The 58,329-nt window shown below is 48.4% G+C and overlaps 4 protein-coding genes across 4 annotated transcripts in view; all 4 read left to right on the top strand.

The window, feature by feature from the left end:
• Positions 1 to 8,034: 8,034 nt before the first annotated feature.
• LOC128496890 (acrosin-like) lies at positions 8,035 to 12,059 on the top strand. Its single transcript, XM_053466713.1, has 6 exons — positions 8,035 to 8,113; positions 8,351 to 8,549; positions 8,839 to 9,107; positions 9,725 to 9,870; positions 10,384 to 10,591; positions 11,935 to 12,059. Exons 1-6 carry the CDS (start codon positions 8,035 to 8,037, stop codon positions 12,057 to 12,059), a joined length of 1,026 nt encoding a protein of 341 aa, XP_053322688.1.
• Positions 12,060 to 25,731: 13,672 nt separating this feature from the next.
• On the top strand, positions 25,732 to 29,869 carry LOC128496885 (acrosin-like). The gene is made up of 6 exons (XM_053466706.1): positions 25,732 to 25,810; positions 26,062 to 26,260; positions 26,551 to 26,819; positions 27,432 to 27,577; positions 28,091 to 28,298; positions 29,745 to 29,869. The coding sequence occupies exons 1-6, from the start codon at positions 25,732 to 25,734 to the stop codon at positions 29,867 to 29,869; spliced, it is 1,026 nt and encodes a 341-aa protein (XP_053322681.1).
• Positions 29,870 to 38,874: 9,005 nt separating this feature from the next.
• On the top strand, positions 38,875 to 42,847 carry LOC128496882 (acrosin-like). Its single transcript, XM_053466700.1, has 6 exons — positions 38,875 to 38,953; positions 39,210 to 39,408; positions 39,700 to 39,968; positions 40,581 to 40,726; positions 41,240 to 41,447; positions 42,723 to 42,847. Exons 1-6 carry the CDS (start codon positions 38,875 to 38,877, stop codon positions 42,845 to 42,847), a joined length of 1,026 nt encoding a protein of 341 aa, XP_053322675.1.
• A 14,235-nt stretch (positions 42,848 to 57,082) lies between these two features.
• LOC128496871 (acrosin-like) overlaps positions 57,083 to 58,329 on the top strand; it is a 4,142-nt gene continuing 2,895 nt past the window's right edge. The window contains exons 1-3 of the mRNA XM_053466690.1: positions 57,083 to 57,161; positions 57,413 to 57,611; positions 57,901 to 58,169. Coding sequence (XP_053322665.1) covers positions 57,083 to 57,161; positions 57,413 to 57,611; positions 57,901 to 58,169 — 547 coding nt within the window. The remainder of the gene's footprint in view (positions 57,162 to 57,412; positions 57,612 to 57,900; positions 58,170 to 58,329) is intronic.

Raw genomic sequence — 58,329 nt, 5'->3', positions numbered from 1 at the left:
TCTCTTCCCCCGTGCTGTGTGCGGAGTGATTCCGCGGGATCAGTCAGACAGAGTGTGCAGGGAGTGTGTGAGATCATCCCGCGCAGGTATCTGCACTCCGCGCAGGTATCTGCAGGTATTACCTGAAATGGTACAGGTGTTCGGAGAGTGCATGGAGACTACGGGACGCCTGCAAAACTTTACGAGAGTTTCCTGCACTTCTGCTTCGACTTCGAGTAACAAAAACCTTCTGAGAGCAAATCGCTGGGACCCGACTGACCTACGGGGGAAAAAAGGTAGCAGTCCTCCTTTAACGGGGTCTCCAGAGTAAGAATTATTATTATCTGGACAACCTTTTGCGTCACCCTGAAGACTGGCGTTAGGTAGATACATAGTGGGGTCACTACCCTTTCTTACTGTCTCCTTGTACCGGTTCAAAACGGTTTAGAAAGGGTTATTCTGACCTGGAGCGCTCCGGTACAGGTTGAAAGGGCCCTTTCTAAACCATATTGAACCGGCACGGGGAGACAGAGATGTATAGGGGTCCCGTTACTTCACGTGACCCCGCAGTGAAACAGAGGCTGCCCCGCAGCGTGTGTGAGCAGCCAGAGAGAAAGCTGCAGCAAAGGGAGAGGCTGGGGTATGTTTATTTGTTTGTATGTATGTATGTATGTATGTATGTGTATGTGTGTGAGTATGGATTGTAAGTGGAGTGAGATAGTGAGTATGAGTCAGTGTGTGTAATTTATGTAAGCGTGTTTACATATGTGTGCCAGTGTGTATGTTGGAAGGGGGCGCAAGGGGAAAAGAAGACACAGACAAGTTGTTTGGGGGTAGTGATGGCAAAGACAGGCTGTTGAAATTTGGGGGAACCCGGAGAAATATTTGCACCAGGGCCCTGTGGTTTCTAGTTAAGCCCCTGCCTCCGGTTTAATTCCGGGAATCGCAGGACTCAGAGCTTCTGCCTGGAAATATCAGAGGCAAATATTTATTTATACCCCTTTCTGAGAGTCATATGAGCCTTTACAGCACTAAACCGTTCCTAATCTTCTGTGAGGAACCCTAAACATGCATTCTTCAGAAACAAACAGAAAAAAAATAAAGCACTTTCCTGAGTTAGAGGCTGCAGCCCTGCAGCTACAGCTTTCCTCTTCCATTGTCGTCTGATGGTTCTAGCCAGTGATAAAGCAGCCAATCGGTGGCAGGAAAACATTCTTATTGAAATCAGTGACAGCATTTGGCCAAACACATCTCCTTGTGCTGCAAATAGCTGGGGGGGGGCAAACGAAAACAGGGGGGATTCTGGAGAATTGTGGAGAACGAGGGACATCCTGAAAATGTAAAGGGACCTCTCGTCTATCGTATGCGTTACAATCATATGATTGATGGAAAAGTCCTTTAGAAGCAGGAATACAGGCTGCTGGGGTGTCTGGGGCTTTTATTCTACCCCAAAGGGGGCAAATTTTCAGCCTTGATAAACACCCAGCAAGGTGTCAGACTGGTCCCGGCTGCTGGGTTTCCGCTGTGCTCCTGGTTTTAATAGAGGTCCAATCGGTACCTGTGCGAGGACTTGGACTCGTTAAACGTATGCAGTCTGACCGGCTGGAGTCTTCCGGAGGGATCGTCTTCTGTTTTGCTGAAATAAATACCCTGATACTTTCTGTTCTGGAGGAACGTACGTCGGGGATCCTCTCTCCAGAAGAGTCTGTGGGGTTAAAACATATAGCAGAGCTGTAACCTGTGTGGGGCAAGAGGGGCAAAGCCTCAAAAGTAAGGGGGAAGCCTGAGCAGCCCCCGGCCCCTGCGCCTCCTTGTGATATCAGCCCAGGGGGAGCGCTCTCTGCCCCAGATGCCAAGATCTGGTAGGGGTGGGTTATTTGTCATGAGGGTCACAGCGAGAGAAGACATTGGGTTTCAGCGGAAAGATAAAGCTTCTTCCTAGGAAGCGGGAAGGAACTTTCTGGGGTTCTGTCCTGCCATCTCCTGGTGGGATCGAATAGTTCCTTGGAGGAGATTCAGCCGTAAATCCATGCTGCGGGATCCATAGACCGACCGGAAACACAGAGCCGGAGTTGTTACAATTACATCTTTCTTTCCTTTTGCAACCTTTAATTATTCTTCAGGGGAGCAAAAAAGTTTATTTTCATGAAAAAAAACCCATGAGAAACTGGAAAAAAGAGTTGGCCTCATGGAGACTGAGATTGGAGACAGCCTCTGATGGAGGACATTGCAGTGGCAGCAACATCGGCCTCCACTGAGGTTATGTCTCCCCGGGCTGGTCAGGAGAGGTCTGAGGGTCTTCTCAACTGGCCCATTATCCTCACTCCCCAAAAGTGGGACATTGGGTATCTACCAGCTGAGAACTCTCCGCAGACTCCGGGTGAAGCGTCGTTTCTCTGGGTCTCCGGTTCCTCGTGGGTGTGGCGTTGTCCCTGCCCACTTCCTCTTCAACCATGCCCTCCAACGTCAAAAGGACAGCAAGAGTCAGAGAGGGCTCCAAGTAGGTGGAGCCTAAAAGTTTTCAGGTAAGGGCATCTATCCTGGGACAGTGCCTGAAAATCAGGACTGACCGGTGAAACACGGGACACTTTGGAAGTATGCACTGTACAAACCATAATGAAACAGCTTAGCAAAAACAGCTCAGTGTTCATATCATCTCCGTTATTAAAGACTCTTTAATGAGGAGCTTTTATGGTTTGCCAAATGGCAGCGAATTTACTAAACAGAGAGGTTTATCTGGGCTGCCCGGGGGTAACGAGGATTAAACAGCTTACAGGGTCCGGTGATTTCGAGTAGAACTCGACTCATAACACAAACAACGCTAAGGACAAAAGTACTTCTCTCTTTGATTTCCGCCGTCTGTGTTTAAACAGCGCAGCGGGATTAATGGGGTAATTATCACATTACTGCCCCGGACCGGCCCCCACATCTGTTTATTTTACTTTATAACACTTTAATACGTCAAATCTTAGACGGCTCCAAATAAGGACAAATGACACGACGTATACGATGGTTCTCTGTTAACCCTTTGTTCTTCTGGGCCCAGTATCTAAAATCAGACACTGCCAGAAATGAAACATAGAATCTGCCGGCAGATCGGCCCCATTCGGCCCCCATTTAGTCGCCCGTTTCTCCTGCTGTAAAGAGTCAAACCTTAATCAGTCGTTGGTCTCGTCTTAGATCCAGGAGCCGTATGCCTATCCCATGCATGTTTAATCCCCTCACCGTATAACCCTCTACCACTTCTGCTGGGAGGCTGTTCCACTTATCTACCACCCACTCAGTAAAGTAAAACATCCTTACATTGAATTTAAGCATGTGCCCCTCTAGTTCTAGATTAAGGCGTCTTGTTCTAGTTTCTGTTTTCTTCTTCTTTTTGAATAGCAGGACCCTGGGACTGAAATGTACGTCTTATGTCACATGCGCGCCGACCATCTACCGCTTCCCTCACTCAGGAGCAGTATGACATCATCCAGGTTTATTTATTTTTTAAGCATACTCCTTTTTTATCCTAGTATAGGAGTAAAGGAGGAATATTTGGTTACTTTATACCCGCAGTTTTTATCTTCGAAGCGACATCATCTCATGCCGATGAACAAGCGAAACGCGCTGGGTCTCGCGGTTCTGCGTATGGAGATAAAATGTATTTAGACTCGGTGCGAGGTCCGAACCTTCGCTACCCTCTACCCTGCCGAAGGTCACGATACTCTTTAAAGCCTCTCCAACGAACATCCGCTTCTTCAACAAAAGAGGAAAAAAATGGATTCTATTTCCAACGTGCGAAGCCAGGACGAGTGACCCGGGTCTGTCGCCAGCGAGAAGGAAGTGACCGTGGAAATAAAAATGCAGATTCCACGTAAGAATAACAACCTCATAAAATCATAGCAGGAAACAATCTCCATCGTATTTCCCAGAATCTGATACATTAAAGCGTTCTGTAGTAATTAACGGCCAATCAGGTACTAACGAGCGGCATCGCGGCGAAACCCCATTCGTGGCTCCGTAGGAATGCGGCGTTTCAGGACATCGGGGAAGAAAGCTGAATTGCGGGGTACACCTAAAAATGAAGTCATTAATTAGCACCCGGCGGAGCCAAATAAAATAGCGCGCGATCAGCGATAATAAGGACTGGAAACAGGGCAAGGACAATGCGTTCCGTGCGGCACCCCCGCACGTCTGTGAAGTTTTTGTTGAGGTCAAAAAATATATAAAATGTTTTTGATGTCAATAAAGGATTAAATAAAACATGAAAACTGAGACTTACTTTTTATAAGTTGGGGGGGTCGGAGTGCCAAATTAGGGTCCCTGACTGGATATGCGCACGTACGTCATTTGCCGCCACTGCCCTTAAAGTGCCGGGGCAAAATTAGTTAACCCCTGTCCGGTTCTGCTCCCCAACACCAACATCATGGGGGGTATACCCCCTAAATGAAGCTCAATAACTGGGGTGGGGGGAGGGGATTATGGTTACGTAATCTTTCAGTGGATCCATCACCAAAAAATATCTTCACTTTTAGGAGAGAAAAAAAAAAAAGTCCTGGAGGTCAACTCGTCCACCCGCGACTTACAGCTTTATAAAAAAATAATAATAAAAAATATACAACCTTTAAATAAACATGATGTAAAATAATGAACGTTTTTGACATCATCCATAACTGCATTTAGAAAGGATTCGTATCAAGCACTAAATTTGATAAATATACACAAGGTAAACGTTAAAGTAACATTTAGCGAGAGATCTGGGAACGTAAAAAAAGTATATTTTTAGATATAAAAACGTCGGTTCAGGTGCTTGTGGGAGAGAAGACCTTCGCTCACCTCTACTCGCTATTGTGTGTCGTGAAAACAATAGGGTTCAAGGTCACGAAGGTGTTGGGGAAGCGGTCCCGGGGAATCGACGCCGTGGTGTTTTTTCAGCCTCGCGGTTTCCTTGTACCTCTGTCATATCGGAGAGAATCCCCCCGTCAGCGCCAGGGGCCCGATGACAATCCTGCCGGCTCCGCCATTGTCTTCCGAGCTGGGTGATAATGGCTGGAATGACGCCAGATGGAGAGCCCGCTCGGTTACCATTGGAGGTCACCCCGACTCACATCCCAGGTCTCTGTGAACCGCTGACCCCCTCTTTTAAAACACCCATCAATATATCACTGAAATGATAAAGTAAAGATAGCGAGGCGTCCGCGCTTCCATCATAAAGTAACGTACTGTGTAGAATTCCAGCGGAATCCAGCGCCGGGGGAATCGTTACACTTCTGGCCTTTCAGTAGAAGTGATTGATCTTAACAATAGCACTCAAAATGTAATCCTCCACGTCCCAAAAAGAGGAGGAATCACATTGTTTTGGAAAAGAAGGAAAGTAAGAGAAAGAGAGAGAGAAAGAGAGAGAGAGAGAGAGAGAAAGAGAGAGAGAGAGAAAGAGAGTGAAAAGAGAGAAAAAGGAAAAAAAAAATGAAAAATGGCATTCTCTCTCCCTCCACGAAAATATCTAAATCAGGAATTTTTTGGCAATTTTTTTTTTAATGGAGAACCTTTTAAAATGGGGGCTTTTTGAGTGTGTGGGGGTCTGCCATGTTCATTGTGATCACCCACCCCCCACAGCATGTATGAGACCGGCATAAAGCTATCCTGGATTAAAGACGAGACCAACGACTGATTAAAGTTTGAGTCTTTACAGCAGGCCACGAGACGGGGGCCAACGGGGGCCGACCTGCCAGCTGGGTCTAGAATCCTAGAAATGTCCAATAATGTCAATGATTCCACTTGCTAAGCCAGGCGTCTAACTGTAGAAAACGAAATCAAACACTCGCCCCGGCGTTTCTCCTTTTAGCCGCAGCGTCCAGAAAATGTTACTCCGGCGCCACTTAGTGGGCAAACGTATTTTATCCGAGTCTTTCCAAATACTTTTTATCCTGGAAAGCATGCAAAGTATTAGTTGCTCTTCTTTGGACTCCATGTGTAAAATACCCAGGGCTGTCTTAACAGCATTTTATGCCCTGGGCAAAGCGTCACACTGGGGCCCCTACACCCCCCCCCAAAAAAAAATACATTATGTACTCACACACACACTGGCCGTACACACACATATACATACACTGCCCATACACACATATATACATACACTGCCCATACACACACACATATACACGCACTGCCCGTACACACACATATACATACACTGCCCGTACACACACATATACATACACTGCCCGTACACACACATATACATACACTGGCGTATCTGTTTCATTTTTTAGTGATTTAATTTATTTTGTTCCAGTGGAATGAAGTCTTCTGCCTGGTGGATGTGAATCCTGGGGAGGAATAACACTAGATCTGCTAGGATGTGGCCAGCGATGTGCAGCGAATTGCCCTGTAGATAAGAGGCGTCTTTTGCAGTCAGGCAGACCTGCAGTGCTGGGGTCTTCCAGAGATTGTTAGCATCACCTGTGGAGCTGGAGCCGGGGGGCTTCTTCCTCTACCTTACTGAGAGGTGGTAGATCAATACAGCAAGGGAATGTAAGCATGCGTGGGATATGACTAGACTATGATCGGAAGCTAATTACATAGGAAAAATGGGCAGAAAAGAGGGGCTGAGTGTTTCTTATCTTCCATCTCGGCATCGTGGGAACCATCGTAACAAAACCACCGGGGCCGTCGCCTCTTGGCTTCTCCTGCCGCAGCTTCACCTTGTGAGCCGCGATCGATAGACTGTCACGGCATTAGATGTCCAGATGCTGAAGTCCCTCCAGATACACAAGAATCACCCGAAAATGTAAGGGGGCCATTCAGCCGGATTGGTTCCAATTCACACAACTTGGAGGGCAAGAGACATACTGGACTCCAACTGCCCCTCCCCCCAAAAGCTACAACATACAGTAACACTTATCACGCAATATAACAATGTAACAAAAATTACTTCCAACATCTGCATAATGCAGGGCAATCTTGGTCCTTCTGTCTGGAAAAAGTCCATGGAGGCGGCATTGATAAGACCTGGTGCACATGACTACATGGATGGTTCCAAAAGCCCCGCATGACTTAAAAAAACGCAAGACATAATTTCTGCGGGATAAATAAATGAGACAAAGGCAATAGGCGCATGAAAGTCGGAAACTGTATATTACTGGAATACCTACAGAAATTATCTATAAATAATTGAGTTTTGTAGGTATTCCAGTAGTGTACAGCCTCCTGCTCCTTGCACCTGCTGCCTTTGTGATGTCACAATACACAGGTGACATCACAATAGGTGATGATGTCACGGAGGCTGTAAAGGGCCCTGACATTCCGGCAGTAGTTCAGTGTAGAAGTGAAGGAGCAACGATGGCTTCAAAGCAGATAAATCGTATCCAACTTCTGATGATTCTGATCCTCACCGCCCTGCATCCATCTGACTCAAACAGTAAGTACACCCATCACTCCCATCCATCACCGCCCTGCAACATCGCTGCCACTAAACCATCCTTTTATTGTGTGTAGTGCAGACAGGTGCCTGACGGGAGAATCACCCTGTAACCCCCCGCGCCCCATACTGGTTTTAACCGTTTTTAATTTGAATGACAGGATCCGGTCTTGAATTTAAAGGGAAATTTGAGTTTATTTCACGCAAATAGATAACATTATCATTAACATCCGAGTTGCTGGATGACCTCACTAATCCCTCCATGTATGATGTAAGAGTGTTTATTTTAGGATTCTCATTTTATTGGTTGTTACTAAATGATTGTTAAATGGATGGTTTCAGAAGCCCTGCGTATCCTTAAAAACCTAATATAACATTTGTGGGGAAAATAAATGGGAGACGGGGAAGATCCGGCTGAAAAACACATTGTTATTATTACTATAATTATTAGTATTAGTATTACTATTATTATTGGTATTATTATTATTAGTAGTATTAGTATTCCAGTAGTGTACAGCCTCCTGCTCCTTGCACCTGCTGCCTTTGTGATGTCACAATACACAGGTGACATCACAGTAGGTGATGATGTCACGGAGGCTATACAGGGCCCTGACATTCCAGCAGTAGTTCAGTGTAGAAGTGAAGGAGCAGCGATGGCTTCAAAACAGATAAATCGCATCCAACTTCTAATGATTCTGATCCTCACCGCCCTGCATCCATCTGACTCAAACAGTAAGTACACCCATCACTCCCATCCACCACCGCCCTGCTGCATCACTGCCACTAAACCATCCTTTTATTGTGTGTAGTGCAGACAGGTGCCTGACGGGATTATCGCCCTGTAACTCCCCCGCGCCCCATACTGGTTTTAACCCTTTGTCTTCTGTCGTTTTCTGTCGTTGTCTTACATAACAGTCTCCCATCCGACGCGGTTTGTTGATTTTTGCCCCTCTTGCCCCTCTCTTTCAGGCTGCGGCAGACGCCCGCTTATGTCAGAATATGGCAGCTCGCGGATTGTTGGAGGAGTAGATGCGCAGCCTGGTGCTTGGCCATGGCTGGTCAGCATCCAAGTGCCTTCCGGGGCCGGACATCGCCACTCCTGCGGAGGGACTTTAATCGATGAGCAGTGGGTCCTAACAGCGGCTCACTGCTTCAAGACCATGAAGAGGTAAGGATGGGGGGGGGGTGAGAATGCTGGCTGTGCATTATGGGATTGGGAGGGGCAGAAATGTTACCAATCGCTTTACCCTCACTATTATAACCTGACAAAGCCATCACGCGTTACATTGTAATCCTCTGCCTGGTTAACGTTACATCTCCTGTTTGTGAATCGATTTCACATCTTTGCCCCGGGATTCCTCTTTATAAATAGAGCTCAACGTGTTTCTGATAAGATTGATAATGGATGGATTCCCGCTAAGCCGCATGTCCGCTAACGTCTGTCTCTCATTATCCAGGGTCGTTTCCAAATGGCAAATTATACTCGGAGGATTCCAACTGTCGGATCCATCGCGAAGTGACGTCCAGATCAGATCCATCGACTCGTACGTTCAGCACGAGCATTACAATCCCTGGACTGAGCGGAACGACGTGGCGCTGATCAAACTCAACCAGGCCGTGAGATTCACCGACTTCGTGCAGCCGGCCTGCCTGCCGAGCGCCACCACGGACATCCACGCCATGGATCACTGCTTCATCAGCGGCTGGGGCGTCACCAAAGATAAAAGTGAGTAACTTAGACCCCCGGACACCCCGGGAATGGTAGTTTAACCCCTTACAGACTGATATGCATCACAGACATTTTCCTGGTGTGTTCCGGGATGTCCGCAATGGGACTTTGGAACCTTCTCTGCCGACTACTTCAATCTGACGGCAAGGACCGGCATTACTCAGCTTTATTTGGGCCAAAACCAAGTCTGCCCCTGATAAATCTATGACTGGGTTTGACATTAGGGGCAATAACTTTTACATACCCCTAGATGGTCTGATATTTCAGTATCCGCAAAGGACTCAGAGACCAAACTGTGTCACTGCTTCTCTCCCACGTCCCGAAATTCTGTGTCTTTCACAGGGGAGAATCCTCCTCTCGGGTTATAAACGGGGAATAGTTTTTTCGGAAGGGGGTCATTGCGCGTCTAACCAAACGGATGTAAACCCAAACACACCGACCTCACCAAAACTCACCCCACTAACTGCTCCCAGTCACACTCACCACACTCAGCCGCACACACACCACTCTTACATGGACTCCATGATTAGTTTATTTAAGTCTCTTCTCCTATCCATCGCTGGTGTCTGTGCGTCCGGTGATATTAATTCATTTCATCTTTGATGTCTCGACAGCCGTCCAAACGGCCGACATCCTCCAAGAGGCCAAAGTAAACCAGATTCCTCTGGAGAGGTGCAACGGCTCCGCGTGGTATAACGGAGAAGTCCACGACTACAATCTCTGTGCCGGCTACGAGGAGGGAGGCATCGATAGCTGCCAGGTAAGAAAACAAATCTCTATTTAAGTGCGGTTTCTAAAACCAATTCTGTCTGTTGGAGATGGTATTTTGCGCACATCTTCTCCCTGCGAACATGCGCCGCTAAGACAATAGTAGAAACTGTTTGTGGCACCAAGACGAGGAAGGCTATATGTCTTGGTACAGAGACGGGTTAAACCAGTCACATGACTCCGACAAAGAGATCCCAGGAGGTTTATGACCATACCCTGGGATGTCGGAGCGCGCTTACACCGACTGGATACAAATATTTGGGGATTTTTCGGATATAATAGAAAAAAATGGATAAAAAGAGACAATCTGGGCCACCATGTCATCTTCTGGGGATTTTTCTGGGATTCAGGCCACAGTGTCACAGAACGGTCATTATATCCAGACATCGGGCAACTCGCTCTTTAGTGAATAAACCGCAGAGCTTTTACTGGGGATGCGCAGCTGAGGCTGCAGTTTGTTACAAACCAAGGAGAATTAACCTTCCTCTATACTTTACTCCTGTAGGGAGACAGCGGAGGGCCATTTATGTGCAGGGACCCGGACAGCTCCACGTATAACGTCATCGGAGTGACAAGCTGGGGTGAGGGATGCGGGAAATCCAAAAAGCCAGGAGTGTATTCCAACACTCAATACTACCGCGAGTGGATCCTCAAAACAATGGGAACCCCATCTCCTGCGCTGAATGAAGCCGCTGTCACCCCAAGCTTGAGTGGTACAAGCAAACCTACAAGACCACCGTTCCGGCTGTCATCTCTATATCCTCCACTGCGGCCAAAACCAACACGGCCAGCGACCACGCGACCTCCACCTCAGACAACAACCGTGCGACCGGCACGGCAGACACAGCCTGCGCAACAGGCGGCATGGACACCTGGCACCTGGACACCTGGCACGCAGCCTGCGCAACGGAAACCGCGGACGCGGCCGGCGCAACGGGCGACATGGACAATGCCTGCGCAGAGGACACCTGGCACGCAGCCTGCGCAACGGAAACCGCGGACGCGGCCGGCGCAACGGGCGACATGGACAATGCCTGCGCAGAGGACACCTGGCACGCAGCCTGCGCAACGGAAACCGCGGACGCGGCCGGCGCAACGGGCGACATGGACAATGCCTGCGCAGAGGACACCTGGCACGCAGCCTGCGCAACGGAGACCGCGGACGCGGCCGGCGCAACGGGCGACATGGACAATGCCTGCGCAGAGGACACCTGGCACGCAGCCTGCGCAACGGAGACCGCGGACGCGGCCGGCGCAACGGGCGACATGGACAATGCCTGCGCAGAGGACACCTGGCACGCAGCCTGCGCAACGGAAACCGCGGACGCGGCCGGCGCAACGGGCGACATGGACAATGCCTGCGCAGAGGACACCTGGCACGCAGCCTGCGCAACGGAGACCGCGGACGCGGCCGGCGCAACGGGCGACATGGACAATGCCTGCGCAGAGGACACCTGGCACGCAGCCTGCGCAACGGAAACCGCGGACGCGGCCGGCGCAACGGGCGACATGGACAATGCCTGCGCAGAGGACACCTGGCACGCAGCCTGCGCAACGGAGACCGCGGACGCTGCCGGCGCAGCGTGCGATTCCAATGCAGCGTGAGAAACGTGCGCGTGAGACGGAGCCCGCACGTCCTGCAAAGACGGCCGCGCCACCAAACACCATCGACAAACTGAAACAGATGTTCATAACCATGACATCTAACGGGCGGCCGACCAAAAACGCTTTGCAGAAGATTCTCATGGCTGCTAAAGAACAATCAGCTCGATAAGAGACTGCAATCAGACTGTTACAGACAGAGACTGTTCTTAGAAAGCTATTGGAATAGCTATTAAGATAGACGTTAAGTTAGTTGTTAAGTTAGTTGTTAAGTTAGTTGTTAAGTTGGTTGTTACAAAAGCTGTTATAACAGCTCTTAAATAAATGATAAGTTAGGGGTTAGGGCAATTCCTCTGTGGTCAGTTTGGTCATTCATGGGGGGGGGCAAATGGTATCAAAAAACAAACCAGAAATGGTAAATCCAGGGAATAAGTGACTTTTTCCGGTGTTGCAGATTCTATGGGCAGTCACACGTTTCTGAGGGTAGAAGGTGTTGAGTACACGCAGAGTAAAGAGGCTGAACGCGGGCATTTAAAGTCCGCTAATTACACAAATGGCTTCGGGGGCCGTAACTCGTAGACTTGTGCATTCGTTTTTGGGCGAACATGAAAACGAACACGTAGACGAAGACACGCAACACGTGTTCGTCTTCGTCTAATAATCCAGGGCTCGACAAATGCCATGGCGCCAGGTCGCGACTGAGAATTTTGTCCTGGCGTCTAAGTATTTGTCAGCTGCCCGCAGAAATGTTTCTGCTACTTGGAGCGAGCGCATATCAGGGGTGTGTGAGTACAATGTGCAGGGTAAAAAAAATCCTGGCTACTAACTTTTTTAGCTGGCTCCTAGATTTAAAACAAATTTGTTAAGCCCTGTCCTAATCTCCCCGGTCCCTTCCCCATGTAGCCTACCTTCTCTACGCAGCATCGCAGGGGTTGACGGAAGAGGAAGTCCGTAGCTTCGCCATCAGGGGTTAAAGGGCACGGCACCAGCTTGGCCGACAGGTGTACTTCATTGGCTGATGGCAGAGGTGAGATGGGGAGGTTTACATCAGAAGACAAATCGATTGTCTCAGCGCCTTCTCGGTTCCGTTCTAGAATTCCGAACATAAATTGGGTTTTATAAATTTGAGAGAAGCAAACGGGCCGGCAGAGCTTAGAAAGAAAGAGAAAGATCCGGTTTCTCTGCGGGGGTTCAGAGGTCGGTTAAATTTAAACAAAGATTTTTGTACATTGGAGCGAAGAGGTGACATTTTGTATTTAGAGGGATAAACAACTTTGCACGGATTGCCACCCGGTGACGGTGAGCAGCGACGCGCCATTTATATATAGATGCCCCTACTGTAAAGGCATTGAAGTCTCTATATGGGTTTAGCAATCAATGCCCACCGGCTCGTTGGCTTTAAACATTGGCGCTGTTGCCGATCGATCGCCGCCGGCACGCGCTTAGAATAATGAGTTCAGGTCTTTCACTAAAATAAATCCGGGCGACTCCGCCGCTGAGCCCCTGAGATCCTTACGCATCGCTAAGGCTTTTGCCAAAAACATTCAAGGGTTTCCCAAGCTGCAAAAAGTTTGGAAATTCTGGGTTCAGCTCCTGGTCCCAGCTTCCAAAACATCCGATCTATCACAGAAGAGTTGATGCAAGAGAGAGCGTGGAATATAGGTGGGGCTGCCTCCCAGCAGAAGTGGTAGAGAGTAATGCAGTGAGTGTATTAAACATGCATGGGATAGGAAATATATAAATATAAATATATAAATATATAGAAAATAAATAACATTAACTGAAAAGATATGGTACAGCATAACTCCCATTACAATAGACTGAGCCAGACATTGACAGTAACGCAGTGGTACGCCTCTGCCCCTAAAACAGCCTCCCCGTGCCACAGCTGCCCATAAAACAACCCCACTGTGCCACCGCTGCCCCTTTAAACAGCCTGTCTGTGCCACCGTTGCCCCTAAAACAGCCTGGCTGTGCCATAGCTGCCAATAGAACAGCCTCCCCGTGCCACCGCTGCCTGTGAAGCAACCTGCCTGTCCCATTTCTGCCCCTAAACACTTACTCACTTCATTCATTCATTCATTCATTCACTTTCCTGCACCCCCTTTACCTCCCTTGCAGATTTCACTGTTGATCACTGGAGCCACGCAGACGTCTATGCAGCCTGACGGCAGCCTAATTCACTGTTTGGGGAAACTCTTTCCCCGCACAAGTTCCTGCTGCCCCTGCGTGGGGGACACAGCAGTGAGTTGCAGGCCCACGTTAGGCAGTCGTTGTGGCCCCCCCTGATAAGTGACGCCCGGGGCGGACCTCCCTCCTTTAGGTACGCTACTAGCCTGGCGGCCAGGCTCCCATTGCTTCTACACGGCTTAGTGCTCGTTATCCTGCTACATATGGCAGGCGAGGTGAGGCATGTACCGTGTACACAAATGGTTAATACACTTTACACTCAGTGCTATAATAATAGGGGTCGCAGGGTTCCACATCAACAACAGAAAAGGACCCGGTGGATTTGGACCCCAGCACCAGAAGTAACGCTTATCACGCAATATAACAACGTAACAAAAATGACTTCCTAGATCTGGATACTTCTGTAAGTAACGTTCCGGTTACCGTCTCCTGCAGACTGCGAATTTCTTTTGGCCGCGCCGTCTCTATGATGTCTCCTCAGCCTGGAGACGGATCATGTTATGCACTTCCCTGCGCTCCGGCCACGGAGAATCGGCCATCTCTGCGGAATTCTCTTTGCTTTCAAAACTGGAGGCAAAATTGAGAAAAATAGAACTTTTTCCAGCCCTGATTTAAAATGATTATTGAGATTTTCTAGCGTTCAAAGTTTCGATACTTTTATTAAAAGAAAATGAAGTTGTTTCTCGATGTCTCTCTCTACTTGGCAGCATCTAAACCATAATGTTGGTTTTTCTTTCTGTTTTGCGACCGGATATCTGCCGAGATATTCACCGATTTTCCGAATTCCTCCATTAATAGGAGCAGAGAACCCGTATCTGCCGTCCCCCGATGAGCCCCGGGTTTGGAGAACGCAGGGCTGATGCAGTTTATTTGACATTTTGGGCCAGTTGGGGGGTTGGAATAATTTAGGTTCTGGATGTCCCTTTAATGGCCAGGAGCCCACGGAGTCTTAACCCTTGTGTTTCCTCATTTTATCCGAATTGGTAATAAAACTTACAGATTCGCATGTAGTTGTAAGGGATAATGTATAAACAATGTAACCTTTCAAATTTAATTGAAATAAAGACACACACTATCAATGTGGAATAAACAGGCCGTGTACTTTTATTTAGCTTAACAACTTAACATACTTTAAAAGACTCTTGGCCCAAACCCAGAGTCTCACCTCCAAATAAATAAACCAAATAAATATAAATACCAAGCCATCCGCCCCTAAAAGCCAGAAGGCTGACACATTTCACCAGTCCATCCCTATAAGGGACGACTTTAACCCAACAAAAGCACACGACAAAATAAAAGAATTTTTTTTTTTTTTTTTTTTGGGAGGGTGGGCGGGATCTTCTCAAGCAGCAGTTCCATCTTCGCCCGCGGCTCTCCTGCACAGCCGAGAATACCAGCCTCGAAAGGTAAGTACCAACAGCTTAGCAGTTCGCCTTGTGGCATGAACGCTAGCACCTCAGACACTTCTATTTATAGGGCAGATTCGCGCCTTTAGCGCGGCGCGAGGCACCTCGAGGCGCTGCAAAAGCGTCCTCGAGGCAAAGGCGGCAAACCACTAAGCGGCGCGCGCAACTCCAGAACTTTCTTAGTTATATAACCTCACCTATTTTTTTTTTTTTTTTACAAAGCAGCCGCCTGAACTTTTGACCCCACCATACACCTAATGGTTAGGCACAGAGGTTAACTGCTGACCTCTGTGTGAACCCTAACCCTATCCCCACAACTACATGTCGCCCAGCGCTATTTAGGCGGCAGGGCTCTTCATGTAGTTGTAAGGGATAATGTATAAACAATGTAACCTTTCAAATTTAATTGAAATAAAGACACACACTATCAATGTGGAATAAACAGGCCGTGTACTTTTATTTAGCTTAACAACTTAACATACTTTAAAAGACTCTTGGCCCAAACCCAGAGTCTCACCTCCAAATAAATAAACCAAATAAATATAAATACCAAGCCATCCGCCCCTAAAAGCCAGAAGGCTGACACATTTCACCAGTCCATCCACCAGCCGCAAATGTATAACCACATTTGCGGCCCTAACCCATAAAAGACACGGCCTGTTCCACCATGTTTTGCAAATTCACATTAAAAATATCGCAACCTATATCTGATAGGTGCACACCATCCTTACGAAATAAACCAGCACAACTGCCTTCTAACTCAATATGCCGAAAGCTAATTAAGCCTTCCATTAACATAAACTTCTCCATCGATCTATTCAATTTTCTTCTCACTCTTTCGAGCGCCTTCAGTTCAGGTCTGGAGGTCCAAATTAACCTAGGAATCATTTCGGACCACACCAACATAGCATCCTTAAAATAACGTCTGAGATTCAGAATTAACCCTTTAAACAATAATAACAACTCAATTGATTTTGTCTTCCCCAAATCATTTCCCCCACAGTGAATAATAATAACATTTGGCATTGGTAACATATTTACATAATCTAAAACAATAGATTCTAACTGGCAAATATTTAAACCTCTAATACCTAACCAATACACTTTAACAAACTTGCTATCAAAACCCAGATTTTCACCGTAGCTCCTTTGAGACGCTCTGTTCTGGGCCCAATAAATGAAGGAGTGCCCCACAATCCATACTATAAATGGGCGCTCACCTGAAAGAAAAAACCATCAACACCTTACAATAAATTAGGTCTAATATAACTTAAAAACCTTTTTGACTCCCATCTACCTATTCTCTTTATAACCGATTTGTCCAAACCCAACATAGCGGCTTCTGTCGCTGCCCCAATCCTAAAAGAGTGCGACGAATAGTCATCATTACCCAACCCAAGCTGCACCAGCGACTTTCTAAGCACGCTTCTAAATTGGAAAATTGTCAGCGGTGTACCTGAACTGTGAACCAACCAATTACCTTCCCCTGCTGGCCTAATGGCATTAAACAATTCCGCATTTAACACTGGACACAGTTGCGATTCCATCCTGTATAATACTATCCAACAACCTTTACCTGACCTATCCGTTTTAGAGGATCGCAAAAATATTTTCAAATGCTCCCCACATATAATGTCTACCTTTTTCAAACCCGAACCACCCGTCTTATTCGCCGCCACCAACTCACTTATACGAAATGCTCCAAAAAACGCTAAAATAAAAGCCGTCCTGAACAGACGCCTTTCAAAATCATCCCAACAAACTTCACTTAAGACATTCACCAACTTACCCAAGATCTCAAAAGAAATCGGTTTCCTGTTATCCACCCCCTTAACAACCTTCTTATACCCTTTTAAAACTTGCTTTATCAAGAATTCCTTAAAACCCGCACGCTTCCCCGCCAACTTAAAGAAAAAAGAAATGCCCAGTAAATACCTATCAATAACAGCTCTAGAATAACCGTTATTAATCATCATTAATACAAAATCCAAAGCTAAATCCTGCCCTTCATCAAATTCATCCATATCTTTAATTTTTACAAAATCACACCAAAACTTCCAAGCCTTTGTGTAAGCACTCCATGTCCCTCTAGACAAAGATTGAGAAAGTAAAGCACTTATCTGGGAGAAGTTATTTCCCAAACACTTTTCGGAACAATCACTCCCTCCTCCTCTGCATGCGGCGCCAACCTCCTGAAGCTCTTAAAATCAAAACGTGAAAGTGCATCAGCCAACACATTCTTCTTACCAGCTATATGCTTAGCTTTCAACCATATATTATGTATTAAACATAAATAAACCAAACGCCTTAAAATGCTTATAACCGGCAACGATTTCGCTCTCAACGTGTTAATAACCCATACCACTCCCATATTATCACAATTCAACAACAACCTCTTATTCACCCATAAACTACCCCAACATTCCAGTGCAACCAATACAGGGAATAACTCAAGCAAAACCATATTTCTTGTCCAGCCAGCCTTTATCCACTGCACCGGCCATCTGTCAACCGCCCACCGTCCTTGCCAATAAATCCCAAAACCTGTGGCCCCTGCCGCATCCGTAAAAAACTCCAATTGATCATTAGAAACAAAATCCTCCTGCCAAACTGCCGCACCATTGAACTTATCCAAAAACAGACTCCAAACCAGCAAATCCTCTTTAATTTGCTTAGACACTCTAACCCTGTGATAAAGCTCCTTCTTACCCGAAATACCCTTACCTATAAGCCTTGAAAAAACCCTCCCCATCGGTATCACCCTTGACGCAAAATTCAATAAACCTAACAACGATTGAAAACAATTAACCGTAACCTTCCGTAAACACAATACCAAACGAATCTTATCTTTTAACTTCCTAACTTTCTCCTCCGGCAGCCTAAAAATCATTTCCTCGGTATCAATCTCTATACCCAGAAATTGCAATCTAGTTGTTGGATAAACTGTTTTATCCGCTGCCAAGGGAACGCCAAAATATTCCGACACCCCCATGAACGAATTAAGCAACCTTAAACAATCTAAACTATCCGCTTTTCCTAAGAATAAAAAATCGTCAAGATAATGAATAACCTGAACCGAACCCGAAACCTGAACCACTACCCATTCTAAAAAAGTTGAAAAAGCCTCAAAATAATAACACGAAATTGCACAACCCATGGGCAAACATTTATCAAAATAAAACTTTCCTTCAAAATGAAAACCTAATGAACAGAAACAATCTGGGTGAATAGGTAAGAGCCTAAAAGCTGCCTCTATATCCACTTTTGCCAAAAGTGCACCCTTACCCAGCAACTTAACCCACTTCAACGCATCCTCAAATGAAGTGTAATGCACTGGAAACTCAAACTGCTTAACTTCATCATTAAGTGAACTGCCTTTAGGGTAAGACAAATGGTGTATTAATCTGAATGCACCTGCCTCTTTCTTAGGTACCAAACCTAACGGTGATAACCTAAAATTAACGAACGGTGGCTTTGAAAATGGACCCTCAAATCTACCCAGACTTAATTCCTTCTGAATCTTCACTCTAGCCACCTCCAAATTTTCCTCCACAGTTTTCAGGTTTCTGACAAAAATACACTCTTCTCCTGAAAAAACTGGAACTCTAAAACCCTCTGAAAAGCCCGAAAACAACAACTCAGCCTTCCGTCTGCTTGGGTATTGCTCTAAAAAGGGGAGCATTCTTTGCCACCTCACCGGCGTCTCCGCTTTTTTGAACCTCCTTTGACTGGTTCCTACGAAAACAACGCACCGTCGGGTGGCTACCCGCACAAATTGAACATTCATGTCTAAATTTACACGAATTGGGCCACTTGCATTGTGTATCATTAAATGCCCAACATACCCCTTTAGCACGCGGCTGACCTGCAGAATTCTGAGACCGCACCACTGATGTACTTCTCTGAGGCAGCATCGTACTTATCCATGTACCCACGTCCTTCATCCCCCATTCTAGATTTTTGTGCACAGACAATTTCTGACGAAACACCTCATCATAATTAAACCATGCTAACCCACCAAAATTCTTATACGCCTCCAACACCGACTCTAAATGTTGAAACAAACCAGCACTTTTTTCACTATGCCTCTCACAATATACGCTTGCATAGATGCAGAAAGCCTGCAACCAATTATTAAAAGACCTAGCTACAGGCCTACGTCTATCCTCTTCTTTATCATGCTTTATCAAAAATTCCTTAGAGGCAGGCAACAAAGATAAAATGTCAATATAATCATTACCCCATATCTTCTCTTTCATAGCATTACTTAAATGAAAACCTAATGCTGAAGTTTCACAAGGTAAAGCCTCTTTCATGCAGGCTTCATTAACCACATTCTTTCTTTGTACATTAGCAGACTTATCCCAAGCCTGAGCTGGGCTGGCCCCTTGTAACTCCTTTAAACACCCCACTAAAGAACCCACCAAATTATTCAATTTACACAAATTTTCATTTGCGTACTCACCCCTGCTAGACCCAGCTCTGCCTCTGTCCTGCTCAACCTCTGCCAAGTCCTCCTGCTGCAGACCAGAACCGGTTGCTGCCCTCTCCTGATGCCCATACCGGTCCTGAAGTCTCTCCTGCTCCTCTTCACTGCTCCGCAGCAGCAACTGTTTCTTCACCCCTACCCCTCTAACGGCTGGAGAGCGAGGTAGGGGCCTTTTCTTGCAGGCCACCGGTTTCTTACCCCGGCTTCCCCGCTCCTCGCCGACCGGAGATTTAACATTTCTTCGTCTGCTAGACCTCCTGGCAGACTCAGGCAGCTCACTTGAGGACCCGTCCAAATCTCGCGATGCTCCGGCAAAATCCCGCGATGCTCCGGCAAAATCCCGCGATGCTCCGGCAAAATCCCGCGATACTGAATGTAGCTCCCGCGATGACTCGTCCCTTGCAGCCGAAATTGTTACTTCTTCCAACTCCGCCTCCGCGACGACCTCCTGCTCACTCCCCAACCAGCCATGATTCATTTCTTCGTCAGCATGGACACCGAGGCAACTCTTCAACCAGGCTTCACCCCCTTCGGACAGGGCTTTCTCCCGGATCTTCTCAAGCAGCAGTTCCATCTTCGCCCGCGGCTCTCCTGCACAGCCGAGAATACCAGCCTCGAAAGGTAAGTACCAACAGCTTAGCAGTTCGCCTTGTGGCATGAACGCTAGCACCTCAGACACTTCTATTTATAGGGCAGATTCGCGCCTTTAGCGCGGCGCGAGGCACCTCGAGGCGCTGCAAAAGCGTCCTCGAGGCAAAGGCGGCAAACCACTAAGCGGCGCGCGCAACTCCAGAACTTTCTTAGTTATATAACCTCACCTATTTTTTTTTTTTTTTTACAAAGCAGCCGCCTGAACTTTTGACCCCACCATACACCTAATGGTTAGGCACAGAGGTTAACTGCTGACCTCTGTGTGAACCCTAACCCTATCCCCACAACTACATGTCGCCCAGCGCTATTTAGGCGGCAGGGCTCTTCACTCCGTCCGTCGACTTTAATAAGAGGCTCCCTCTGTCAGCTTAGGTCTGCGGTGCCCGGGGGAGAGGAGGAGCGGGAGAGAGAATGTGTTGGTTCTTGGGCGTCTTTTTGTCTTCCTTGCCCTGAGACACAGACTGCTCTCCTCCCTCTCATTAGAAGTACGCTTGGTCCTCTTCCTCACTCTCCCTCTTTCTTCCTCAGTACTGCTACTCTCTTTCTTCCATTCAGTGCTGGGTGAAGGGGCGTTTGGAAAAGTCATATTGGCTTCTGTACCTAGAAGAGACTCTATGGTAGCGGTCAAAATCATCCGCAAGCAGTGGCGTCTCCATCTTTCATATTTAGGGGGGCACATGGGGGGCCAGGAACCAAAGTAGGGGGGCCAATTATAAAACGGTACATATACACTATATATATATATATATATATATATATATATACACGTTAGACGTGCATTTTTAACTACATAATATGCACTTATTACACCCTGCTTCTGATATATATTAATATTAACCCCTGCTGCCGATATATATTAATATTTGACCCTGCTACCAGTATATATTAATATTAGCCCCTACTGCCAATATATATAAAATTAGCCCCTGCAGCCAATATATATTAATATTAGCCCCTGCTGCCGATATATATATAAATACTAGCCCCTGCTGCCAATATGAATATAAATACTAGACCCTGCTGCCAATAAATATTAATATTAGCTCCTGCTGCCAATATATATTAGCCCCTGCTTCCTATATATATTAATATTAGCCCCTGCAGCCAATATATATTAATATTAGACGCTGCTGCCAATATACATAAATATTAAACACTGCTGTCAATATATAAATAAATATTAGACCCTGTTGCCAATATATAAATAAATATTAGCCCCTGCTGCCAAAACATATATAAATATTTGCCCCTGCTGCCAATATATATATAAATATTAGACCCTGCTGCCAATATATTTTATAGTGAAAAAATTGGACCCTACCAAAGCATTTCCTTGGGCCCCACTCAACGCTTCCTTGCATGCAATCACTCCATCCGCTGCCACACTGACTGCAGATGAGGGGAAGACCATGAGAGTCAGTCCTGCACCATGACATTGAGTGGTCCTCTCCCCTGAAATCATCCCCAGAGTCCCTTTATCCCCTCATTCACTAAACCATACCAGGAATTTTACTTACACCCTGTAGTTCAGGTATAGATCAAATAAACAACACATGGAAACAGCACATGCAACTGAATGAGATAAAACGGAAGTGAGAGACCGGCCGACAGTAGCGGGGGATCTGGATTCCGGTGTTATAATCCGATCTCTGTTTGAGGTCAGATTATATAAGGAGAGGAGTTTTTCAGAGCATTTGCTCTGAAAAAAACCTCTTTTTATAATCGATAAAAATCGATCCGATTAATCGATGATGAAATTCGTTGCCAACGATTTTCATTATCGATTATTATCGATTTTATCGATTAGTTGTTTCAGCCCTAATGGAAATATAGCCGATACAGATGAACAGAATGACACAAAACCCAGCTTTGCAGGTATATATCAATTGGAAATTACATATAAACTCTGCATTAAAGGTATAGATAAAAACCCCTAAATTACAGGCATAGATCACTGGTCACACACCCCAAAGCCAACCCTGGCGTCCTCACTGCCCACATAGAACCTGACCAGCACCCAAATTACACATTGTGTCAACTTTGTCCCCAAACAGCTGAACGTACGCCATGTTTGTCCCATAAACACCTCTCCCTCCTAATCTATCCTATCTACCCCCTCTCCCTCCCAATCAATCCCATCTACGCCCTCTCCCTCCCAATCTATCCCATCTACCCCCTCTCCCTCCCAATCTATCCCATCTACCCCCTCTCCCTCCTAATCTATCCTATCTACCCCATCTCCCTCCTAATCTATCCTATCTACCCCCCTCTCCCTCCCAATCTATCCTATCTACCCCCTCCCCCTCCTAATCTATCCTATCTACCCCATCTCCCTCCTAATCTATCCTATCTACCCCCCTCTCCCTCCCAATCTATCCTATCTACCCCCCTCTCCCTCCCAATCTATCCTATCTACCCCCTCTCCCTCCTAATCTATCCTATCTACCCCATCTCCCTCCTAATCTATCCTATCTACCCCCTCCCCCTCCCTATCTACCCTGCATGGGCTCATCTTGCTGCACATAGTGGTAGGAATATAATATAAAAGTATATAGGAATCAGTGTGTATGTGATATATATTGTATTTTATGTGAATGTGATGGTGTGCATGTGAATCAGTATATATATATATACACCTGTGTGTATGATCTCAACCGCTTCATAGAAATAAAATGTGGTCACCCTACCCTAGAGACTATTGAGTAAAAGGGTAAGTGTGTGTAGTTTGAACTACTTATGTTTACAATAACAATTTTTCTTATATTAAATATAATCATACACTATAAACTTGAATAAGATGTAATTTAAGGAAAAAAAGGGGGAGAGATGGTGAGAGAAAAATCTATCCCATCTACCCCCTCTCCCTCCCTATCTACCCCCCTCTCCCTCCCTATCTACCCCCCTCTCCCTCCCTATCTACCCCCCTCTCCCTCCCTATCTACCCCCTCTCCCTCCCAATCTATCCCATCTACCCCATCTCCCTCCCAATCTATCCTATCTACCCCATCTCCCTCTCAATCTATCCTATCTACCCCCCCCTCCCAATCTATCCTATCTACCCCCTCTCCCTCCCAATCTATCCTATCTACCCCCCCCTCCCAATCTATCCTATCTACCCCCTCTCCCTCCCAATATATCCCTATCTACCTCTTCTCACTTCCTATCTACCTCTTCTCACTCTTTAACCCCCTCCTATCTTTCTAACCCCCCCTCCTCCTTTGAAGTTCACTTACCCTGGGCTTGTAGCAGTCCAGCAGTGAGATCGCGAGGTCTCTGCATCCCTGGTTCTGCCGCAGTGTGCGCGGCTTCACTGCTGGGCGCCGGATATGACGACATATACCAGCGCTCGGCTTGAAATGCCGGCACTGCGACTAAGGCAGAGGCCTCGCGGTCGCAGAGAAGAGGGAGAGGTGCCGAACGGTTGCTGAGAACTTATTCCTCAGCGACCGCTCGCCGCCTCTCTCTCTCCTCCGGGTCTGTTAAAAAATAAAAAAAGACGGCGTTTCAATTGGGGGGGCACACCGGGGGGCACAGCATGATGTAGGGGGGGCCATGGCCCCCTCTGCCCCCCCCTGCCGACGCCACTGTCCGCAAAAAAGCCATAAAGCCCCTGTACCTACTGAAGGAGGTACACCGCCCGTACACACACACATATACATACACCGCCCGTACACACACACATATACATACACCGCCTGTACACACACATATACATACACCGCCCGTACACACACACACATATACATACCTGCAGTGCTGGGGTCTTCCAGAGATCGTTAACATCACCTGTGGAGCTGGAGCCGGGGGGCTTCTTCCTCTACCTTACTGAGAGGTGGTAGATCAATACAGCAAGGGAATGTAAGCATGCGTGGGATATGACTAGACTATGATCAGAAGCTAATTACATAGGAAAAACGGGCAGAAAAGAGGGGCTGAGTGTTTCTTATCTTCCATCTCGGCATCGTGGGAACCATCGTAACAAAACCACCGGGGCCGTCGCCTCTTGGCTTCTCCTGCCGCAGCTTCACCTTGTGAGCCGCGATCGATAGACTGTCACGGCATTAGATGTCCGGATGCTGAAGTCCCTCCAGATACACAAGAATCACCCCGAAAATGTAAGGGGGACATTCAGCCGGATTGGTTCCAATTTACACAAAATCAACGTGGAGGGCAAGAGACATACTGGACTCCAACCGCCCCTCCCCCCAAAAGCTACAACATACAGTAACACTTATCACGCAATATAACAATGTAACAAATATGACTTCCTACATCCAGATACTTTTGTAAGTAACAATAATGCAGGGCAATCTTGGTCCTTCTGCCTGGAAAAAGTCCATGGAGGCAGCATTGATAAGACCTGGTGCACATGACTACATGGATGGCTCCAAAAGCCCCGCATGACTTAAAAACCGTAAGACATCATTTCTGTGGGGTAAATAAATGGGACAAAGGCAATAGGCGCATGAAAGTCAGAAACTGTATATTACTGGAATACCTACAGAAATTATCCATAAATAATTGAGTTTTGTAGGTATTCCAGTAGTGTACAGCCTCCTGCTCCTTGCACCTGCTGCCTTTGTGATGTCACAATGCACAATAGGTGATGATGTCACGGAGGCTATACAGGGCCCTGACATTCCAGCAGTAGTTCAGTGTAGAAGTGAAGGAGCAACGATGGCTTCAAAACAGATAAATCTCATCCAACTTCTGATGATTCTGATCCTCACCGCCCTGCATCCATCTGACTCAAACAGTAAGTACACCCATCACTCCCATCCATCACCGCCCTGCTACATCGCTGCCACTAAACCATCCTTTTATTGTGTGTAGTGCAGACAGGTGCCGGACGGGAGTATCGACCTGTAACCCCCCCCTCCCCGAGCCCCATACTGGTTTTAACCGTTTTTAATTTGAATGACAGGATCCGGTCTTGAATTTAATTCAGTATTTGAGTTTATTTCACGCAAATAGATAACATTTTCATTATCATCCGAGTCACTGGATGACCTCACTAATCCCTCCATGTGTGATGTAATAGTGTTTATTTTAGGATTCTCATTTTATTGGTTGTTACTAAATGATCTTTATATGGACGCTTTCAGAAGCCCTGCATGTCCTGAAAAACCTAATATAACATTTGTGGGGAAAATAAATGGGAGACGGGGAAGATCCGGCTGAAAAACACATCGCAAACGGCTCAAAACCATTCAACCCTAATGGGTAAAAAAGAAAAAAATAGCTTTCACCCTTAAAAGGTTAATAAAGCAGATATAGGCCCGCACAGGCTGTATATTCTTTAATATGACACTAAATACCTATTATATATATTATTATTATTATTAGTAGTAGTAGTATTAGTATTCCAGTAGTGTACAGCCTCTTGCTCCTAACAGCTGCTGCCTTTGTGATGTCACAATACACAGGTGACATCACAATAGGTGATGATGTCATGGAGGCTGTAAAGGGCCCTGACATTCCAGCAGTAGTTCAGTGTAGAAGTGAAGGAGCAACGATGGCTTCAAAACAGATAAATCTCATCCAACTTCTGATGATTCTGATCCTCACCGCCCTGCATCCATCTGACACAAACAGTAAGTACACCCATCACTCCCATCCATCACCGCCCTGCTACATCGCTGCCACTAAACCATCCTTCTATTGTGTGTAGTGCAGACAGGTACCTGACGGGAGAATCGCCCTGTAACCCCCCGCGCCCCATACTGGTTTTAACCGTTTTTCTTCTGTCTTTATATATTTTAAACACATTGTCGCTGTCTTACATAACAGTCTCCCATCCGACGCGGTTTGTTGATTTTTGCCCCTTTTTATCACTCTCTTTCAGGCTGCGGCAGACGCCCGCTCATGTCAGAATATGGCAGCTCGCGGATTGTTGGAGGAGTTGATGCGCAGCCTGGTGCTTGGCCATGGCTGGTCAGCATCCAAGTGCCTTCCGGGGCCGGACATCGCCACTCCTGCGGAGGGACTTTAATCGATGAGCAGTGGGTCCTAACAGCGGCTCACTGCTTCAAGACCATGAAGAGGTAAGGATGGGGGAGGGGGTGAGAATGCTGGCTGTGCATAATGGGATTGTGAGGGGTAGAAATGTTACCAATCGCTTTACCCTCACTATTATAACCTGACAAAGCCATCACGCGTTACATTGTAATCCTCTGCCTGGTTAATGTTACATCTCCTGTTTGTGAATCGATTTCACATCTTTGCCCCGGAATTCCTCTTTATAAATAGAGCTCAACGTGTTTCTGATAAGATTGATAATGGATGGATTCCCGCTAAGCCGCATGTCCGCTAACGTCTGTCTCTCATTATCCAGGGTCGTTTCCAAATGGCAAATCGTACTCGGAGGATTCCAACTGTCGGATCCATCGCGAAGTGACGTCCAGATCAGATCCATCGACTCGTACGTTCAGCACGAGCATTACAATCCCCGGACTGAGCGGAACGACGTGGCGCTGATCAAACTCAACCAGCCCGTGAGATTCACCGACTTCGTGCAGCCGGCCTGCCTGCCGAGCGCCACCACGGACATTCGCGCCATGGATCACTGCTTCATCAGCGGCTGGGGCGTCACCAAAGATAAAAGTGAGTAACTGAGACCCCCAGACACCCCGGGAATGGTAGTTTAACCCCTTACAGACTGATATGCATCACAGACATTTTCCTGGTGTGTTCCGGGATGTCCGCAATGGGACTTTGGAACCTTCTGTGCCGACTACTTCAATCTGACGGCAAGGACCGGCATTGCTCAGCTTTATTTGGGCCAAAACCAAGTCTGCCCCTGATAAATCTGTGATTGGGTTTGACATTAGGGGCAATAACTTTTACATACCCCTAGATGGTCTGATATTTCGCTATCGGCAAACAGACACCAAACTGTGTCACTGCTTCTCTCCCACGTCCCGAAATTCTGTGTCTTTCACAGGGGAGAATCCTCCTCTCGGGTTATAAACGGGGAATATGTTTTTCGGAAGGGGGTCGTTGCGCGTCTAGCCAAACGGATGTAAACCCAAACACACCGACCTCACCAAAACTCACCCCACTAACTGCTCCCAGTCACACTCGCCACACTCAGCCGCACACACACCACTCTTACATGGACTCCATGATTAGTTTATTTAAGTCTCTTCTCCTATCCATCGCTGGCGTCTGTGCGTCCGGTGATATTAATTAATTTCATCTTTGATGTCTCGACAGCCGTCCAAACGGCCGACATCCTCCAAGAGGCCAAAGTAAACCAGATTCCTCTGGAGAGGTGCAACGGCTCGGCGTGGTATAACGGAGAAGTCCACGACTACAATCTCTGTGCCGGCTACGAGGAGGGAGGCATCGATAGCTGCCAGGTAAGAAAACAAATCTCTATTTAAGTGCGGTTTCTAAAACCAATTCTGTCTGTTGGAGATGGTATTTTGCGCACATCTTCTCCCCGTGAACATGCGCCGCTAAGACAATAGTAGAAACTGTTTGTGGCACCAAGACGAGGAAGGCTATATGCCTTGTTACGAAGACGCGTTAAACCAGTCACATGGCTCCGACAAAGAGATCCCAGGAGGTTTATGACCATACCCCGGGATGTCGGAGCGCGCTTACACCGACTGGATACAAATATTTGTGGATTTTTCGGATATAATAGAAAAAAATGGATAAAAAGAGACAATCTGGGCCACCATGTCATCTTCTGGGGATTTTTCTGGGATTCAGGCCACAGTGTCACAGAACGGTCATTATATCCACACCTCGGGCAACTCGCTCTTTAGTGAATAAACCGCAGAGCTTTTACTGGGGATGCGCAGCTGAGGCTGCAGTTTGTTACAAACCAAGGAGAATTAACCTTTCTCTATACTTTACTCCTGTAGGGAGACAGCGGAGGGCCATTTATGTGCAGGGACCCGGACAGCTCCACGTATAACGTCATCGGAGTGACAAGCTGGGGTGAGGGATGCGGGAAATCCAAAAAGCCAGGAGTGTATTCCAACACTCAATACTACCGCGAGTGGATCCTCAAAACAATGGGAACCCCATCTCCTGCGCTGAATGAAGCCGCTGTCACCCCAAGCTTGAGTGGTACAAGCAAACCTACAAGACCACCGTTCCGGCTGTCATCTCTATATCCTCCACTGCGGCCAAAACCAACACGGCCAGCGACCACGCGACCTCCACCTCAGACAACAACCGTGCGACCGGCACGGCAGACACAGCCTGCGCAACAGGCGGCATGGACACCTGGCACCTGGACACCTGGCACGCAGCCTGCGCAACGGAAACCGCGGACGCGGCCTGCGCAACGGGCGACATGGACAATGCCTGCGCAGAGGACACCTGGCACGCAGCCTGCGCAACGGAAACCGCGGACGCGGCCGGCGCAACGGGCGACATGGACAATGCCTGCGCAGAGGACACCTGGCACGCAGCCTGCGCAACGGAAACCGCGGACGCGGCCGGCGCAACGGGCGACATGGACAATGCCTGCGCAGAGGACACCTGGCACGCAGCCTGCGCAACGGAAACCGCGGACGCGGCCGGCGCAACGGGCGACATGGACAACGCCTGCGCAGAGGACACCTGGCACGCAGCCTGCGCAACGGAGACCGCGGACGCGGCCGGCGCAACGGGCGACATGGACAATGCCTGCGCAGAGGACACCTGGCACGCAGCCTGCGCAACGGAAACCGCGGACGCGGCCGGCGCAACGGGCGACATGGACAATGCCTGCGCAGAGGACACCTGGCACGCAGCCTGCGCAACGGAAACCGCGGACGCGGCCGGCGCAACGGGCGACATGGACAATGCCTGCGCAGAGGACACCTGGCACGCAGCCTGCGCAACGGAAACCGCGGACGCGGCCGGCGCAACGGGCGACATGGACAATGCCTGCGCAGAGGACACCTGGCACGCAGCCTGCGCAACGGAAACCGCGGACGCGGCCGGCGCAACGGGCGACATGGACAATGCCTGCGCAGAGGACACCTGGCACGCAGCCTGCGCAACGGAGACCGCGGACGCGGCCGGCGCAGCGTGCGATTCCAATGCAGCGTGAGAAACGTGCGCGTGAGACGGAGCCCGCACGTCCTGCAAAGACGGCCGCGCCACCAAACACCATCGGCAAACTGAAACAGATGTTCATAACCATGACATCTAACGGGCGGCCGACCAAAAAAGCTTTGCAGAAGATTCTCATGGCTGCTACAGAACAATCAGCTCGATAAGAGACTGCAATCAGACTGTTACAGACAGAGACTGTTCTTAGAAAGCTATTGGAATAGCTATTAAGATAGACGTTAAGTTAGTTGCTAAGTTAGTTGCTAAGTTAGTTGTTAAGTTAGTTGCTAAGTTAGTTGTTAAGTTGGTTGTTAAAAAAGCTGTTATAACAGCTCTTAAATAAATGATAAGTTAGGGGTTAGGGCAATTCCTCTGTGGTCAGTTTGGTCATTCATGGGGGGGCAAATGGTATCAAAAAACAAACCAGAAATGGTAAATCCAGGGAATAAGTGACTTTTTCCGGTGCTGCAGATTCTATGGGCATTCACACGTTTCTGAGGGTAGAAGGTGTTGAGTACACGCAGAGTAAAGAGGCTGAACGCGGGCATTTAAAGTCCGCTAATTACACAAATGGCTTCGGGGGCCGTAACTCGTAGACTTGTGCATTCGTTTTTGGGCGAACATGAAAACAAACACGTAGACGAAGACACGCAACGCGTGTTCATCTTCGTCTAATAATCCAGGGCTCGACAAATACCATGGCGCCAGGTCGCCATGGCAACTGAGAATTTTGTCCTGGCGCCTAAGTATTTGTCAGCTGCCCGCAGAAATGTTTCTGCTACTTGGAGCGAGCGCATATCTGGGGTGTGCGAGTACAATGTGCAGGGTAAAAAAAATCCTGGCTACTAACTTTTTTAGCTGGCTCCTAGATTTAAAACAAATTTGTTAAGCCCTGTCCTAATCTCCCGGGTCCCTTCCCCATCTATCCTACCTTCTCTACGCAGCATCGCAGGGGTTGACGGAAGAGGAAATCCGTAGCTTCGCCATCAGGGGTTAAAGGGCACGGCACCAGCTTGGCCGACAGGTGTACTTCATTGGCTGATGGCAGAGGTGAGATGGGGAGGTTTACATCAGAAGACAAATCGATTGTCTCAGCGCCTTCTCGGTTCCGTTCTAGAACTCCGAACATAAATTGGGTTTTATAAATTTGAGAGAAGCAAACGGGCCGGTAGAGCTTAGAAAGAAAGAGAAAGATCCGGTTTCTCTGCGGGGGTTCAGAGGTCGGTTAAATTTAAACAAAGATTTTTGTACATTGGAGCGAAGAGGTGACATTTTGTATTTAGAGGGATAAACAACTTTGCACGGATCGCCACCCGGTGACGGTGAGCAGCGACGCGCCATTTATATATAGGTGCCCCTACTGTAAAGGCATTGAAGTCTCTATATGGGTTTAGCAATCAATGCCCACCGGCTCGTTGGCTTTAAACATTGGTGCTGTTGCCGATCGCTCGCCGCCGGCACGCGCTTAGAATAATGAGTTCAGGTCTTTCACTAAAATAAATCCGGGCGACTCCGTCGCTGAGCCCCTGAGATCTTTACGCATCGCTAAGGCTTTTGCCAAAAACATTCAAGGGTTTCCCAAGCTGCAAAAAGTTTGGAAATTCTGGGTTCAGCTCCTGGTCCCAGCTTCCAAAACATCCGTTCTATCACAGAAGAGTTGATGCAAGAGAGAGCGTGGAATATAGGTGGGGCTGCCTCCCAGCAGAAGTGGTAGAGAGTAATACAGTGAGTGTATTAAACATGCATGGGATAGAAAATATATAAATATATGAAAAGATATGGTACAGCATAACTCCCATTACAATATACTGAGCCAGACATTGACAGTAACGCAGTGGTACGCCTCTGCCCCTAAAACAGCCTCCCCGTGCCACAGCTGCCCATAAAACAACCCCACTGTGCCACTGCTACCCCTTTAAACAGCCTGTCTGTGCCATAGCTGCCCCTAGAACAGCCTCCCCGTGCCACCGCTGCCTGTGAAGCAACCTGCCTGTCCCATTTTTGCCCCTAAATACTTACTCACTTCATTCATTCATTCACTTTCCTGCACCCCCTTTACCTCCCTTGCAGATTTCACTGGTCGGGGGCCGGCTGATCATCACTGGAGCCACGCAGACGTCTATGCAGCCTGACGGCAGCCTAATTCACTGTTTGGGGAAACTCTTTCCCCGCACAGGTTCCTGCTGCCCCTGCGCGGGGGACACAGCAGTGAGTTGCAGGCCCACGTTAGGCAGTTGTTGCAGCCCCCCCGATAAGTGACGCCCGGGGCGGACCTCCCTCCTTTAGGTACACTACTAGCCTGGCGGCCAGGCTCCCATTGCTTCTACACGGCTTAGTGCCCAGACACAGCAGCCTCTTTTTACAACAACACACTTGCTTCATCCCTCGACACCATAGCTCCAATTACTACAAGTTACCCTCGACAATTTAAACGCCAACCATGGCATACCAAAACCACACGGTATCTTCAGAAGTGCTGCCGCACAGCTGAGCGCTACTTCAGAAAATCAAAATCCAGCGAAGACTTTACTCATTATAAATTCATGCTTCACACCTACAACTCTGCCCTCTCTCTCGCCAAACAGCTCTACTTCTCCACTCTCATATCCTCTCTTTCTTCCAACCCACGACGCCTTTTTTCTACTTTCGACTCCCTTCTCTGTCCCTCCACACCCACACCACAAACCTCTCTCACTGCCCAAGATCTTGCAACCCACTTCAAAGAGAAGATCGAGACTATTAGAAAAGACCTCTCTTCCTTACAACTCCCTCCTACACCACTCAACACCACCCTCTCTACTCCTACTATACTAACTGCCTTTTCCCCTACAACCGAAGAAGAGATAGCCACTCTTCTTTCTTCCTCTCACCCAACAACCTGTCCCCTTGACCCCATCCCTTCACACCTCACAAAGTCTCTATGTCCATCCCTTGGTCCATCACTTACCCACCTATTTAATCTTTCTCTATCATCTGGATCTGTACCATCTGCCTTCAAGCATGCGCTAATCACACCAATTCTAAAGAATCCTTCCTCAGACCCCGTCTGTTTGACTAACTACCGCCCTATCTCCCTGCTTCCTTTTACCTCTAAGCTGCTTGAACGGATTGTGTCCAATCGCCTCACTAACTTCCTCTCCTCTAATTCCCTCCTTGACCCTCTACAGTCTGGTTTCAAACCCCTTCACTCTACTGAAACGGCTCTAACAAAAGTCTCCAATGCCTCGCTCTCTGCCAAAGCTAAAGGTCACTACTCTATTCTAATTCTACTGGATCTCTCTGCTGCTTTCGATACTGTTGATCACCACCTTCTTCTTGACTCACTTGCTTCTATGGGCATTCGAGATACAGCTCTCTCCTGGATCTCCTCATATCTGTCTAACCGTTCCTTCTCTGTCAACTTCTCAGGCAACACATCATCGCCCCTTCCTCTTTCGGTTGGTGTCCCCCAAGGTTCAGTCCTTGGCCCTCTGCTGTTCTCTCTTTATACTTCCTCTCTTGGCAAACTAATCAACTCATTTGGCCTCCAGTATCATCTATATGCAGATGATACCCAAATCTACCTGTCTTCTCCTGATCTCTCTCCATCTCTCATGTCCCGGATCACCAGCTGCTTGTCTGCTATTTCTTCATGGATGTCACAACACTACCTGAAACTTAATCTTTCTAAAACGGAACTCATTATCTTCCCTCCCTCCATCTCCACTCCACTACCTGAATTCTCTATCACCATTAACAACACAACTATCTCTCCTACTAACCACTACTCGATCCCTACGTTCCTCCCATGGGCTAAGGCTCTCCTCCTCACTCGTCACCTCTTCCTTTTCCCATCTACAAGATTTCACTCGAGCTGCCCCATATCTCTGGAATCTGCTCCCAAGGAACCTTCAGAATTCACCCTCCCTCCCGACATTCAAGAAACATCTAAAAACCCACTTCTTCAGAGAAGCCTCACCATCTTAGCTGCTAGAACATCCTTGTCATCGATACCCCCACAATACCCCTCACCCTTTCTCTATGCCTTATGTTTATCACCCCATTTTCCCTCTAGATTGTAAGCTTGCGAGCAGGGCTCTCTCCACCAAATGTATTGGTTTGTTTTAGTCTGTCAATTCTTGTCTTGTCATATCCCTTGAATTTATGTATTGTGTTAAGCGCTACGTAAACTGTTGGCGCTATATAAATAAAGGATAATAATAATAATTATTATTATCCTGCTACATATGGCAGGCGAGGTGAGGCATGTACCGTGTACACAAATGGTTAATACACTTTACACTCAGTGCTATAATAATAGGGGTCACAGGGTTCCACATCAACAACAGAAAAGGACCCGGTGGATTTGGACCCCAGCACCAGAAGTAACTCTTATCACGCAATATAACAACGTAACAAAAATGACTTCCTAGATCTGGATACTTCTGTAAGTAACGTTCCGGTTACCGTCTCCTGCAGACTGCGAATTTCTTTTGGCCGCGCCATCTCTATGATGTCTCCTCAGCCTGGAGACGGATCATGTTATGCACTTCCCTGCGCTCCTGCCACGGAGAATCGGCCATCTCTGCAGAATTCTCTTCGCTTTCAAAACTGGAGGCAAAATTGAGAAAAATAGAACTTTTTCCAGCCCTGATTTAAAATGATTATTGAGACTTTCTAGCGTTCAAAGTTTCGATACTTTTATTAAAAGAAAATGAAGTTGTTTCTCGATGTCTCTCGCTATACTTGGCAGCATCTAAACCATAATGTTGGTTTTTCTTTCTGTTTTGCGACCGGATATCTGCCGAGATATTCACCGATTTTCCGAATTCCTCCATTAATAGGAGCAGAGAACCCGTATCTGCCGCCCCCCGATGAGCCCCGGGTTTGGAGAACGCAGGGCTGATGCAGTTTATTTGACATTTCGGGCCAGGTGAGGATGGAATAATTTAGGTTAGCATTGCAGGTATATATCAACTGGAAATCACATGTACACTCAGCACTGAAGGTTTAGATCAAATAATCAACACATGGAAACAGCACTGCAGGTATTGATCAACTGAATAAGACATACAAATCCTATATTTGCAGGTAAACATAAATAATGTATGGAAATATAGCCGATACAGATGAACAGAATGACACAAAACCCAGCTTTGCAGGTATATATCAATTGGAAATTACATATAAACTCTGCATTAAAGGTATAGATAAAAACCCCTAAATTACAGGCATAGATCACTGGTCACACACCCCAAAGCCAACCCTGGCGTCCTCACTGCCCACATAGAACCTGACCAGCACCCAAATTACACATTGTGTCAACTTTGTCCCCAAACAGCTGAACGTACGCCATGTTTGTCCCATAAACACCTCTCCCTCCTAATCTATTATATCTACCCCCTCTCCCTCCCAATCAATCCCATCTACGCCCTCTCCCTCCCAATCTATCCCATCTACCCCCTCTCCCTGCCAATCTATCCCATCTACCCCCTCTCCCTCCCAATCAATCCTATCTACCCCCTCTCCCTCCCAATCTATCCCATCTACCCCCTCTCCCTCCCAATCAATCCTATCTACCCCCTCTCCCTCCCAATCAATCCCATCTCCCTCCCAATCTATCCCATCTACCCCCCTCCTCCTCCCTATCTACCCTGCATGGGCTCATCTTGCTGCACATAGTGGTAGGAATATAATATAAAAGTATATAGGAATCAGTGTGTATGTGATATATATTGTATTTTATGTGAATGTGATGGTGTGCATGTGAATCAGTATATATATATATATACACCTGTGTGTATGATCTCAACCGCTTCATAGAAATAAAATGTGGTCACCCTACCCTAGAGACTATTGAGTAAAAGGGTAAGTGTGTGTGTGTGTGTAGTTTGAACTACTTATGTTTACAATAACAATTTTTTTTTTATATTAAATATAATCATACACTATAAACTTGAATAAGATGTAATTTTAGGAAAAAAAGGGGAGAGATGGTGAGAGAAAAATCTATCCCATCTACCCCCTCTCCCTCCCTATCTACCCCCCTCTCCCTCCCTATCTACCCCCTCTCCCTCCCTATCTACCCCCTCTCCCTCCCAATCTATCCTATCTACCCCCCCCTCCCTCCCAATCTATCCTATCTACCCCCCCTCCCTCCCAATCTATCCTATCTACCCCCTCTCCCTCCCAATCTATCCTATCTACCCCCCTCCCTCACAATCTATCCTATCTACCCCCTCTCCCTCCCAATCTATCCTATCTACCCCCTCTCCCTCCCAATCTATCCTATTGTCAGGACCCTGGTAAGCAGGTCGGGTAGGAGCCCAGTAGCAGGGGATACAAGGGGTTCTGTTTGCACCCCACGATGCATGACGGTAAGTGATGTGGTACGGACAGGCGAAATAACACACGGCACAACAGAATACGAGGAAAGGTACTGTATTGATGTAGGATATCACCAGCAAGTAAAGGCAGTAGTCTCTATGCAGGATGCCCACTGGGTGGGCTGACGGGTACGGAGGCCCACTGGGTGGGCTGACGGCAGGAAGCCCACTGGCAGGGCTGACTGGTACGGTGGCCCACTGGGTGAGCTGACGGCAGGAAGCCCACTGGCAGGGCTGACTGGCACGCAGGCCCACTGGGTGGGCTGACGGCAGGAAGCCCACTGGCAGGGCTGACGGGTACGAAGGCCCACTGGGTGGGCTGACGGCAGGAAGCCCACTGGCAGGGCTGACGGGTACGCAGGCCCACTGGGTGGGCTGACGGTTATGCAGGCCCACTGGGTGGGCTGACTGGTACGGAGGCCCACTGGGTGGGCTGACGGCAGGAAGCCCACTGGCAGGGCTGACGACAGGAAGCCCACTGGCAGGGCAGGCGGTTAGCTCAGGTACAGGCAGGTAGCTCAGGAACAAGACACGGGTAGCTCACGGTACAGGGCCAAAGCAGAGCAGTCCATGCACTTCAATGCAAAGGCCCTGACTAAAGGGCAGGGCAGGTTAATAAAGGCAGGGCTTCACTCAGGTGATCAGACTCAGCTGACCTGGTAATCTGATCCTGAGCACTCCAGAGGGAGGGGGAGGGTGGCCACTAGTGGAAGCAGCAGGACATTACAGCAAAATAAATCATCCATGGTCCGGGCTAGTAGGGTGGAACCCCGACACCTATCTACCCCCTCTCCCTCCCAATCTATCCCATCTACCCCCTCTCCCTCCCAATCTATCCCATCTATCCCCTCTCCCTCCCAATCTATCCCTTTCTACCTCTTCTCAATTCCTATCTACCTCTTCTCACTCTCTAACCCCCTCCTAACTTTCTAACCCCCCCTCCTCCTTTGAAGTTCACTTACCTTGGGCTTGTAGAAGTCCAGCGGTGAGATCGCGAGGTCTCTGCATCCCTGGTTCTGCCGCAGTGTGCGCGGCTTCACTGCTGGGCGCCGGATATGACGACATATACCAGCGCTCGGCTTGAAATGCCGGCACTGCGACTAAGGCAGAGGCCTCGCAGTCGCGGAGAAGAGGGAGAGGTGCCGAACGGTTGCTGAGAACTTATTCCTCAGCGACCGCTCGCCGCCTCTCTCTCTCTCCTCCGGGTCTATTAAAAAAAAAAAAAGACGGCGTTTCAATTGGGGGGGCACACCGGTGGGCACAGCATGATGTAGGGGGGGCCATGGCCCCCTCTGGCCCCCCCCTGCCGACGCCACTGTCCGCAAGAAAGCCATAAAGCCCCTGTACCTACTGAAGGAGGTACACCGCCCGTACACACACACATATACATACACCGCCCGTACACACACACATATACATACACTGCCCGTACACACACATATACATACACCGCCCGTACACACACACACACATATACATACCTGCAGTGCTGGGGTCTTCCAGAGATCGTTAACATCACCTGTGGAGCTGGAGCCGGGGGGCTTCTTCCTCTACCTTACTGAGAGGTGGTAGATCAATACAGCAAGGGAATGTAAGCATGCATGGGATATGACTAGACTATGATCGGAAGCTAATTACATAGGAAAAATGGGCAGAAAAGAGGGGCAGAGTGTTTCTTATCTTCCATCTCGGCATCATGGGAAACATCGTAACAAAACCACCCGGACCGTCGCCTGTTGGCTTCTCCTGCCGTAGCTTCACCTTGTGAGCCGCGATCGATAGACTGTCACGGCATAAGATGTCCTGCTGCTGAAGTCCCTCCAGATACACAAGAATCACCCGAAAATGTAAGGGGGACATTCAGCCGGATTGGTTCCAATTTACACAAAATCAACGTGGAGGGCAAGAGACATACTGGACTCCAACTGCCCCTCCCCCCAAAAGCTACAACATACAGTAACACTTATCACGCAATATAACAATGTAACAAATATGACTTCCTACATCCAGATACTTTTGTAAGTAACAAAAATGCAGGGCAATCTTGGTCCTTCTGTCTGGAAAAAGTCCATGGAGGCGGCATTAATAAGAACTGGTGTACATGACTACATGGATGGTTCCAAAAGCCCTGCACGCCTCAAAAACCGTAAGACATCATTTCTGTGGGGTAAACAAATGGGACAAAGGCAATAGGCGCATGAAAGTCAGAAACTGTATATTACTGGAATACCTACAGAAATTATCCATAAATAATTGAGTTTTGTAGGTATTCCAGTAGTGTACAGCCTCCTGCTCCTGCTGCCTTTGTGATGTCACAATACACAATAAGTGATGATGTCACGAAGGCTATAAAAGGCCCTGACATTCCAGCAGTAGTTCAGTGTAGAAGTGAAGGAGCAACGATGGCTTCAAAACAGATAAATCGTATCCAACTTCTGATGATTCTGATCCTCACCGCCCTGCATCCATCTGACTCAAACAGTAAGTACACCCATCACTCCCATCCATCACCGCCCTGCTACATCGCTGCCACTAAACCATCCTTTTATTGTGTGTAGTGCAGACAGGTACCTGACGGGAGAATCACCCTGTAACCCCCCGAGCCCCATACTGGTTTTAACCGTTTTAAATTTGAATGACAGGATCCGGTCTTGAATTTAATTCAGAATTTAAGTTTATTTCACGCAAATAGATAACATTATCATTAACATCCGAGTCACCTAATGACCTCACTAATCCCTCCATGTGTGATGTAATAGTGTTTATTTTAGGATTCTCATTTTATTGGTTGTTACTAAATGATCTTTATATGGACGCTTTCAGAAGCCCTGCATGTCCTGAAAAACCTAATATAACATTTGTGGGGAAAATAAATGGGAGACGGGGAAGATCCGGCTGAAAAACACATCGCAAACGGCTCAAAACCATTCAACCCTAATGGGTAAAAAAGAAAAAAATAGCTTTCACCCTTAAAAGGTTAATAAAGCAGATATAGACCCGCACAGGCTGTATATTCTTTAATATGACACTAAATACCTATTATATATATTATTATTATTATTATTAGTAGTAGTAGTATTAGTATTCCAGTAGTGTACAGCCTCTTGCTCCTAACAGCTGCTGCCTTTGTGATGTCACAATACACAGGTGACATCACAATAGGTGATGATGTCATGGAGGCTGTAAAGGGCCCTGACATTCCAGCAGTAGTTCAGTGTAGAAGTGAAGGAGCAACGATGGCTTCAAAACAGATAAATCTCATCCAACTTCTGATGATTCTGATCCTCACCGCCCTGCATCCATCTGACACAAACAGTAAGTACACCCATCACTCCCATCCACCGCCCTGCTACATCGCTGCCACTAAACCATCCTTTTATTGTGTGTAGTGCAGACAGGTACCTGACGGGAGAATCGCCCTGTAACCCCCCGAGCCCCATACTGGTTTTAACCGTTTTTCTTCTGTCTTTATATATATTAAACACATTGTTGCTGTCTTACATAACAGTCTCCTGCCCGACGCGGTTTGTTGATTTTTGCCCCTTTTGCCCCTCTTGCCCCTCTCTTTCAGGCTGCGGCAGACGCCCGCTTATGTCAGAATATGGCAGCTCAAGGATCGTTGGAGGAGTTGATGCGCAGCCTGGTGCTTGGCCATGGCTGGTCAGCATCCAAGTGCCTTCCGGGGCCGGACATCGCCACTCCTGCGGAGGGACTTTAATCGATGAGCAGTGGGTCCTAACAGCGGCTCACTGCTTCAAGACCATGAAGAGGTAAGGATGGGGGAGGGGGGTAAGAATGCTGGCTGTGCATAATGGGATTGTGAGGGGTAGAAATGTTACCATTCGCTTTACCCTCACTATTATAACCTGACAAAGCCATCACGCGTTACATTGTAAAGCTCTGCCTGGTTAATGTTACATCTCCTGTTTGTGAATCGATTTCACATCTTTGCCCCAGAATTCCTCTTTATAAATAGAGCTCAACGTGTTTCTGATAAGATTGATAATGGATGGATTCCCGCTAAGCCGCATGTCCGCTAACGTCTGTCTCTCATTATCCAGGGTCGTTTCCAAATGGCAAATTATACTCGGAGGATTCCAACTGTCGGATCCATCGCGAAGTGACGTCCAGATCAGATCCATCGACTCGTACGTTCAGCACGAGCATTACAATCCCCGGACTGAGCGGAACGACGTGGCGCTGATCAAACTCAACCAGCCCGTGAGATTCACCGACTTCGTGCAGCCGGCCTGCCTGCCGAGCGCCACCACGGACATTCACGCCATGGATCACTGCTTCATCAGCGGCTGGGGCGTCACCAAAGATAAAAGTGAGTAACTTAGACCCCCGGACACCCCGGGAATGGTAGTTTAACCCCTTACAGACTGATATGCATCACAGACATTTTCCTGGTGTGTTCCGGGATGTCCGCAATGGGACTTTGGAACCTTCTCTGCCGACTACTTCAATCTGACGGCAACGACCAACATTACTCAGCTTTATTTGGGCCAAAACCAAGTCTGCCTCTGATAAATCTATGATTGGGTTTGACATTAGGGGCAATAACTTTTACATACCCCTAGATGGTCTGATAGTTCGCTATCGGCAAACAGACACCAAACTGTGTCACTGCTTCTCTCCCACGTCCCGAAATTCTGTGTCTTTCACAGGGGAGAATCCTCCTCTCGGGTTATAAACGGGGAATATGTTTTTCGTAAGGGGGTCGTTGCGCGTCTAGCCAAACGGATGTAAACCCAAACACACCGACCTCACCAAAACTCACCCCACTAACTGCTCCCAGTCACGCTCACCACACTCAGCCGCACACACACCACTCTTACATGGACTCCATGAATAGTTTATTTAAGTCTCTTCTCCTATCCATCGCTGGCGTCTGTGCGTCCGGTGATATTAATTCATTTAATCTTTGATGTCTCGGCAGCCATCCAAACGGCCGACATCCTCCAAGAGGCCAAAGTTAACCAGATTCCTCTGGAGAGGTGCAACGGCTCGGCGTGGTATAACGGAGAAGTCCACGACTACAATCTCTGTGCCGGCTACGAGGAGGGAGGCATCGATAGCTGCCAGGTAAGAAAACAAATCTCTATTTAAGTGCGGTTTCTAAAACCAATTCTGTCTGTTGGAGATGGTATTTTGCGCACATCTTCTCCCCGTGAACATGCGCCGCTAAGACAATAGTAGAAACTGTTTGTGGCACCAAGACGAGGAAGGCTATATGTCTTGGTACAGAGACGGGTTAAACCAGTCACATGACTCCGACAAAGAGATCCCAGGAGGTTTATGACCATACCCTGGGATGTCGGAGCGCGCTTACACCGACTGGATACAAATATTTGTGGATTTTTCGGATATAATAGAAAAAAATGGATAAAAAGAGACAATCTGGGCCACCATGTCATCTTCTGGGGATTTTTCTGGGATTCAGGCCACAGTGTCACAGAACGGTCATTATATCCACACCTCGGGCAACTCGCTCTTTAGTGAATAAACCGCAGAGCTTTTACTGGGGATGCGCAGCTGAGGCTGCAGTTTGTTACAAACCAAGGAGAATTAACCTTCCTCTATACTTTACTCCTGTAGGGAGACAGCGGAGGACCATTTATGTGCAGGGACCCGGACAGCTCCACGTATAACGTCATCGGAGTGACAAGCTGGGGTGAGGGATGCGGCAAATCAAAAAAGCCAGGAGTGTATTCCAACACTCAATACTACCGCGAGTGGATCCTGAAGACAATGGGAACCCCATCTCCTGCGCTGAATGAAGCCGCTGTCACCCCAAGCTTGAGTGGTACAAGCAAACCTACAAGACCACCGTTCCGGCTGTCATCTCTATATCCTCCACTGCGGCCAAAACCAACACGGCCAGCGACCACGCGACCTCCACCTCAGACAACAACCGTGCGACCGGCACGGCAGACACAGCCTGCGCAACAGGCGGCATGGACAATGCCTGCGCAGAGGACACCTGGCACGCAGCCTGCGCAACGGAAACCGCGGACGCGGCCGGCGCAACGGGCGACATGGACAATGCCTGCGCAGAGGACACCTGGCACGCAGCCTGCGCAACGGAAACCGCGGACGCGGCCGGCGCAACGGGCGACATGGACAATGCCTGCGCAGAGGACACCTGGCACGCAGCCTGCGCAACGGAGACCGCGGACGCGGCCGGCGCAACGGGCGACATGGACAATGCCTGCGCAGAGGACACCTGGCACGCAGCCTGCGCAACGGAGACCGCGGACGCGGCCGGCGCAACGGGCGACATGGACAATGCCTGCGCAGAGGACACCTGGCACGCAGCCTGCGCAACGGAAACCGCGGACGCGGCCGGCGCAACGGGCGACATGGACAATGCCTGCGCAGAGGACACCTGGCACGCAGCCTGCGCAACGGAAACCGCGGACGCGGCCGGCGCAACGGGCGACATGGACAATGCCTGCGCAGAGGACACCTGGCACGCAGCCTGCGCAACGGAAACCGCGGACGCGGCCGGCGCAACGGGCGACATGGACAATGCCTGCGCAGAGGACACCTGGCACGCAGCCTGCGCAACGGAGACCGCGGACGCGGCCGGCGCAGCGTGCGATTCCAATGCAGCGTGAGAAACGTGCGCGTGAGACGGAGCCCGCACGTCCTGCAAAGACGGCCGAGCCACAAAACACCATCGACAAACTGAAACAGATGTTCATAACCATGACATCTAACGGGCGGCCGACCAAAAACGCTTTGCAGAAGATTCTCATGGCTGCTACAGAACAATCAGCTCGATAAGAGACTGCAATCAGACTGTTACAGACAGAGACTGTTCTTAGAAAGCTATTGGAATAGCTATTAAGATAGACGTTAAGTTAGTTGCTAAGTTAGTTGTTAAGTTAGTTGCTAAGTTAGTTGTTAAGTTGGTTGTTAAAAAAGCTGTTATAACAGCTCTTAAATAAATGATAAGTTAGGGGTTAGGGCAATTCCTCTGTGGTCAGTTTGGTCATTCATGGGGGGGCAAATGGTATCAAAAAACAAACCAGAAATGGTAAATCCAGGGAATAAGTGACTTTTTCCGTTGCTGCAGATTCTATGGGCATTCACACGTTTCTGAGGGTAGAAGGTGTTGAGTACACGCAGAGTAAAGAGGCTGAACGCGGGCATTTAAAGTCCACTAATTACACAAATGGCTTCGGGGGCCGTAACTCGTAGACTTGTGCATTCGTTTTTGGGCGAACATGAAAACGAACACGTAGACGAAGACACGCAACACGTGTTCATCTTCGTCTAATAATCCAGGGCTCGACAAATACCATGGCGCCAGGTCGCCATGGCAACTGAGAATTTTGTCCTGGCGCCTAAGTATTTGTCAGCTGCCCGCAGAAATGTTTCTGCTACTTGGAGCGAGCGCATATCAGGGGTGTGTGAGTACAATGTGCAGGGTAAAAAAAATCCTGGCTACTAACTTTTTTAGCTGGCTCCTAGATTTAAAACAAATTTGTTAAGCCCTGTCCTAATCTCCCTGGTCCCTTCCCCATGTAGCCTACCTTCTCTACGCAGCATCGCAGGGGTTGACGGAAGAGGAAGTCCGTAGCTTCGCCATCAGGGGTTAAAGGGCACGGCACCAGCTTGGCCGACAGGTGTACTTCATTGGCTGATGGCAGAGGTGAGATGGGGAGGTTTACATCAGAAGACAAATCGATTGTCTCAGCGCCTTCTCGGTTCCGTTCTAGAATTCCGAACATAAATTGGGTTTTATAAATTTGAGAGAAGCAAACGGGCCGGTAGAGCTTAGAAAGAAAGAGAAAGATCCGGTTTCTCTGCGGGGGTTCAGAGGTCGGTTAAATTTAAACAAAGATTTTTGTACATTGGAGAGAAGAGGTGACATTTTGTATTTAGAGGGATAAACAACTTTGCACGGATTGCCACCCGGTGACGGTGAGCAGCGACGCGCCATTTATATATAGGTGCCCCTACTGTAAAGGCATTGAAGTCTCTATATGGGTTTAGCAATCAATGCCCACCAGCTCGTTGGCTTTAAACATTGGTGCTGTTGCCGATCGCTCGCCGCCGGCACGCGCTTAGAATAATGAGTTCAGGTCTTTCACTAAAATAAATCCGGGCGACTCCGCCGCTGAGCCCCTGAGATCCTTACGCATCGCTAAGGCTTTTGCCAAAAACATTCAAGGGTTTCCCAAGCTGCAAAAAGTTTGGAAATTCTGGGTTCAGCTCCTGGTCCCAGCTTCCAAAACATCCGATCTATCACAGAAGAGTTGATGCAAGAGAGAGCGTGGAATATAGGTGGGGCTGCCTCCCAGCAGAAGTGGTAGAGAGTAATACAGTGAGTGTATTAAACATGCATGGGATAGAAAATATATAAATATAAATATATAAATATATAGAAAATAAATAACATTAACTGAAAAGATATGGTACAGCATAACTCCCATTACAATATACTGAGCCAGACATTGACAGTAATGCAGTGGTACGCCTCTGCCCCTAAAACAGCCTCCCCGTGCCACAGCTGCCCATAAAACAACCCCACTGTGCCACCGCTGCCCCTTTAAACAGCCTGTCTGTGCCACCGTTGCCCCTAAAACAGCCTGGCTGTGCCATAGCTGCCAATAGAACAGCCTCCCCGTGCCACCGCTGCCTGTGAAGCAACCTGCCTGTCCCATTTCTGCCCCTAAACACTTACTCACTTCATTCATTCATTCATTCACTTTCCTGCACCCCCTTTACCTCCCTTGCAGATTTCACTGGTCCGGGGGCCGGCTGATCATCACTGGAGCCACGCAGACGTCTATGCAGCCTGACGGCAGCCTAATTCACTGTTTGGGGAAACTCTTTCCCCGCACAGGTTCCTGCTGCCCCTGCGCGGGGGCCACAGCAGTGAGTTCCAGGCCCACGTTAGGCGGTCGTTGCGGCCCCCCCTGATAAGTGACGCCCGGGGCGGACCTCCCTCCTTTAGGTACACTACTAGCCTGGCGGCCAGGCTCCCATTGCTTCTACACGGCTTAGTGCTCGTTATCCTGCTACATATGGCAGGCGAGGTGAGGCATGTACTGTGTACACAAATGGTTAATACACTTTACACTCAGTGCTATAATAATAGGGGTCACAGGGTTCCACATCAACAACAGAAAAGGACCCGGTGGATTTGGACCCCAGCACCAGAAGTAACTCTTATCACGCAATATAACAACGTAACAAAAATGACTTCCTAGATCTGGATACTTCTGTAAGTAACGTTCCGGTTACCGTCTCCTGCAGACTGCGAATTTCTTTTGGCCGCGCCGTCTCTATGATGTCTCCTCAGCCTGGAGACGGATCATGTTATGCACTTCCCTGCGCTCCGGCCACGGAGAATCGGCCATCTCTGCGGAATTCTCTTTGCTTTCAAAACTGGAGGCAAAATTGAGAAAAATAGAACTTTTTCCAGCCCTGATTTAAAATGATTATTGAGATTTTCTAGCGTTCAAAGTTTCGATACTTTTATTAAAAGAAAATGAAGTTGTTTCTCGATGTCTCTCTCTACTTGGCAGCATCTAAACCATAATGTTGGTTTTTCTTTCTGTTTTGCGACCGGATATCTGCCGAGATATTCACCGATTTTCCGAATTCCTCCATTAATAGGAGCAGAGAACCCGTATCTGCCGTCCCCCGATGAGCCCCGGGTTTGGAGAACGCAGGGCTGATGCAGTTTATTTGACATTTTGGGCCAGTTGGGGGGTTGGAATAATTTAGGTTCTGGATGTCCCTTTAATGGCCAGGAGCCCACGGAGTCTTAACCCTTGTGTTTCCTCATTTTATCCGAATTGGTAATAAAACTTATAGATTCGCACTCCGTCCGTCGACTTTAATAAGAGGCTCCCTCTGTCAGCTTAGGTCTGCGGTGCCCGGGGGAGAGGAGGAGCGGGAGAGAGAATGTGTTGGTTCTTGGGCGTCTTTTTGTCTTCCTTGCCCTGAGACACAGACTGCTCTCCTCCCTCTCATTAGAAGTACGCTTGGTCCTCTTCCTCACTCTCCCTCTTTCTTCCTCAGTACTGCTACTCTCTTTCTTCCATTCAGTGCTGGGTGAAGGGGCGTTTGGAAAAGTCATATTGGCTTCTGTACCTAGAAGAGACTCTATGGTAGCGGTCAAAATCATCCGCAAGCAGTGGCGTCTCCATCTTTCATATTTAGGGGGGGGCACATGGGGGGCCAGGAACCAAAGTAGGGGGGCCAATTATAAAACGGTACATATACACTATATATATATATATATATATATATATATATACACGTTAGACGTGCATTTTTAACTACATAATATGCACTTATTACACCCTGCTTCTGATATATATTAATATTAACCCCTGCTGCCGATATATATTAATATTTGACCCTGCTACCAGTATATATTAATATTAGCCCCTACTGCCAATATATATAAAATTAGCCCCTGCAGCCAATATATATTAATATTAGCCCCTGCTGCCGATATATATATAAATACTAGCCCCTGCTGCCAATATGAATATAAATACTAGACCCTGCTGCCAATAAATATTAATATTAGCTCCTGCTGCCAATATATATTAGCCCCTGCTTCCTATATATATTAATATTAGCCCCTGCAGCCAATATATATTAATATTAGACGCTGCTGCCAATATATATAAATATTAAACACTGCTGTCAATATATAAATAAATATTAGACCCTGTTGCCAATATATAAATAAATATTAGCCCCTGCTGCCAAAACATATATAAATATTTGCCCCTGCTGCCAATATATATATAAATATTAGACCCTGCTGCCAATATATTTTATAGTGAAAAAATTGGACCCTACCAAAGCATTTCCTTGGGCCCCGCTCAACGCTTCCTTGCATGCAATCACTCCATCCGCTGCCACACTGACTGCAGATGAGGGGAAGACCATGAGAGTCAGTCCTGCACCATGACATTGAGTGGTCCTCTCCCCTGTAATCATCCCCAGAGTCCCTTTATCCCCTCATTCACTAAACCATACCAGGAATTTTACTTACACCCTGTAGTTCAGGTATAGATCAAATAAACAACACATGGAAACAGCACATGCAACTGAATGAGATAAAACGGAAGTGAGAGACCGGCCGACAGTAGCGGGGGATCTGGATTCCGGTGTTATAATCCGATCTCTGTTTGAGGTCAGATTATATAAGGAGAGGAGTTTTTCAGAGCATTTGCTCTGAAAAAAACCTCTTTTTATAATCGATAAAAATCGATCCGATTAATCGATGATGAAATTCGTTGCCAACGATTTTCATTATCGATTATTATCGATTTTATCGATTAGTTGTTTCAGCCCTAATGGAAATATAGCCGATACAGATGAACAGAATGACACAAAACCCAGCTTTGCAGGTATATATCAATTGGAAATTACATATAAACTCTGCATTAAAGGTATAGATAAAAACCCCTAAATTACAGGCATAGATCACTGGTCACACACCCCAAAGCCAACCCTGGCGTCCTCACTGCCCACATAGAACCTGACCAGCACCCAAATTACACATTGTGTCAGCTTTGTCCCCAAACAGCTGAACGTACGCCATGTTTGTCCCATAAACACCTCTCCCTCCTAATCTATCCTATCTACCCCCTCTCCCTCCCAATCAATCCCATCTACGCCCTCTCCCTCCCAATCTATCCCATCTACCCCCTCTCCCTCCCAATCTATCCCATCTACCCCCTCTCCCTCCTAATCTATCCTATCTACCCCCTCTCCCTATCTATCCCATCTACCCCCTCTCCCTCCCAATCTATCCCATCTACCCCCTCTCCCTCCTAATCTATCCTATCTACCCCATCTTCCTCCTAATCTATCCTATCTACCCCCCTCTCCCTCCCAATCTATCCTATCTACCCCCTCCCCCTCCTAATCTATCCTATCTACCCCATCTCCCTCCTAATCTATCCTATCTACCCCCCTCTCCCTCCCAATCTATCCTATCTACCCCCTCTCCCTCCTAATCTATCCTATCTACCTCCCTCTCCCTCCCAATCTATCCTATCTACCCCCTCCCCCTCCCTATCTACCCTGCATGGGCTCATCTTGCTGCACATAGTGGTAGGAATATAATATAAAAGTATATAGGAATCAGTGTGTATGTGATATATATTGTATTTTATGTGAATGTGATGGTGTGCATGTGAATCAGTATATATATATATACACCTGTGTGTATGATCTCAACCGCTTCATAGAAATAAAATGTGGTCACCCTACCCTAGAGACTATTGAGTAAAAGGGTAAGTGTGTGTGTGTGTGTAGTTTGAACTACTTATGTTTACAATAACAATTTTTCTTATATTAAATATAATCATACACTATAAACTTGAATAAGATGTAATTTAAGGAAAAAAAGGGGGAGAGATGGTGAGAGAAAAATCTATCCCATCTACCCCCTCTCCCTCCCTATCTACCCCCCTCTCCCTCCCTATCTACCCCCTCTCCCTCCCAATCTATCCCATCTACCCCATCTCCCTCCCAATCTATCCTATCTACCCCATCTCCCTCTCAATCTATCCTATCTACCCCCCCTCCCAATCTATCCTATCTACCCCCTCTCCCTCCCAATATATCCCTATCTACCTCTTCTCACTTCCTATCTACCTCTTCTCACTCTTTAACCCCCTCCTATCTTTCTAACCCCCCCTCCTCCTTTGAAGTTCACTTACCCTGGGCTTGTAGCAGTCCAGCAGTGAGATCGCGAGGTCTCTGCATCCCTGGTTCTGCCGCAGTGTGCGCGGCTTCACTGCTGGGCGCCGGATATGACGACATATACCAGCGCTCGGCTTGAAATGCCGGCACTGCGACTAAGGCAGAGGCCTCGCGGTCGCAGAGAAGAGGGAGAGGTGCCGAACGGTTGCTGAGAACTTATTCCTCAGCGACCGCTCGCCGCCTCTCTCTCTCCTCCGGGTCTGTTAAAAAATAAAAAAAGACGGCGTTTCAATTGGGGGGGCACACCGGGGGGCACAGCATGATGTAGGGGGGGCCATGGCCCCCTCTGCCCCCCCCTGCCGACGCCACTGTCCGCAAAAAAGCCATAAAGCCCCTGTACCTACTGAAGGAGGTACACCGCCCGTACAAACACACATATACATACACCGCCCGTACACACACACATATACATACACCGCCCGTACACACACACATATACATACACCGCCCGTACACACACATATACATACACCGCCCGTACACACACACACATATACATACCTGCAGTGCTGGGGTCTTCCAGAGATCGTTAACATCACCTGTGGAGCTGGAGCCGGGGGGCTTCTTCCTCTACCTTACTGAGAGGTGGTAGATCAATACAGCAAGGGAATGTAAGCATGCGTGGGATATGACTAGACTATGATCGGAAGCTAATTACATAGGAAAAACGGGCAGAAAAGAGGGGCTGAGTGTTTCTTATCTTCCATCTCGGCATCGTGGGAACCATCGTAACAAAACCACCGGGGCCTCGCCTCTTGGCTTCTCCTGCCGCAGCTTCACCTTGTGAGCCGCGATCGATAGACTGTCACGGCATTAGATGTCCAGATGCTGAAGTCCCTCCAGATACACAAGAATCACCCCGAAAATGTAAGGGGGACATTCAGCCGGATTGGTTCCAATTTACACAAAATCAACGTGGAGGGCAAGAGACATACTGGAAGCCCTGAAGACGAATAGTTAAAAGGGCTGCATGACTGGGGCAGTACAGCCTGACCAAGGCAGGGTTAAACTTTAAGCAGCAGGTGATAATCAGGATGGCAGGGGGTGAATGAAAGGTCACTGGGTTTTTTTTGGTGTTGCTAAGGGTATAAATGGGCAAGACCTTAGTGGATCAGCCTCTTTCTCTCACTAAACTGCCGAATTTGTGTCAGACGCGGACGCCCTTACCTGTGTTCCTTGGAATGGAGCAAGCTCTGGCGAAATTGCGGGCCGCGGCGTCCGTTCAAGGTGCCGAATGGTTGGAGCTCCAGGTTGACTCCTTGCTGAGGGCTGCCCCGACTGCTGTCTCTTTGCCGGTTCCACGGCCTCGTCGGGCCTCCAGTGGGAGAGTTTCCAGACCTCCTGAGCGCCTCAGTCTTTCGGCCGCTGCTTCTACGAGGAGGCTGGCTGTTGGCGTTTCTTCAGCCACGAGGCGTTCCAGTCCTGCCCCCTGCTGCTCACGGGGCCTGGATGTTTCCGGTGGGCAGGAGGATTCCGCCGCAGGACTGTCCCCTTGTGCGTCGCCTGCCATTTCCTTGTTTGGCTCGTCCCCTGATGCCGAGCTCTCACGTGACGTGGCTGTGCTTTCGCGGTCCCGGTCTCGTTCCCGTTCCAGCTCTCGCGGGAGTTGGGAGCGGCAGTGCTCACCTCCGTTGCGGAGGGGTGGTGCTGTTACTAAAGGAGTTTCCACTGGTCCGGCGTTGCCCAGACGTCGGCGGACCTCGTCTTCTGCCAGGGCAGCGACTCCAGCTGGGCGGGACGGCGTTTCGTCGCGGACTGGTGGTTTGGCGCGGAGGGATTCCAGGGACCGACGCCATGGCTCTACTCGGCCGGTTAACCCGCCGGGCAGGTCGGCCCGGGTGGCGGCGCGGACGCAGAGGCAAGGCCGGGCTGGGAGACTGTCGCCGGTTGCGGAACTTTCCTCGGGAGGCCCGGTGTCTGCAGGTGTTTCCGGGGGGGGCCCTGTGGCTGGTGGTTCTCGGAGGGCGTCTCGGGGTCCTTCTGGTGCACACCCTGGGGCATCTGGCGCTCCTGGTCCTGGCGACACAGCGGTGGATGCACCCTCTGCACAGTCGGTGCTGGAGGATGGAGCGTTGGGGGGTGTGTTGCCCAGCCGACTGTCTTCAGAAGCTGGACCTGCGGCTGGCCAGGCTGGCGTGGCGCAGTCAAGGGGTGAGTGGCCGCTGGGTCCCTTTCCTCCTCCTCTTTCCTCGTTTCCACAGTTTAACCCTTTCCTGTATGGTGGGTCTGTGGGTGGGAATGTTTCCTCGGGTATGTTACCATGGATATTGCCGTTGTTCAGTTCTCCCGCCGGCGTTACTGCACAAGGGGGTTTGTCTCCCTTGGGCCCCTGGGTGCCTGCTTCGCAGTCGGGTTCGGGGCCGCCTGCGGCTCCGGCAGCGCCTGTTGCGGTGGTTCCAGGTTCCGCTGGTCAGGACGGGGCGGTTTCTGCTGCGGTTTCTCAGGCTGCGGGGCCTGCGGTTTCGCCTCCCGCGGCGGCGGTTGTTAGTTCAGCGGCGGTGGTTAGTACTGCGTCGTTGGACGATGCGGCTAAGGGTGATGTATACGTGTGTTTCGAGGGTCCTTTAGGGGCACATCTCAAGGCGGATGTACGGGAAAAAATTTGGAAGGGGGAGTACGTAGACATTTTTTCTCTGCTCCCACTGGAGCGTTTTCACTTGGATAAGGCTAGTAAGTCTGATGACTCCAAAAAGGAGGATGAGGAAAAGCGTCGGTATCGGCTTATCCCTCGGACGTTCTCTAATTGGTTGCAAGCCTTCGCGATTTTAGCTAGTGTTGTGGGTGAGAAGCACCCTGAATCGTGTTCTGGCCTTTTCTGTTACTTGGACAGTATTGGTGAGGCTTATCGGGTCTATGGGGGTCAGGGGTGGCTTCGTTATGATGAACAGTTTCGCCAGAGGATGGCCGTTCGTCCCGGGATGCGATGGGATCACAAAGAAATAGCTTTATGGTTGCGGGTGTCTGCTCCTGCTGTGCGTCCGGGGTCGTCCTTTCAGGGCACGGGTGGGTCGGCCAGTACGGGACCTACCTCGGGTTCCGGTAAAAAGGGTGTTTGTTGGCAGTATAATGAGGGGCAGTGTAGGTGGGGGTCGACGTGCAAATTTCGCCACGAATGTTCCACGTGCAATGGCTCCCACCCGGTTACCCGTTGTTTTCGGAAAACTAAGTCTTCCTCCAAGGCATCCGAACCTACAAAATAAGGGGAGAACGCCGGTGAGCGTGGAGAGTATGGGTCCGTGGCTTCGTATCTATCCTAAGTTGGCTGAGGCGGCATTGTTGTTTGCTGGTTTTTCGGATGGTTTTCGTATTCCTTTTTCTGATGCGGTTGGGTTTTCGGGTGTTAAAAATTTGAAATCTGCTTGGGAGCACCCTGATGTGGTCACTGTTAAGCTGGCTAAAGAGGTTGAGCTGGGTCGTATGGCCGGCCCGTTTGTGGAATTGCCTTTGCCTAATCTGCGTGTTTCTCCTTTGGGTGTAGTCCCCAAAAAGGAGCCGGGTAAATTCCGGCTTATTCACCATCTCTCCTATCCAAAAGGTGATTCCGTGAATGATGGCATTGATCCTGAGCTTTGCAGGGTGTCTTATACGTCGTTTGATGAGGCTTTGGCCTGGGTTCGGAAATTTGGTCGCGGGGCTCTTTTGGCTAAGGTGGACGTTGAAGCGGCTTTTCGTCTGTTGCCTGTTCATCCTTCCTGTTTTCACCTGTTGGGCTGTTTCTGGGGTGAGGGTTATTTTGTTGACAAGTGCCTTCCGATGGGGTGTTCTATTTCCTGTTCTTTGTTTGAAACTTTTAGCTCATTTGTGGAGTGGGTGGTTCGTACTGAATCGGGGATTCCGTCGCTTTTGCACTATTTGGATGATTTCCTGTGTGTAGGGCCTCCGGGGTCTGATGTTTGTGGGGTTTTATTGGCTACGTTGCAGGTCAGGGCTGCTGCTTTCGGCATTCCATTGGCGCCGGACAAGACTGAGGGCCCGTGTACGGTGTTGAAATTTCTGGGAATTGAGATTGATACGATGGATATGGTTTTTCGTTTGCCTCTGGATAAGTTGGCTGATCTGCTGGAGCATGTTATTCAAGTGCAGTCCGCGGTGAAGGTGACCTTGCGACAGATGCAGTCCCTTCTGGGAAAGCTTAATTTTGCCTGCCGCATAATGCCCATGGGTCGTATTTTTTGTAGGCGTTTGGCCATGGCAACGTGTGGTGTTCGGGCTCCTCATCATTTTATCAGGGTTACGCGGTCTTTAAAAGACGACTTGCAGGTGTGGCATTCCTTTTTGTTAGGGTTTAATGGGCGTTCCGTGTGGTTAGGATCGGAGGAGTTTCATGCTGATTTGGAATTGTTTACGGATGCGGCGGGTAGTCATGGATTTGGTGTGTTCTTTGCGGGTAGTTGGTGTTCGGCTGCCTGGCCGGAGTCATGGGTCCGGGCTGGCTTGACTAAAAATCTTACGCTGTTGGAACTTTTTCCTATCGTGGTGGCACTGGAGTTGTGGGGGGATAGGTTGGCTGGTAGGCAAGTTTTGTTTTTCTGCGACAATATGTCCGTTGTGCAGGTTATTACCAACTTAACCTCTTCCTCTCCTCCTGTCATTGCTTTGGTTCGCCATTTGGTTTTGCGTTGTTTGCGTCTTAACGTCTCTTTGCGGATGCGTCATGTTCCTGGTGTCACTAATGAGATTGCCGATGCATTATCTCGTTTCCAGTGGGACCGTTTCCGAATGTTGGCTCCGACGGCGGACCGTCAAGGGACTCCTTTCCCGTCCAGGATGTGGGATTTGGTCTTCAGTGGGCTGACGAGCTGATCCGGAGATCTGTGGCTCCGGGCACGTGGTCTGCTTATTCTGCGGTATGGGAGGAGTGGGTCCGGTTTTTGGTTTCGGCAGGTATGAGCGCTTCGGGCCCTCCTGACGAGGACGCGCTTCTCTGGTTTATTAGCCTGGCTTTTGTTCGCAGGGCATCTTTCTCTTCTATTTCCAGGAAAATGGCAGGTTTGGCGTTTTGTTTTAAGTATTTCAACTTTCCTGATGTTACGAAGTCCTTTAAGGTGAAGCAAGCGTTAAAAGGTTTTCGCAGGGGTTTTCTTCGGCGGGATAACCGGGTACCGGTGTCCTTGTCATTGTTACTTGCTCTGGGGGGGGTTTTGTCGTCAGTATGTATGTCTTCTTATGAATCTTCCTTGTTCCGGTTGGCTTTTTCTTGGGCGTTTTTTGGGGCCTGTAGGATCGGGGAGTTGGTGAGTCCTAGCAGGATTCGCCGGGGTGGTGTGTTACTGGGTGACGTTACCGGTTTTGATGGCTCGGTGGAGTTCTGGTTGTGGGGGACGAAGACGGATAGGGCTGGCAGGGGCTTTAAGGTTGCCCTTGGTAGCCTGGCTGGGTCTTTTATGTGCCCTGTGGCGTGTTTTTGGGAGTTTTTGAGGGTCCGTCCTGCGTCGGATCTGGATGCCCCTCTTCTGATTCATGAGGATGGGTCCTCTCTTTCAAGGTTTCAATTTATTTCAGTTTTCCGTAAATCTTTGGGGGTTCTGGGTTTGTCGGGTAGGCGGTACAGCTCGCATTCTTTTCGGATTGGGGCCGCGACGGAGGCGTCTCGTTGGGGCCTTCCTGAGGATGTTATTAAAAAAATCGGGAGGTGGGAGTCTCGTCGTTTTCGCTCTTATGTTCGCCCTCATTTGTTGTAACTTACCCCCTCTGTTGGTTCTGTTCTCTTTGCTTAGGTCCTGCCGTGTCTGTTTGGATTCTGGGACACTCGTTTATTTACTGGGCGTCCAGGAGATCGGATGTTCGTCCCAGCGGGAGGCAACTCGGCTTTCCGCGGTCACGGGCTTTGCTGCACTGGATTGGAGTCCGTGGTATGGTGTGGTTTGGCGTTCTGTCTGAGGTGATGCGGAGGTCCCGCTGGGACGGTCATCCCAGCATTCTTTTGGTTCACGTGGGGGGTAACGACTTGGGTTTGGTTCCGATTCGGTGTTTAATCAAGGATATGAAGTCGGATTTGTTGCGGTTGTGGTCACGTTTTCCAGGTTTAATCATTATTTGGTCCGACGTAGTTCAGCGTACGTCTTGGCGGATGGCTAGGTCCCCGGCGGCCTTGAACAAGGCTCGCGTAAAGGTGAATAAGGCAATGTCTCGGTTCGTAGCCCGTAATGGGGGTGTGGTGATTCGTCATCACTCCCTCGAGGGTGATATTTCGGGGTTGTTGAGGGAAGATGGGGTTCATCTTACTGATATCGGGTTGGATATTCTGTGCGCGGATTTTCAGGATGGTATTGAGAAGGCCTTACTGGTTTGGGGGAGTCGGTCAGTTTGAGGTTTCGCAACTGTCCTCCTTGGCGGTGAAGGGGTGGATAAATAAAGGGGGGGGACTCGGGCCTGGTTAATATTTGGTTGCGTTGGTAATGGGGTCACTTCAACGGCTATCCAGCAGGTGTTGGTACTTAAGTGGTTTGTACAGTGGGCCCTCTGAGCTGGTGATCGGCGGCTAGGGGGTTAAAGGAACATGTGTTTTAGGGCTGGTTTGGCCGTGAGTGATAGGTTTGCCAGAGTCTTTTCCCTCCATTTATGGTGTACGGTTATTTATCCACTTATGTTAACTTATTTCATAATTCATGTTAATAAAAGCTGTGGCCTTCTCAATCCAAATTAAATTGTCCTGTGTCGTTCTTTACTGATAAGGGAAGGATACTTGGACTTGCCTAAGTCATGGAAGCCCTGAAGACGAATAGTTAAAAGGGCTGCATGACTGGGGCAGTACAGCCTGACCAAGGCAGGGTTAAACTTTAAGCAGCAGGTGATAATCAGGATGGCAGGGGGTGAATGAAAGGTCACTGGGTTTTTTTTGGTGTTGCTAAGGGTATAAATGGGCAAGACCTTAGTGGATCAGCCTCTTTCTCTCACTAAACTGCCGAATTTGTGTCAGACGCGCCCGCCCGCCCGCCCTGTTACTTGGTGGGGGTTTTTGGGGGATCCTGTCACAGCTGTGTTCTGGCGGTGAAGGGGTGGATAAATAAAGGGGGGGGGACTCGGGCCTGGTTAATATTTGGTTGCGTTGGTAATGGGGTCACTTCAACGGCTATCCAGCAGGTGTTGGTACTTAAGTGGTTTGTACAGTGGGCCCTCTGAGCTGGTGATCGGCGGCTAGGGGGTTAAAGGAACATGTGTTTTAGGGCTGGTTTGGCCGTGAGTGATAGGTTTGCCAGAGTCTTTTCCCTCCATTTATGGTGTACGGTTATTTATCCACTTATGTTAACTTATTTCATAATTCATGTTAATAAAAGCTGTGGCCTTCTCAATCCAAATTAAATTGTCCTGTGTCGTTCTTTACTGATAAGGGAAGGATACTTGGACTTGCCTAAGTCATGGACTCCAACTGCCCCTCCCCCCAAAAGCTACAACATACAGTAACACTTATCACGCAATATAACAATGTAACAAATATGACTTCCTACATCCAGATACTTTTGTAAGTAACAATAATGCAGGGCAATCTTGGTCCTTCTGCCTGTACAAAGTCCATGAAGGCGGCATTGATAAGACCTGGTGTACATGACTACATGGATGGCTCCAAAAGCCCCGCATGACTTAAAAACCGTAAGACATCATTTCTGTGGGGTAAATAAATGGGACAAAGGCAATAGGCGCATGAAAGTCAGAAACTGTATATTACTGGAATACCTACAGAAAGTATCCATAAATAATTGAGTTTTGTAGGTATTCCAGTAGTGTACAGCCTCCTGCTCCTTGCACCTGCTGCCTTTGTGATGTCACAATGCACAATAGGTGATGATGTCACGAAGGCTATACAGGGCCCTGACATTCCGGCAGTAGTTCAGTGTAGAAGTGAAGGAGCAACGATGGCTTCAAAACAGATAAATCTCATCCAACTTCTGATGATTCTGATCCTCACCGCCCTGCATCCATCTGACACAAACAGTAAGTACACCCATCACTCCCATCCATCACCGCCCTGCTACATCGCTGCCACTAAATCATCCTTTTATTGTGTGTAGTGCAGACAGGTGCCTGACGGGAGAATCGCCCTGTAACCCCCCGAGCCCCATACTGGTTTTAACCCTTTTTAATTTGAATGACAGGATCCGGTCTTGAATTTAATTCAGTATTTGAGTTTATTTCACGCAAATAGATAACATTATCATTAACATCCGAGTCACCTAATGACCTCACTAATCCCTCCATGTGTGATGTAATAGTGTTTATTTTAGGATTCTCATTTTATTGGTTGTTACTAAATGATCTTTATATGGACGCTTTCAGAAGCCCTGCATGTCCTGAAAAACCTAATATAACATTTGTGGGGAAAATAAATGGGAGACGGGGAAGATCCGGCTGAAAAACACATCGCAAACGGCTCAAAACCATTCAACCCTAATGGGTAAAAAAGAAAAAAATAGCTTTCACCCTTAAAAGGTTAATAAAGCAGATATAGGCCCGCACAGGCTGTATATTCTTTAATATGACACTAAATACCTATTATATATATTATTATTATTATTAGTAGTAGTAGTAGTATTAGTATTCCAGTAGTGTACAGCCTCTTGCTCCTAACAGCTGCTGCCTTTGTGATGTCACAATACACAGGTGACATCACAATAGGTGATGATGTCATGGAGGCTGTAAAGGGCCCTGACATTCCGGCAGTAGTTCAGTGTAGAAGTTGAAGGAGCAACGATGGCTTCAAAACAGATAAATCGCATCCAACTTCTGATGATTCTGATCCTCACCGCCCTGCATCCATCTGACACAAACAGTAAGTACACCCATCACTCCCATCCACCACCGCCCTGCTACATCACTGCCACTAAACCATCCTTTTATTGTGTGTAGTGCAGACAGGTACCTGACGGGAGAATCGCCCTGTAACTCCCCCGAGCCCCATACTGGTTTTAACCGTTTTTCTTCTGTCTTTATATATATTAAACACATTGTTGCTGTCTTACATAACAGTCTCCTGCCCGACGCGGTTTGTTGATTTTTGCCCCTTTTGCCCCTCTCTTTCAGGCTGCGGCAGACGCCCGCTTATGTCAGAATATGGCAGCTCAAGGATCGTTGGAGGAGTTGATGCGCAGCCTGGTGCTTGGCCATGGCTGGTCAGCATCCAAGTGCCTTCCGGGGCCGGACATCGCCACTCCTGCGGAGGGACTTTAATCGATGAGCAGTGGGTCCTAACAGCGGCTCACTGCTTCAAGACCATGAAGAGGTAAGGATGGGGGAGGGGTAAGAATGCTGGCTGTGCATAATGGGATTGTGAGGGGCAGAAATGTTACCATTCGCTTTACCCTCACTATTATAACCTGACAAAGCCATCACGCGTTACATTGTAAAGCTCTGCCTGGTTAATTTTACATCTCCTGTTTGTGAATCGATTTCACATCTTTGCCCCGGGATTCCTCTTTATAAATAGAGCTCAACGTGTTTCTGATAAGATTGATAATGGATGGATTCCCGCTAAGCCGCATGTCCGCTAACGTCTGTCTCTCATTATCCAGGGTCGTTTCCAAATGGCAAATTATACTCGGAGGATTCCAACTGTCGGATCCATCGCGAAGTGACGTCCAGATCAGATCCATCGACTCGTACGTTCAGCACGAGCATTACAATCCCCGGACTGAGCGGAACGACGTGGCGCTGATCAAACTCAACCAGCCCGTGAGATTCACCGACTTCGTGCAGCCGGCCTGCCTGCCGAGCGCCACCACGGACATTCACGCCATGGATCATTGCTACATCAGCGGCTGGGGCGTCACTAAAGATAAAAGTGAGTAACTTAGACCCCCGGACACCCCGGGAATGGTAGTTTAACCCCTTACAGACTGATATGCATCACAGACATTTTCCTGGTGTGTTCCGGGATGTCCGCAATGGGACTTTGGAACCTTCTCTGCCGACTACTTCAATCTGACGGCAAGGACCGGCAT

Source organism: Spea bombifrons, chromosome 5 (assembly GCF_027358695.1).
Source record: "Spea bombifrons isolate aSpeBom1 chromosome 5, aSpeBom1.2.pri, whole genome shotgun sequence".
Lineage (NCBI taxonomy): Eukaryota > Metazoa > Chordata > Amphibia > Anura > Pelobatidae > Spea > Spea bombifrons.
The sequence above is the reverse complement of the archived record's forward strand: the minus strand, read 5'-3'. Positions and strand labels throughout refer to the sequence as shown.

Bases quoted from the DNA above. Each gene is read 5' to 3' on its own strand.
- LOC128496885 (XM_053466706.1), top strand. From the start codon at position 25,732: ATGGCTTCAAAACAGATAAATCTCATCCAACTTCTGATGATTCTGATC. The intron at 26,261-26,550 runs GTAAGGATGGGG...CTCATTATCCAG, and splicing joins TGCTTCAAGACCATGAAGAG to GGTCGTTTCCAAATGGCAAA. The intron at 27,578-28,090 runs GTAAGAAAACAA...TTACTCCTGTAG, and splicing joins GAGGCATCGATAGCTGCCAG to GGAGACAGCGGAGGGCCATT.
- LOC128496882 (XM_053466700.1), top strand. From the start codon at position 38,875: ATGGCTTCAAAACAGATAAATCTCATCCAACTTCTGATGATTCTGATC. The intron at 39,409-39,699 runs GTAAGGATGGGG...CTCATTATCCAG, and splicing joins TGCTTCAAGACCATGAAGAG to GGTCGTTTCCAAATGGCAAA. The intron at 39,969-40,580 runs GTGAGTAACTTA...ATGTCTCGGCAG, and splicing joins GGGCGTCACCAAAGATAAAA to CCATCCAAACGGCCGACATC.
- LOC128496890 (XM_053466713.1), top strand. From the start codon at position 8,035: ATGGCTTCAAAACAGATAAATCGCATCCAACTTCTAATGATTCTGATC. The intron at 8,114-8,350 runs GTAAGTACACCC...CCTCTCTTTCAG, and splicing joins GCATCCATCTGACTCAAACA to GCTGCGGCAGACGCCCGCTT. The intron at 10,592-11,934 runs GTACAAGCAAAC...CCGGTGTTGCAG, and splicing joins TGTCACCCCAAGCTTGAGTG to ATTCTATGGGCAGTCACACG.